Here is a 60,031-nt window from a genome sequence, read left to right on the forward strand (position 1 = left end):
TGGACGTGCTGGACCAGGGAATGCTGTCTGGTAGGTTTGCCCCAACATTTGGGTTTTGTGCATAGCTGGCAACATTTGCTTTGCTTCTTGTTATTCTTGAGTCAACTCTTTCCCTAGCAGCATTTGCAAACTGAACGTTGCAGCACTGTGCTAGTGCATGAGACCCAGAAAGTGACCCTGGCCAGGATTTCTTCCTTGTCCAAGTTACAGACACTGCAGAGAGTAAAGAAACAGACGATGAAAAGGCAGTTTAGTTTCTAAAATTCTTATAGAGCAAACGACCTCAGGTGGTGGTAGACACACAAGCTGGGAATTCTAAAAGGTCTGTCTGTCTGTGTCTATATACTTTTCCTGGTGCCTGTTTTCTAACAAAGGGGAAAGTGTCATTCTGCACTGCTACAGACTGCTCTGAAGTTTCCTTTCTTTGTTCTCTACTCATCTGTATTAGTTGGGCTTGTAGGATGCTGGATCTTTGGTTGTAACTACGAGACACTGCCTGTGGATAGGTAACACTGGCCATTTTGATGATTTGGAACAGAATGCATTGTTTTTTAAGATAACCGTAATTAAATTAATGTTTCCCCTGGAGGGATTTTTTAATTGATCAAATAGATTTAAATGCACTTACCTATGGAGCTAAGACTCTGCTTTGCTTTGGGTGTTTTATTGGGCTGGTTTATGCTCTGTATTCCCACCCAGGACATGTTTTATTTTGGAGCTAAGCAGGGGTGGGGTGCATGAGGGTGGAGAGGGTATATTTGCAAGCTATGTACACTGCCTAGGAATTACTTCCCCATCAGTGATATGCTGCCATCTTTGGGTGAAATGCACAAATTGCACAACTGTTCAGAGTAGGATGTAAAGAATACTAATACCCCATTTATTCTACAGGGTGTAGCGAGGGAGTCCTAGTCCTTTTAAAAAGGAACCCTTTTTCCTGACGGATTCACTGCAAGCATTGACCCAGCTACTCCAGGATGGCGGGCTCTGCAGAATCCCCCACCCCACCTCGTATGATCAATGCCAGCGCAGGGCTGGCAGGCTGGGCCCAATTGGCCTTTTTATAATCATGAAAGTCGACAAAAGCAAACCAGGCAGTCTGAGTAAGAACACTCCTGTTTATTAACGCCTCGGACACATAAATTACTAAATATTGTTCCATCATGTGTTATAATAGATTTATTTTATTAAAAGGCTGTGCCTCTGTCTGCAATGCTAAATTCTGCCAGGGGAGAAAGTGTTTGCTTCAGCCAGCGGGAAGCTTTTGATGGGAATGGGTGTGTCGGTTTTTTCTCCCTAGCCTGGCAATGTTTTCCAGCATGACACAGGCCCTAACCGAATCCTCGCTACCTTTAGGATAAACACTGTGCGAATGGCATTGCTGTATGCTCTGGGGGAGGGTTAACCACTAGTGCTTGGCCCAGAAATAGTAGGCTATTGTCCGCTTCAGCCTCCAGCCCCGTGGATCCTTGTTTGCGCTGTCTGGGCTCCTTTCACAAATGCTCAGGAGGCAGCCCTCTGAATGGCTGGCTGTTTTTAAACAGCCTCTGCTACCCTGACGTTTGTCAGGACACCAAACACTGCAGCACAGCAGGAGATGATGTGAGTTGATGCATCATGGGATGCTCTGCTGCATCCTGATTCACTTTCATTTGCGAAGGAGGGACAGAGGGCTTTGCAGGACTTTCTCCACCTTTGGTTCCCCCACTCTGCAGCTACCCTTCTTCAGCCAGAGACACACAGAGCCCCCTACTCACCACCACTGGGGCTGCGTATGCTCCCTCTGCGATGCACCCAACTTCTGGCAGCCAGTGGTCCTGAACTCTGGTCCTTCTTCACAAACTGTATTGTCACTACCACAGTGCCTGGGCCCCATCATGTGGCATTTTCACACTGTGGTCCTATAAATGGCCACAGAGCCACCATAGGATCTCACATCACATCACACACACCTTTGTGTATCCTGCTGTTCACAACTTTGGACAATTCACAATTCTTGGCTAACTTGGGCCCTTTCTCCCCTTCAGACTTCTCTTCTGCTGTGTTGCTAAACGCTCAGTAGAACATAGGTTTACACAAACGAGGCGTGTTTGTTAAACTGTATTTCAAGTAGGAGTCTAATTCCAGGCTCTTGTGCTACCTCCGTTCCCTGGGGGTTTTATCGCCCTTCCGTGTGTGTGTGCGTAACTCCCACTTGCACTGAGAAAAGACTAGAGTGCCAGAGCAAACGTCCTCTTCCCCTGGCAGGAAGGCAACGCTGGGCCTGTCTTGAGGATAGAATGGTGCATTCCAGCTAGTCATCGGGGACACCTTCTTCAATCCATTTTAAATAGAGAGGGTTTCCTTGGTCTATTGGCAGGCTGATAAATTCAGGAATCTCAAAAGGATGCATGGATCTAAAATGGAAAACACACACAGCCCCCCAACGGGAGTGGATCATTTCTGCTGTAAGAATAAACTCCATTTTACTTACAGCCCCAAGAAATGTGGGGTTTTCAGTTCACAGGGGCACGTCAAGAAGGACCCCTAGCGCTTTCCCTCTGCCCTCAAAGCAGTTTTGTGTCTCTTTTCTTCAGATCATGTGGATTCACAATCCATGAGCTTTTTGCTTTGTTTAAATTAACATAGCATCCCAGGGTGGCTGGCCCCTTTAAATGAAGGCAGTCCAGCTGTCTTATGCCAGTACAGCTGTTGCCAGTTTGCCCCACTTAAGTGGGCAGGGCAGCACCTGTGGGTGGTCCCTGAAGGACAGGGGAAGGGGGCAAGTGGGCTGGCTGAAGAGGAGTTGCTGTTCAAAGAGATGGTTGCCAGCTGATCTCTCCAAACTGGAGGAAAGGCTAGAGGGTTAGATAGGCCTGAAGGCAGAAGAACAGCAGAGGGCCTGGCCGGATGACGTCCAAGCTGAAGCCAAGGGTCAGAGAGGGCTGAAGGCAGGGGACCAGCAAAGTGGCTTACCTGCTGACAGCTGCACCCTGGAGAGCTGGCACCAGAGGGGGCCGAGGGCAACGAGAACCGGAGGAGGGCCTACCTGCTGGTCTTTCTGAGCTCAGACATTAATGGAACCGTGGAGTGGTAGGTGCGCCCGTGATGAAGATGAACTTCCAGCAGAGAAGCTGAGGGAAGGGGAGTTCTGACTGGGAAGAATGGGATGGCTCCTGCTGGAAGGACTGGGATGGCTGTCCTGGCAGGCCAGGAGAGGACTGAAGAACAGCCTGGTGTGGTGGAAGGTGCTGGACTGTGGTATGTGTTACACTGTTGGGCTAGGTGTTGGGGGAGTCTAAGGACAACATGCAGTGGGGCTGATAAATGGGCTGTGTTTTGGGACTTTTGTTATGGATTATTTGCACCACGTTTTGTAATAAGCCAGCCCCAGGAGGGCTGTTATTGAGACCAGAGAGCGTGTCATGGAGTCCCCAAGAACGGATGTGGGCTAGGACCCCAGTGGTTGGGCACCTAGCCGCAAGGGGCTGCTCAGGGATGAGACGGAATCATTCACATGCAGGAATTGCCAGACTGGATCAGACCAGTGGCCCATCTAGTCTGGTCGCCTGTCTCCAACCATGGCCAATACCAGATGCTTCAGAGAAAGATGCAAGAAACCCTGAACTAGGCAATTATAGGATAACCTGTTTTAAGGGAAAGTTTTCCTCCTTATCCCCCATTGTTAGAAGTTGACTTGTGTCCTGAAGCATCAGGGTTGATATCCCCTCCAAAAACGCTTATTTTATTTATTTATTTACTATGACTCTAGATATGCTTATCCTTATCTGTGTTTAAATTCCTTTTTGAATCTAGATCATTCAATGATAGCTTGTGACAGTGAGTTCCACAGGCTAATTGTTCATGTTGTGTGAAAAATATTTCCTTCAAAGGTACGACTAAGGTCAAACCACTCTGTTTCACTTAGCTTTGCATTGATTCTGTGAATTCCCCATGGCTACAACACAAAAGCTGAAGTTCGGTCCTTTTTGGTGAACCTTAAGAGACTTTCTTGAGGTATGTGGACTCCGTTTCAACCAGATACCAGCTGGGTTTTACCTAGTTTTTCATTTTAGTGTGAGCTTTGCATTAATAGGGTGTCTGTGTTGTTTGGACTCATTTGGCACATGCAGTAGCAGTCAAGGATTTAAACCACACACACGGGTGTTGGAATGAAGTAACTGCTCTTTGACTGGTTGAGTTAGAGATGGAAAATTTAGTTTAGGGGGAAAAATATCATTTGCAACAGGCAGGAGGCTCACCTGATGTAGTCTGATAATTCGCTTATTTTTGACGTCCTGGTTTTCACTAACTGTAAAAGAAAGAGAAGATGTAAAGAGGAATGTAATCTGGGCCAGCTAAATTGTCGTCACACACGTGATGCTTCCCACTAGTGCTGATGGGATCTACTTTTGTTCTCTTGAGAAAATTAAAATCGCTTAGGCAGTCTCATGGCAATGTTACGGCATAGGCACATAATTCCAAATAACTCTGAGCTAACAGATTCCCGTGGGAGATGTCTGAAATACACTAGCACCTTCCGCAGCAGGATGTCTGGCAAACCACTTCATCTCTCTGTGCCTTAGTTTCCCATCTGAGAGACAATGGTTGCCTACTGGCTAGAGAACCGGAGTGGGACGCAAGAAACCTCAGATTTATTCCCAGCTTTTTCCATAGGCCTGCTGGTGACCGTGGACAAGTCACTTCCCTGCTCTGTGCCTCAGTTTCCCCTCCATAAAATGAGGATAATGATAATTCCTTCCTTCATAGAGTGCTTTGAGATCGACGGATGGAAAGCATTATAAAAGAGCTAGGTGTTATGGGAATGGTAATACTTCCCCTGCCTTGTTTGTTTAGCTTGTAAACCCTTCAGATGAGGGACTCTCATTCTGCGTCCGGAAAGTGCCCAGCACAATGGGGCTGGTGCTTCTAGCCGCTTACACGCAGGAAATGCTGGATTGACAGCCCTGCTTAGTGAAGTACATGTTTTCCCCTCCTAGCCTGCTGTTGTGCCATGACCTGAATGTTCAGCCTCCTGTGACTCATTGAGCCCAGGGTCTCTCCGCTGGGGGTTTCTGTGATGTGGACCTGTCCTCAAGGAATTGGACAGAGAACCTCCAAACCCGTTTCACGCAGCCCTCCGACGGTACCAACTCTTGGCAGCTGGTGACCTAGTTCCACATGACGTTCCCAAGCTGTCCCCCCAAATCCTCATACTATTTGAATTAAACACAGGGAACATGGCACCTCTTAGAAACACGTGTCTTTGCTAGATACACAGGACCAGGCACTTACTAGCAGTATTTCAGTGGCTTCTTCTATTTCCCCTTTCCAAAAATACCTACATTTAAAAGAAGAAGAAAAAGACATAGTAAATGACTGCAGCCCCATTTATACTGGTTTGGCATGAAAATCCATTAAAGACTGTAAAGTGCTTTGAGATCTACTGAAGAAAAGTGCTATGTAAGAGCTAAGTGTTCTTATTATCATGTTTGGTTTTGCTGTATGGCTATGGTAGGGAATGAACTCCTTGGATGACAATTTATGGGCAAAGGTTGCTTCCCAAGCACGTTCATGGGATTTATAAGTCGTACTGAAGGTAGAGTGTTCAGGGGCAGATTGGCTGCCTGATGCGTGTGCCTACAGAGCACGGACAAACCTGGCAGCTTGTTGCTGACCCAAGCGGGCGAACCTATGCACGGGGAGTCACCGAGGTACAAGGCGACTGTCAGCGTTTTAAATTACTTCCAGGTCAGAGCCCCGCCCACCCCCGCTGAGCTGACCATCTCGAATGTAATCATTGTGTTTATGGAAAATGAACGTTTATCACACTAGAAAATGTCCGGCTGTTTGCCCGGGGCTAGGTCTGCACTGTGTGTAGGAGGGAGAGTCTGTAGTGGCAGGACTGAAGTGCATCGGGGGAGGCCAGGACTAGACTAGCAGGGCAGTCTACATGTCAGGGATGGGGTGAATTGGCAGAGCTATGCTAAGATGTGGACTGGCAAGGGAACAGCAAGGGGTGGCACTGGGTGCCAGCAGTGACTAGCAAAGCGTGTGGCTGGGGATGTTGGGGGGCCCAGAACTGGACTAACTGGGGATGCTACAGGTCAGTAGTTCTGTACCCAGCAGATTGCGTGGCACCTGCCCATGCTAACCCCGGCTGCATCTGTGTTCCTTTTAGGAAATCTGGAAAGGGAGTAAAATGATAGCTTGATTGCTGGCTGCGTCCTAGCAATTGGCAACGGGGGAATAACTATCTGCAGAAACGGCTTCCACTTGAAACCATGTAACTGATCGCAGCCCCTCTTCTTTCTCTGACGCACAAAGAGTAAATCTGCTTTATGGCACGCGTGACCTGTAAAAACAATTATCGTTGCAGAATGCCATCATAGTGCCACCATGTGCCCAGTGCCTCGGGCCAGAAGCGTCACAGCAGTTAGAGAGCAGCAGCCAGGGGCTCAGTCAGCCTGAGACGAAGGAGGCTAAAACAGCTGTGTGCAGATGTGTAACCAGAATCCAATCTAAAAACTGGATTATAACAAACGGTCTGGAAAAGAGAGAGGAGCTGTTAGTCGGATGGTTCTGCAGGAGTCCAATTCGGTGGCATTACCCAGGTTATGCGATTACCCAAAGAGAGAGATCAAATTCGGAACGGAGACTCCTTCTGAGATGGGGCAGGTGAGACCAGGGCTATCGAGGGGATAGCGGAGTAGGAGAAATGTTAGGGAACTGCACTGCTCGGACCAGCTCTGCTGTTCAGCTCTCACAGCCAGGTTAGGAAAGGGTGAATAGGACCTCAGATAGATGTGTGGCTGGGGGGAGTTGTGTGGAGCATTTGGGGCCTGATCCAAAGCCCACAGAAGTGTCTTGGAATAGATGGCTTCACTGGGCTTTGGTGCAGGCCTTCGGAGAGGAAGGATGGTCCTGTGGCTAAAGCACTGGAAATGGAAAATCTCTCTGCTAGTCATGGCTCGGCGTGTGTGACCATGTGCTAGTCACCATACCTTTCCATGCCTCGGTTCCCCAGCTGTAAAATGAGTTCCTAATACCTCCCCCCATTCCCCGGGCTGTAGTGGGGCTTCATTCATTAACGTCTGTGACAAGGTTTCAACTCTAAGGATGGAAGGCCCAGGACGCCAGTGAGTATTATTGCCGTTTTCATGTTCCAGAATCAAATGCTGCCCCTTTCTACCAAATAAAGACATAAATTAATATTGTAAATGCCCGTTCCTTGGTCTGCTTCCCCTAGCCTCGGTTTAAGTCCCATGAAAGACACATCTCACGTTAAATCATGGTGAAAGAGGCTAAAATCCTCTTTGTGAAGATTTCTATTCCTAAGTAACCAATAAACAAATGGCCACAAGCATGCACGCCTGCCATCCACCCCCTGTTCTTAATATGTTTAATGCACTTTGGCAGTGCGGGGGTCACTCTAATTGTCCTGTCTAGCAATCGGAAAGCAGTACAGCCTTCTAGAAACAACTTAGTCTCCCAGCTGCACGGTTTCATCGGCCTAATCCTGGGAGGTGCTGAGCCAGTTGCAGGAGCTCAGGCACCTCTTCGATTTGCTATTCCTGGCGTATGCCTCCATTTTCAGACAAGCATTTGTTTGTCCTTTCGAGGAACGTTCAAGCAACTCACATGGACGAGGCCTTTGGCAGAATATTCACGCAGGCAGCCAGTTTTTTATCCATAATGGCCCTAAACAGAACAGACAAGGTGAGTTAGAGAATAAACTTTGCTTCCTCCATCCCCAGCACCCTCCTCCACCTTGTGCTGTGAAGTTAACCTTGAGCTGTTTCCTATAGCGACAAGCCTTGACATCTCTGAGGCACGAGTTAGGGTTGTTTAATCAGCTTCCAGCCAAGACTAGTTCGGCATGGCTCCGATTGGCTTAGCCAAGGGGAAGGTCCCTCCAAGTTGCAGCTGATAAGACCCGAAAGATTCTAGCGTCAGCGTTGGCTTGGGTTAACGTGAAGGACTCAGATGACACAGATGGCAGTCTCAAAGTTAATTAATGAAACCTTACACCAACGCCATGATGTAGATTAGTTTTATCCCCATTTACAAGTAGGAAAACTGAGGGAGGGATTAAGCCCTTTGGCCAAGGAGACTCAGAGCTGGGATTAGACCCAAGGAGTCCCTGACTACCAGTCATAAACTCACACCATGTGACTCTGCCTCTTGCTTGCACAACAGACTAAACATCATCGAATGTATTAAAGGCTTAACAACATCGGCCTTTTCATGCCAAAAAGGTATTCAAAATCTGAAACCCAAATCCATTCCTTCCTGAAATTTTCCTCCTTTAGTTGTGGACTAGTTTGTTATTGCAGGCCTGTTTGTACATTACAATTTCTGCGCTGCCAGCAGAAGTGACATCTGAGTGATTAAAGAGCACAGAAGCAATTGTGGGAGACGGTAGGAAGAGGGCTAGGAGTACAAGATCAAATGTTGTGCCGTCCAACCTCCCCAGTGTCTCCAGTCTTTTGGAGAGACCATTGATATTTTGACTTTTACTCGCTCTGCTCAAAAAACTGTGTTAAACCTTCTTTGAAGGCATGGCACTGTTAGGCTTGTCACTTGTTTTTCTTAAACTCTGGCCTGTGTTTTGTACTTAGCATTATAGCAATGAAAATCTTTGACTCTCAGCAATTACACTTGGATCAAAAATATAACCTCAAAATTCAAGACAAAGAGACAGGAGTTAATAGAGAGTGAAAGAATAAATCCACCCAGCTGCAGGAATTAACCTGAGTGGGTTTGATGGTTAAATCCAATCCTGACGTTTGCACTCTACTAGCTACTTCAAATCAAATAAAACAAAACTGCATTGGCTCTGAGTAGGTTCAAAATATCACCCTTACATCCAGATTATAACACAGATTAGGAGTGATTATGAAACAAACTATATCCCTTAATGAAATTTTTATCCTTAAAGGAGGATTTCATGTCACAAGCTGCAAAAACACCACAAGTAGATTGGGGACTGTATAACATGCATAGGGTAACACGCCCCAGATGCAGCCTAAACCTGTACAGAAGGTAACTACCACCTATCAGCTGTCTGAAGACATCCAGGGCCTGGTAGTCGTATGCAGTTATGTAACATGTTCAAATCTGGCACCAAAGCCATAAAGCAAAGCTATTTGTGTAACCTGGGTTCTCATTTGGATACTCAAGCTTCTTTTCCTGTCTTTATTATTAGACCTGCTTTGTCTGTCTGGCTATAGAAGTCTAGAGTTACATTTTCCACAGCGAGCTCCATGAGACGATGGAGGGGGCTTGTTGCTATTCTCCCTCCCACAACGCCGGACCACAGACTAGCCTTTCCTCTAGTGGCAGGAAGGCACAGGGACAAATCTGTGGAAAAGGGAGAAAAGCCGCTCCACGGCATTCTGCCCACAGATGCTGGGAAATACACCCCATGGCACAGCATCTCCTCCTCTCTGGGCACCGGGGAGGCAAGAAGCCAGAGAGCAATTGCTCTCCATGCCATGCTTCTCTTGGGTCTAGGCTGGTTCCCGGCAGTTATTTCTCTATGGCAGAGAAATCCTGGAGAAGTAGGTGGGGTCCAGCCTATGCCAAAGTGAGTATAGCAGCACAGCTTCTGAGGGAGCCAGCGTGCCATGGGCAATGGTGGGAGCAGAGCCGAGCCCCAGAGGATCGTCAAATAACTCTACCTCCTCCCGCAATGGAACAATAGGGGGGAGACTATGGCTTTGGGCTGGATATGTCACATGTATTTCTCTGTCCCAGAATTACTGCACAATTGTCTTTGTACTCTAGACAGACTAAATATGAATAAGCAGAAAAGTAAAGAAAAAGATGTGCACAGATACAAGGCAAAACAGGGGGCTGATGATCAGATCTAACCCAGTCATAAAAGATAAGGATCGGCCCGAAATATTTATTGAGTTTAGATTAACTGTAGGCGGAGGATAAGGAAAATGTGGCTCTTAGCATTATCAATAGCTATTTTTTGGCTCTTCGTCTCTGACTGGTTGGCCACCCCTGCTCTAACTGGTATGCCCCAAAATTATATTTGCCTTTATAAACACTGACAAAAATATCTGCAATCTGAGTATGGGAATAAGTACTTCAAGTGAGCAATGAAGGAGAAGGATAAACACATACACATTGGTAGCTAATGGGTTTTGGAAAATAAACTTTCACCACAGAGCCAGTTTCTACAACCCATTGTCACTTAATCCAAATTCCTCTGAGCTCAACTTTAATTCATTAATACCAAGAAAAATGTGGGCAAAATACTTGTAAATCTCAGCAATACGCATGCACTGTGGGGAGTGATTTAATTCCTCCGCCTTCCCTGAAAGAGAAGGAACAAAGACATAATATTTGCAGAGCTGCTAATGTGAAGTATTTTCAGAGACTAAATGGTCTTCTCACCAGTAACGCACAGTTAATCTTTTTCATCATACACATAAAGTGGTACTACATTTGATACAGTTGCAGTATTAAGAGTGACACAAAATACTTTTTAGTAGCCCCTGGGCTCCTGAATAGCCATTTGAGAACCCTCTTCTATTACAGAAGAGAGGCAGTTTTTGACAAGCGGAGAGTTAGCAGGGAACAGTGCTCACAGGAGGTGTGGCAGGAAATGTAACGGTACACTATAAACATTTCCAGTATTCTGAACAGAGAGGCTATTTAGCCACGCAGCTAGGATTTTGTAGTGTTCATCATGCAAATCTATGGAATGTTAAATTTTTTTTAAAAATCTAGATATATATGAAACCTTTGCAAAATACGTTAGAGTGGGGAGGGGTATGTCTCTTTGCATGGTTTTCCTTTCTTTATTTTATCTATCTTTGGCTTTTATACTGCCACCCATCCCTGCAGCATTTGGACACCTTCAACATAAAATCAATAGCAAAGTCCCTAGAGGACTTCTACCCTGTTCTAGGGTACAATCTCTGCTTGGGCTATTTTTTGTTTGTTTGGTTGGTTGACTGTTTTTTATAGGCTTTTTTTCCTGAAGGAGTGCGGGTATCAGTGTTGTAAGTATCTTTCTTGCTATGGTAAAAAGGCTTTTTGAAAGAGAAACGTTTGACAACATTTCCTAAAGGTGGTCAGGCTCTGGATTCATCTAATCTCACCTGAAAATGTGTTTCATAGCCAGATCCCCTCGACCCAGAATGGTCCATTCTCATACATTGCTGCAGAGCTTTGTGATCTGCATTGTCCCAAAGGAGTTCGGCTGTCATGGTGGTTGCTTGATTCATGAATTGCCTTGAGAATTAGGACTGAGGCCTTAAACTGGCATCTGAAACAGACTGCGAGCCAGTGGAGGGACTTGAGAATAGGTTTGATGGGCTCACAGTATCCTAGCCCTAGGAGGAGGCAGATAGTGTTGTTGGGTTGTTTGGGTTTTTTTTAGAAGTGCATGAGTGGGAAAGAAAGTGTGTCAAATGGAGGAAATGAGGAAAACCTTCCACCTCCTCAGAAATAACTATTGTAAATGAAACATACAACCCATTACTCATGACAGCCAGCCTTTGAATTATTCAAGCACAACAACAATGAAAGTGACACTGTACCTTGCAATATCCTTTGCAACTTGTTCATTGGGGCAGTTGATGAAAGCGATGGAATGGGTTCCGGAGATATAGCTGCCAGTGATTGCAGAGTGCAGCTGAAGACCTAGACTCTTCAGCACTGGGTACATCAGTAAAGAGAGAGTTATTGCCTAAAGAATGCAAAATACAACAGTGGGAATGTCAGGTCAAGTGTGCACCTTACATTTAGGTTGCATTTTAAAAAATAAGCATTTACTGTATGTATGATCCAAGACTCCTACAGTCTGTCAGAAGGGACCAATATGACCATCTAGTCTAACCTCCTGCACAATACAGGCCACAGAATCCCGCCCACCCACTCCTGTAATAAACCTCTAACCTATGACTGAGTTATTAGAGTCCTCAAATCATGGTTTAAAGACTTTAAGGTACAGAGAATCCACCGGCAAGTGAGCCATGCCCCATGCTACAGAGGAAGGCAAAAGACCCCCAGAGCCTTTGCCAACCAGTCCTGGGGAAAAATTCCTTCCTGATCCCAAATATGGTGATCAGTTAAACCCTGAGTATGTGGGCAAGACTCACCAGACAGATACCCAAGAAAGAATTCTCTGTAGTAACTCAGAACCGACCCCATCTAACACCCCTTCACAGGCCATTGGCATATCTACCACTAGTAGTCAAATTGCCAAACTAGTCTGTCCCACCATACCATCCCCTCCATAAATTTATCAAGCTCAGTTTTGAAGCCAGCTAGGTTTTTTGTCCCCACTGCTTGCCTTGGAAGGCTATTCCAGAACGTCACTCTTCTGAGGGTTAGAAACCTGCATCTAATTTCAAGTCTCAAGAATAAAGTCTGCATTCTTTGTGTTGCCATTATTAAAATAAAGCTTATTATTTTAGTTTAGAGAAACAATGCTTAAAACAAATAAACATTCCCCATCAGTGGGTTCAATCCCACATTAGAGCAGTGGGCTGGTACATCAGAGTCTGGAACAGAACCTGGGAAGTGGGGGACACTTGCTTCAGCAAGCATCATACTCAAAACTAACTTTTATGTACAAAAAGAATTCACAGTACAACCATGAAAACCATCTAATCTAAAAAAGAAAAAACTGGAATCGTAAAGTACTTCATTGCTTGGATAAATTACATTCCGTCCTTTAAACAAACCCAACAAGCTGAATTGACCTTCAGTATAAACTATTAGTTCGGACTTGCTCCTAAAGTTTGACTTACTGAAGTCAAGTAAAGCTATAAAACTTGGCCCTTAATATACAAATAAGATAAAACTGTAGTTTGGTTGGCTATCAGACAGTTTGTTTTGTGATAAATTGCAGAATAGAGATTGAAGATAAGAAGATTTTTATGCAAGCCTGGTATCCAATTTATTGCAAAAGGAATTGCTGCCATTGTCTCCACTGCAGAGACGTACAGCACAAACCTATTTATATAAGGAAATTCATGAAGCATTCACACAATATCTGCATACTATGTTTGTTATGGGCACGGACTTAAAAGCACCAAAGCTGAAACCCAACCCAAAGCCTCCACTGTTACCTCAGCTGCACATTTAATTTTGTGGGTCAAATTCATCCCTGGAATAACTACATCTGATTATGCAGCTATTCCAGGGAAGAAATTGGTTGTGTGCGCGCTAAGGTTAAAAGAACATTGCCAATTTACATTTAACTCAAAACAGGGACAATTTTGGCATAAGTATTTGCCAAAGTAGAGCAGTGCTTTTAGTCCCCTTATTAGGAGAGAAATCTATGCTCCCTTCTGTTCAGCATAGCAATTATGACTCGTCATGAAAGTTATATGTGCATCTCATAAGGCTGTCTCAGAGAGCAACATTTGTAAATAAAGAATACTACAATACTTACAACCCTCCTGTTTTTTCCTGACAAGAAGTGAGAAATCTGATGCATCAATGCAACTGTTAGTTTCTCAGGTTTGTGCGAGAAGTGAAGGCCAAATTGGACTGAAAACTCTGGATCTCTGGGTAGTTAATCTGGATAAACCCAGAGCTGTCAATATTTAAAGTGACTGGGATTCAAAAACCACAATTGAGAGATCCTAAATGTCTCATTGAAAAATAAGTAGTCTTGTTGTAGCTGTGTTGGTCCCAGGATCTTAGAGAGACAAGGTGGGTAAGTTAATATTTTTTTATTAGACCAACTGCTGTTGGTGAGAGAGAAACTAGCTTTCAAGCCACACAGAGCTCCTCTTCAGGTCTGTGTAGTTCAAAAGCTTCTCTCTCTCACACACAGAAGTTGGTCCAATAAATGATATTATTTCACCAACCCTGTCTCTCTAATATCCTGGGACCAACATGGCTACAACAACACCCATAGAATCGCTGGAAAATGTGAGACCTGGAAAATCCTGGTCAAGCCCAGCACTTTGTAATTTTGCAGAATCTCATCAGTTAAGTTTTGTAAAACAAAAGCTAGGATTGGTTTTGGATCTGGTGTTTTTGATAACTCCAGTTTTGATGCATCTCTAAACAAAACCATCCTGGCAACCTTGAGTAAGTGCAACAATTCCCCCACACAAGTGAAAGAAACTTTTAAAAATTGCCTTACAATCAAATGAGAAGTCTGAAAATGTCCACAAGGGAATCTTTTCTGTGTTTCTTCTCATGTCAATTTTTTTGTAACCCCCCACCCTCCTAATATCTCTACATCTGCACTTCTTTGATCACCCACTGGCTTAGATGTCTGGGCACATCGGGAATGTATAGTGGCATTTGCATGCCTCTTTTTTTCTAACCACTGAAAGCATACGGTATCCTGGGATCCGCACTGTCCCCAAGACAGAGAACTTTGTATTCTGCTAAGTGCATCTTTGCAGCTTTCCCACAGCGTGCTGGAAAGGCGAAAGCTGTGCGCGATTCGTGTCCTGGGAAAGTTACATCTGCTGTGAAGCTACCCAACAAACCATGGCAGGTAGATTGACTCGTCCAGACTCTGCAGCCTGGGGAGCTGAACGCGGGGCGGGGGTGAGTGTTCAGGCGAGGTGCCTCTTGCTCACGGATGAAGTCGCTCCGCCTCGGTGGCCGTCCCGTACAGACCCTGCAACCCGCCCGGGCTCTGCAGCCTCGCAGGGGGGGTTCGCAGCGTGCTGCGAGGAAGGGGTCGCTCTTACCAGCAGCCACGTGAAGCATCCCGGACGGGAGCAGCCCTGCGCAGCCGGCAGCCGGCACCGCTGGTGGAGCCAGTCCATTTTCATCCGAGTCCAGGGCCACGGCTGGGGCTGCCAGCGCCTCCCTCCACCTCCTCATCGCGGAGCGCGGCCGGCGGGTCCTGCCCGCAGGGCCGAGCCACCCCCCCTCTCCCCGCCCTCCCTGCGGGCCGCCTCAGAGGAGGCCAAGGGGGGCTGGCGGACTTGCCAGACTAGTCCCGCCCCTACCCGACCTGCAGCCAATCAGCGAAGCGCGGGGGGCCCGCCATGTTTGTTTACATTTCGACAGAGGCCCTTAGTTACGCGCCGCGCGGTTGCTAGGGGCCGGAGGGAGTTCTCGCGATAGCAGGGAGTCCGGGCCCGGTGGGCCCCAAGATGGCGGCGGAGGTGCTGGAGCTCTTAGCTCGGGTGTCCCGGCTGGAGGAGCCGGTGGAGGAGCTGCGGGCCCTGCGGGTGGCCGTGCAGGCCCTGCCGCTGGGCCCGCTGCGGGAGCGGGCGTCCGACATCCGCCTCGCGGGCCTCTTCGCTCTGCTCAACGTGAACGACAGGTGCGCGCGAGGGCGGGGGGCCCGGACCCGGACCCGGGGGGAGGCCCAGGCCTAGGCCTTGGCAGGAGCCGCCCTGGCCCTGGGAGAGCGGCGGGGTGATGGTGTGTCCGCGGGAGTGGGCGAGCGGCATCACTGAGGTGCGGGGGGAGCGGGGTGTCGTGCTGTCTCCCAGGGACTGGGGCGCCATGTGGTGGCGATGATGGGGGCCGGGGGCAGCGCAGTGGGGTGGCTGGGTGTCAGGGGGAGAGCCAGGAGAGGTAGGGGCCCGGCTGCTATGCCACCTGCTGCTGCAGGAGGGGTGCTGGGTGCCCTGCACCTCGCTGGGAGGCAGGCTGAGCCGCCAGGGTGTCTGCCACTCGCTGGGATAGCTTCGGGTCATGTGGGCAGAGCACCGTCCAGGGGTCCCTTCGCTGAATTCCTGTTTGGCCTTTTGTAAGTCACTTCTCTTCTCTCTGCCATGGTCCCCCCCATCTGTGAAATGCGGATGATACTCCATGAGCAGGTGGGGATTTGACTTCTTTGGTTGGTCTTTGTAAAGCACATTGGACGCGCTGTTTGGTTCTGAATACGAACTCTTGCAGTTATCACCGCCAAAAAATACAATCCGAGCAGTACACAGTTGTGTTGCAAGTGCATAGCCCTGTAGTAGTCAAATCTAGAGTATTCTGCAAATTTGGAATGGTGGCGAATAGCCACAGAATTGTTTTTGTTTGCCTTTCATTATTTCATTCGGTGGATGGGTAATTCTTTTAGCTAAGTGATATTTTTCATTCTCTTGCAAACAGCGAACAGGTTGCTTTATGTGTTTCCATCTTGGAGCGGTTTCTTCAGGCATTGGATCCATTGTATGTAATCCAAAACTTCGGAGAAGAACTTAAAAAAGGACTCTTTCATCCGGATGATTCCGTTAAACTCCTTACTGTATCTCAGGTATGGACCATAACTCCTATATTCAAATAGTAAATAGTGGGGTAGATCTTTGACTATTCTTGGCTAGTTTTAATCTATTACTGCTTTTTTAATATTGCAGTTTAATTCTTTACCTCCCAGTACCAAATCATAACAAAAGTACCACATTGCTACTTGTATATTGATTCTAGTTAGAAATTCTCTGTAGACTTGTTGAATTTTTTCATGTTGCTGTTTTGCAACTGATGGAAACCGACTAATACTGTATGTTCAACTCAATTTTTAGGTTGGAAGAATAGTTGAAAATTCAGATGCTGTTAGAGAAATTCTCAATAATCCTGAATTACTAAGGCAAATCATTTATTGCATTGGTGGAGAGAAAATAGCTGTAGCTAAAGAAGTAAGTGTTGCAAACAATAAATGCTTTTTTTCTTTTTCACACTAATTGAAGGGTTCAAAGTATCTTATGTTGTATCTACAGTGTCTGAGATAGCAGCCTGGATTATTCTTGGATAATAGAGAAGTGGGGGTTTAGATAGTTCAGGAGACTGGGATCAGCCTTTGGTAAAATTTCCAAAAGTATCTGTGTGCCTTAGAAGTTTTTACCTAGAGTGACTTCAGAATCTAACACACCAGATGGCAACAACAGGGGTAACTGTCCTCTGTGAAGTGAATTGATGGGTCTCTGTCTGATTCTTAAAGGATTTGTCCACATCACAGAAACCAACATAACTAGCAGTCTTGTCAGTCTCACTAGAGAGTCCAATCATTTTCAGTCGTCTCTCATTGACATTGCATAGCTCTACATGTATAATGTGTTATTTAGCCTATTGGAAAGAACAATTCAGCTGATTCTTCATCTTGCTGTTTCATTCTGCAGTCGGTTCCTCCACTTTTTCTGTGTGTGTCTATTATCACAAATCACTGCCTTTGTTTGTAGGCTATCAAATCACTGTCAAGAATAGCACAGACTCAAGATGGGCTGGAGACTTTGTTTGCAAGCAGTTTTTTAATCGACTTGAAAAATGTAATGGCAACAAATGATGTTGTACGATACAGAGTGTATGAGGTAAGAGCAATGTAGTTCTTGGTATTTAAGTTACAGGGCACCACAATTCTAGTGCATTGTAATTGTGAATGCGGTGTTTGTGAGATGGAACATGTCTGTCATTTTTAACTGACTTGCAAACTTTGTATATTTCTGAAGGGAAGAAATATGGGGTGTGGGCAGGAAAGGAGCACACCACAATTCTTTATGAAATTATGAATCACAGTTTTCTTCCCCCAACTCCCAAGGCTTTTGAAATGGGGTGGGTTGAAGGTCTAGAGGATGTTTATGGATAGTCCTCTGTTATATTTTGTTTTTAATTTATGGGATGGGGGCCCAGAGCCAAGGATGGACACCTATTGATATTATTATAAATCAAATAAAAAATATAGTTACATCTCTTTTTAAAAAAAAAGAATGGAGAGAGATGATAGTATTTGAAGCCCTTGTGGAATTGAGTTCTTGGGGTGGATTTAAGATGTGGAGAGCTAGACACATTAGAGTAGGTGTATAGTTTCAGGTATGTGGATAGCAAAGGAGCAGTCACAAAAGCTTAAACATGTGAGGAAGAAACAGAGAATCGGGAGGCTGGCATTTTTAGCAGAGCAAAGGGAGCAGGTCAAGGTGTAAGAAGAATGCAATATGCTCTTTTGCTATCTGAAGACTTATTTATCAGTGAAACAAACTTTTAAGGCAGAATGGGGGTTAATGAGTAATGTTTTCAGGCAAAAATTCTGTTTTGGAATATGTAATATGTATAGGTCTATATAACTTTATAATCGTGCTGTGATGTGCAAGCACTCAAAATCTTACACAAATGTTTTTATAAACTTGCCTTTCCTGTGCTTGCTTTTTAGTTAGTTGTTGACATTTCTTCAGTGTCTGCAGATTCTTTGAATTACTGTGCAAACAGTGGATTAATATCTGAGCTAATCGGGGAGCTGACTGGAGATGATGTGCTGGTCAGGTTAGTTGACAGTGAGATTGTTTTGAAAAGTGTACTTAAATTGTTTTTGAGACAAAGATCCATAAGGAAAAATTTAAAAGGTGTTAGATTACATTTGTTTGCTAATTTGGGAGGGAGAAGAGGAAATCATAGCTATGTTCAAGTTTATTTGATTTTGTACTGGCTAGTCTGAAACAGCATAAGGAGCTGTACAGGAGAGAATAACACACTGATAAAATATTGATTAACTAAATTTGAAAATAAGGTTGATTCTGATGCAGGATTGGGGTCTCAATTGGATTATCTTAAAGTTTGATCATTTAATCAGAGATGCATGCAGGCTCCTTTCCACCCCCACAAGTCAGGTCAATTATTTTTTAAAATTTAGTTGCAGGAAGTCTGAACTTTTTTTTAAGTGCTAATACTCTTGTTTAAATTCTTTGGGATAGAGCTTTGTCTTTCTGTGTTTGTACAGCGCCTAATGTATTAGAACTCTGTTCCTGACCGGGGTCTTTGGGTACTATTACAGTATAAATATTAGGAACATGTTACCTTTTACAATGACTGTGAAAGAGTAAAAAAAAATTTTTTCTTTATCAGTCTCTTGAGATTATCTAGAATATTTAGGTTACTTTAAAAAGGAATGAAATAGGCCAGCTGAGCATTTATTCTTTATCTATTATAGAACTACCTGTATAGAGATGGTGACCTCACTGGCATACACTCTGCATGGACGTCAATATCTTGCCCAGCAAGGAGTCATTGACAAAATTTCCAATATAATCATTGGTGCAGATTCTGATCCTTTCTCAGGCTTCTATTTGCCAGGTGATATTATGCATTGATTGTTTGCATTGTTGTGTAATGTTGTCCGCCTATAATGAACTGTTAAATGAAGGCCTTTGAGCCTTTTGACCTGAAAGCAAATGTGTATTTTTGATAATAAGAATGTTATAAATGTATATGCACCTGAACTGTTTAGGAACCATCTAAAACGTGATTGCCTTCTTTATGAGTACCAGGAAAAGATACGAGTTACAGGGACACTGTCCGGTTTTGTAGGCACACCATTGAAACGTTGCTGTTGTCTTGCTAAACAAGGTATTAAAAGGACCCCAACAACTTGAAACTTAGTCAGTTTAAAAAATATAAATTCAAAGAGGTTTGCAATACTCCAGTGCCCAGAATACCTCTGAAAACTACAAAAACTAGCAATTATATTTTTTTCATATTTTTTTAAAATGTATGTTTTCACCTGTGTGGCTGTGTGAAACTCCTGCCAGGTGGAAGAAATTCTGCATCTTACAAAACTCTGTGTACAGCCAAACCCTCCCCCCCCTTATATTTTCTCTAATATTTCAGTTATACTAATCTGAGGTGTTGCAGTAAAAGAAGGTCTTTAAAAAAAAATTTCAGACAGAAGCGACTTTAAGAGAAACAAAGTTGGGATATCCCTTTTTAATAGAAATTGTCTCATGAGCTTGTATTGAGAGTGAAACATTTCTTTGTAATTTCTTTGTGAATCGGAAAAGGAGACTGACGAGTCCTGTTTTCATTGTCCACGGTGGAATGAAATGAGAAGCAAATATCGTAAATGAAAAATAATTTTAATAATCAAAGATGTTAGTGATTTAAGGAAATTATTTTTTTAAATATTACTTTTAATCATACTGTCCCTTTCCAAGGAGGTCCCAGAATTTTAAAATGGGGAGTGGTCAGGAAAAGAGTGGGGGATATGAATCAAACCCTGCTTGAATATTGAGCAACTGCAACTTTTTGATCTGAAATTCAGGTACTAACCACCTATATGTGTGTAATTGTATTGTGGAACTTGGTGGCACTTGGTTCAGCCCATTTATTAGTAGACAGGTGTCTATTTCACACAAACAAGGAAGCCATTGTGCTGTTCCAGCCTCAGCAGAGAGGTGATGGATTACATAGGTGATGGAAAATGAATTTTTCTTTTACTTCTAGAGTAAAGTTGAAGCATACTGTGGAGGTATGTCTAGCCTAGGATCAGAGGGTTAAAAAAACAACACTTAAAATCTCTTATCCTTATCTAGATATCTAGAACCTGCAAATCCGTGGATATCTGCTTTATATCTGGGAGGGGTGAAGTGTGGGGTTGGGGTGCTCAGCCTTTGAGGCTGCTTCTCCACCTTTGAAATGGGGGTGGGGACTGGCCACCAATCAGCTGTTCCACCAGGCTCCCCTGCTGGCTGCTGCTCAGCTGTTGGGCAGCTGCCTGGAGGGGCTGGCCTCCGAACAGCTGATCAGCAGGGGAGGCTGCAGTGGGGATGGCCTCCAAACAGCTGATTGGTGTGCCCCAGAGCTGCAGGTGCAGATCACTACACTGCAGATGGCGGTGGGCGGTAAGCTGATTGGGGCAGTTGTGGATCCACATTTGTGTATCCGCTCTGGCCTCTATAGATATCTCTTGAGCATGTAGGAATAGCTTGCACTGGCTCTGCTTGTGCTATACACTTTTGTTTCAAAGATACTAGTACAACTCTAGATAAAGCCAGTATCTTTCACAGTCACATAATTTTTACAGCTGAAGAATTGTATCTTCAACACACTTCTTTAATTATGCAATTTGGAGAAAAGTCCTTTGGTATCTTTTGGTTATTGACTTGAAATTATGCCACTGATATTATTTTTCCTTTCTATGAATGTTTCTTGCTTTGCTTTTGGCAGGATTTGTGAAATTTTTTGGAAATCTGGCTATTGTAGATAGCCCACAGCAGATCTGTGAACGATATCCTGTCTTTATGGAAAAAGTATTTGGAATGGCTGAAGGTCATGACCCAACCATGATTGGAGTGGCTGTGGACACGCTTGGAATCCTGGGATCAAATGTGGAAGGAAAACAGGTTTTAGAGAAAACAGGTTTGTTATCAGGTTTTTTTCCCCTATATTCTAATAGACAACGGGGAGCTTACTGAGGGTTTTTCACACTCAGGGGTGGGGAAAGGAACCTTAAAATATATCTGTTCATTTAAATCTAATTACCAAAGTTTCTTTCTTGTTTTAATAGCTGTAAAGCACCAGGATAATGATTTTCTATTCACAATCTCTCTCTAATTTTGGTAGGCTGTAGGAGAATAGGGAAAGAGGAAAATACTGTTGGCTCTGAAGAGGAGCCTAATATATAGGGCAATATATATGGCTGTGACCAAACCATGTTCATGAAACACATGGTAGTGTCAGAGCTGCAGCTTATGTGGTCAGCTAGAATTCACAGTATTGTACAAAGACTTGCATCAGTAGACTTCTAGACAGCATTTGTATTTTACAGCCTTTCCCACTGAGTAGCATAGTGGAAGTCTACAACAGCACCATAATTTTAGGAGATGTTCATCTTCTGTGATATTACAGTCTCTTAAAAAGGATGAGGAAAATACAGACATGTAATATAAATTTGTCTACAGACATAGGTGAATAGACTTTTGTGTGTCACTTTATTTTTGAAGTTTATATGGCTTCTTTTAATATAAGATGAAATGGCTGACCAAAATGGCTCAGAGGATTCAAAATGAGGTACAGGACTTTTTCACTACTGGTTCAAATCTAGCTCAGTTTGGTGAAAGTCCATACCAACATATGGCAGCTATGTGTTGTCAGTATAGATAGTATATCAAGAACTTGACTTGCTCAGGTGTGCAACCCAGCACGCTTCTCTAGCATTTTATTCAGTCTACTATAATATTAATAACTGACATAGTACATGTTGGAGATTTAGTTTCTTAGTATACATGACAAATGAAAACTGCTTGATGTTTTTATTTTCAAAGGGAGTAGATTTCAACATCTGTTAAACAGAATAGGGCACCAGGCAAGGAATGCCCCAGCAGAGCTAAGACTTCGATGTTTGGATGCCATATCATCTCTTCTTTACTTGCCAGTAAGTTGTTTAAAATGTAGAGAAATGACAGTTATTTAAATGATAGTTATTTAAAAAAAAATACTGAATTTGCCAGTGGAGAAGTAAGTGAAGCATGCATGCTTAGCAGACACATAACATTTCAGCTAAATAATAGCTTGCTTCAGTCTTCAGAATGCAAAGTTCTAAAGCTCTGTGAAATTGTCACTTTGCTCAGAGTAGTCTTTAAGTTTGTCTACATGGGTCATGGATTTAGATTTTTTTTCAAAATTTAAAGACAAATTTACACTGAAAAGGAAAGCTTATGGCTTGAAGAGACATTATCAAACTACTTGAAGACCAACATTTAATATTTAGGTTGAGTAACATACCTCACTTAATATAAATAGAAATGGTTTCAAGATTTTTTTCATTTGAGTGAAGCATTGTCATTTAAATTTCCCCAGCAGCCTTGTGAACTCCAGCAATAGCATTATTCTAACTCCTAAGAATCAGAAAATGAGAACATTTTACGTGCCAAGATGAGTGAAATACAAAAAGTGAACTGCATAAGTGGTGAAAAATAAATTTTGTTACTTAAAATTCTCAATTTAATCTGCTATTGGCTTGGTGACTTAGTTTTAAATTGATTTTTTTTCTTTATAATTTCCCTGACTCTTGAACGAATATTAAAAATGCAAAAATTATTCATCACAATGTTTCTAGCCTCTTTCATACTTTCTCTCCGTGTGTGTAGCCAGACCAGCAGACAGAAGACCTTCTAGGAATGACTGAATCCTGGTTTGCTGCCTTATCTAGCCAGCCATTGGAACTCTTCAGGAGTATTAGTACTCAGCCATTCCCTGATCTCCACTGTGGGGCTTTAAGAGTATTTACTGTAAGTTTTTCCTTTTTTTTAAAAATGGGACTAGAAGTTGTAAATTCCCTTCCTAGTCCTTGCATCAAGTTGTTATAATGTGTGTAAATATTATCTTCGTGAACTTTTTTCTGTATACACGTCTTGACACTATAGTTAATGATGAGAGATATTTCAATTTGTCTTCAGTGTCCAACCTTCATACATTAGACCAAAACCCAAACAGCATTCAAACTGGGCACCAAACAAGTCTAGTCTGCACTTCATTTCCTCCTGTAAACTAAAAAGTGAATTAAGTTTTAGCCTCTTCCTAATTGTTTGGTGCCACAAAAGTGATGATCCATAATTCATTTACAATCCAAAAGGGAAATATAACTCTGCAATCTGTATCCAGTATTAAAGAATCGCTGCCTGATTAGACGGCCAGTGTCTTATTCTAGTCTTCCTCCTTGTTGCCCAGACTGCATATCTGATTTCAGTTGTCTTCTCATACCTGACTGTATCTTACCAATCAGTGTATTATATTAGCAAATTTAAAAAAAAATCCAAACCTGATGATTTTTTTTTCTTTATGTTTAGGCTATTGCAAACCAACCATGGGCACAGAAACTGATGCTCGACAGTCCAGGATTTGTGGAATATATTGTAGATCGATCTGTGGAACCTGACAAGGCTTCAAAGGATACCAAATATGAATTGGTTAAGGCCCTTGTAAATTCCAAAACAATAGCTGAAATATTTGGAAACCAATACTACTTAAGGCTGAGGGCTTATCTGCATGAAGGTCCTTATTATGTTAAGGCTGTTTCCACTACTGCTGTGGAAGGGGCAGAGTAATATCAGTGCCACCACATTTTTCCTTTTTAGCAATCCAGTGTTACTAGAGCAGTGGTTGGTCCAAAATGGCTCCAGTTTAGGGTCTCTACCCTCATGAAAGAAACTTTAGAAAGCATTTGACTCAGTTGTTTAATTTGAAAATAACGAAGAGTCAGGAGAGTAATTTGCAAATAGCCATGGACACAGCATAACTTACTTTAAAATATCATGGTGTACATAAATCCGCTTCCTGTACATTTATTATATTATTTTGAAATAACATTGACTGTCTAGTTGACTGAGATAAGCACTTTGTCAACAGCTGATACACATTTTGTTTTGCAGAAATTATTGGTCTTTATTTAAACTGAGTGTTCGATGCTTGGTGATCCCATCATGTTTTCTCACTGAGCCATACTTTTAAAAAAAAAAAAAAAAAAAAAAAGGCAATTTCGTAACATCAGATGCGGCAGTAACTTTTTCTTCCTGACATGGCACCTGAATGGAAAGTGTGGTTTTTGTTTTTTTCCCCCCTTCTCTCTAAATTAACTGACCCCAGCTATCTGAGACTGAGTTTGCCAATTACACTAGCTACGTTTGGTGCTTTCATGCCGATGGGACATGGTGCAAAAAGAACTTTTTTTTTTCTTCCCAGTTTGGTTTTTCTGGAGATAAGTCTTGTGTGAACAGACCATTCTAAATGTTGATTACCTCTTAGGGTGAGAGAGAACATGGAAAAATCTTGAATTTTTAAATGTACTGTCTGATAAAAGAAGCATTAAACCAAACTGGAAGCTTGCCCTTTTTTGGGGGGGGGGTCCTGCTACTTTTTACTGCAATTAAGATTATTTGTTTAAGAGGACATTGAATGAACCACAGTCTCTGGGTCATCTGTGTGCTTAGGAACCAAATTTTAAATAGATTTTACTTTCATTTTGATAAAACATTGGCCTCTTTTAATTTTAAAAGTTATCGCTTTTAATTATATCTGAACTTCGGTCATATTAGTTGGAATAAAAAGTGAAGAGCATAAAGTCTTCATGTTTAAGGTCATAAATTGAACCATGGAGGAAGTAACCATGGCTATAACCTATTATAATTAGATATACCACATAAGTTTTACACATTCCTCTGAAGTACAGTTTGACTGCTATGGAGGACAGCATTCCAGACTAGATGAGCCAATGGTCTTTTCATAAAGTAATGTATTTTGGTCCACAAATCAAGAATATTGAATTGTTTTTGTTTTGTCTTAATTTAGACCATGAATTATCTATTTTAGTTCCCAGGGGGTGTAAAAAAAAAAAAAAATCTGTGGAATATTTGAAAAATGTATTCAATGAAAATTAAGGTGACCACAGAAAGTAGTAATAAAAATATCAAGTTGGTGGTCTGTACAGAAGTAGCTTGCTCATTTCCCTGCCCCCTACGCCAGGGCAGATGAGTAGGATGCCTTGGTTGCACTGCAGCACCCTTCTGGCTGAACCAGGGAGTAATAGTGTTGGGCTGCACAGGAAACAACACCCAGCTGACTTCTAGCGGATGATTGTTTTGGTGCAGGACCTTTCAGTGATGAGGCAAGGTGGTAGAGGGCTTAAAAAAGACAGTGTGTGCAGGAGCAGGAGAGAAAAGGTAATGAATAATACACTATTTAAATGCTGAATAACTTGTTATGCCACTAACATGTCTGTGACTTATGAACTGGAATTTAAAAAAATATTTTTTCATTCAAGATTATACCAACAGTGGCACTTAGAGCCTATGGTTGTAGGTGCACATTAAACATCTTGTATATCATCACCTCTGATAGCTAATACTGGGCAATAGAGTGTCTGCACTGTTTCTGATAGCTAATACTGGGCAATAGAGTATCTGCAATGTTTCACTTTTTACTTGGAAACAGCAAATGCCTTCACTGTGTCAATGTAAAACAGTCATCAACAATGTCAAATCCTGTATGTGAAAAAACTTTAAAACATTAAAAAAAAACCATGTTGAAAAGAATGTAAAAGTATTTTCCACTTGGGCTGGCTAGTTTAAGTTCATTATTTTAAATGGCTTTTGTTTTCTGAGCAGTGTACTGAAATTTCAGTAAACTTTTTTCTATTCATGAGTTTCTTCCTTTGTTACACGTCTGAGCATGTGCAATTGTACTTATGAAAACTACTGTGTATACCAATGTTTGGGAACATTGGCTGCATCTGCTACATTTGTCTAATGCAATATTTTACGGTGCCACAGAGGTGTTTTCATGTTTGTATATATAATTTTTTTAGATGGGCTGAAAGCTGCCACTTGCTATAATTCTGAGCAAAAAAAAAATATATATATTTTTTCTCCCTTCTGACAAATGCAGAGCCTAATCCTTCAGGAAGTTACCACTAGCCTCTCAAGCACTGTTCCATCTTCCTTCCTCAAAGCCATGTGGCTTGTATGCTGCTGATGTGTATAGATGAGAAATAAAATAACTATTTTTCCCCCTCATTGGTTAAAGTAATAGGTGGCAGGTTCATAAAGGGGGGAAAGAAAAAACAGACCAGTTATGCAGTGTGGGGAGTGGGAATGAGAATTGGCAAAATCTCAGAGGTTAAGAGCTTGTCTGCAGAGGGACGCTCAGGAAAGTTGCACTGAATTTACTTAAGGTGTGAAGTTAAAGTGGATTAGTGAAACGATATTAAGCCATAGTCTACACACTTTTATTCAGAAATAAAATTGTCTTAATTCAGTTTAGTTAATTCACTCCCAAGTGAATAAAGCTAAACCTAATTAAGGTCACTTTAATTTTGAAGTTTGTTCATACAGGGTTTACTATTCTGGCATGACCCTATTTAAATAAGACCTAAATGAAGCACGAACTCCCACAGCCCTTTTCTTTCAAATGCTCCAAAGTAAACTTCTGAGGCTCCTGTTAAGCAGAGTAACTGCATCTAATTAGTAGATGAGGACTCAGTGTGTTCCTTCACATACTCTCTTTATGCTGCTTATTATTAGAACTGTTCAGAAAGCATGTGTGTGTCTAAGGAAAGAAGTCCTTTCACCATGGAAAATATCAATGGGGAAAAAGAATCCATGGAAAATGTTGACTTAATTAAAAAACAGTTTTTGGCCAGAAGCAGATTTGTTGTGAAAAATGTTTTGATGACACCCCAATTTTCCATCAAAAAGCAATTTCAGTGGAATTTTTTTTACCAACTAATCATACAAGACCAATGTAACAAAACTGGCAATTTAAGTCCAAGACATGTGCAGCTCTTTCATTAGCTTCACAACTTTTATCCTGCTGGTCTCTATGATCATTGCTTTACTAGGCTCTTTTGCCCCCAATTTCCCACCTGCTTTGCTTTAAGGATTCTCTTGCTTAGAGCTGCTCTGAGCAAAGTTAGAGAACCGTGATTTAAATGCTTCCTGGAGGTTGTCTACCCTACCATTCCTATCAGTGGAGCCGAAAGAGCAAGTGGCATTTTGCCTAAAATTTCCCAACGTTGCAAACTACACATATCTACAACAGTCTTTGTTCTAATTTGGCAAGTGCTTTCTCCTCCCTTAAATAAAAGCTGAGTTTACTTACCACCTCATACTCAATAATCCCTATACTGTCATCTGATTTGCTCTCCAGTGTCTTGTTTTATCTAGGCAAATTCTCCAGGGCACAGACCTTCATTATCTGATTCTAAAATACTGTTTAAATTTAATGGTGTGTATGTCTTTTTTTTTTTTTTTTTTTTTTTTTTTTTTTTATTTAAATGATCCCCTTGGACACCCAGTTTGACAAAGGTGTGGCTGTTGCAGAGATTCAGCCATAAATTATGCATGGGTGGGGATGTGGGAAAACAGCTTATTCTGTCCATCCATCATTGTTCTTGAGATCTGACGTTAGACTAGGCATCATTTGCAGTGTTCTTGGGTTACTTGGAACTGGCCCAATCACGAGTCAATTACACTGACATTCTATGGAAGTGGTGTTGGACTTTACATAAAGTTTAAAATCCTTAGTACCATTTCTGTGTTTGTGGTGATGAATTTGATAAGAGCGAAAGTTCAGCGTGTACAGTTGTATATGGTGTAATGAACCACATTTACTCCAGGAGGATAAGTGTGGTATAAATACCTAGAGAATTTATGACATGGCACGTGTTGAAAAAATCTACAATTTTTCAATGGCTTTTTGAGTTTCTCTACACAACAGGAAATATGCTATGCCCATGACAGTCATTCCAGGGTAGGCTGTGATCTTGTCAGCACCCATTGGTTGAGCTGGATTGGATCTGGCCAGTACTTGGATGAGAGACTTCCAAAGAGAACTTAAAGCTCTACAGAAAGTGGTGGCAGTTATTAGATGGTATTCTTACTGCTGATTCAATGCTGACCCCCATATTCCAATATGTTGTTGGGGCACAGGGCTGCTGCAGGCCATGTCTTCTGAATGAAATGTAAACTGAGGTCCTGACTACTAGTGATCATTAAATACAGGACAGTTTTACAGGAGCAGGTGCGTTAGGTTGGGTTTCCTGTGTACGATCAGCTATCTAAGATATTCCTCTTGGAGTTGCAATGGGATGCTCTATTTATTCAAGTCCTACACTGTTAAACAGATAGAGAGGTGGCTACCTTTTCCTGGAAAGTGATACGATTCCTGTAGTTTGCAAAGTAAGTTGGGATTGAATGATGCCTCATTCAAATTGGATCAAAACTACAGAAGTAGTTGCTGCATACAGAGGCAAACAACTACATGACATGAAAAAATAGTGGATCCACACCAATCCTTTAAGATAATTTTTACTTGGAAAATCAGAATTGCATGCAATTCTACATTCTTTATGTGAGCAAAGCACATCTGGTGCACTTGTTATCATCAATTAAAACACATCCTTTTAGCAGCGGGAATAATTCACTGTCATAATGGGAAGAGGGTGGGGGAAACTTTCATATTAAAAACTAACTTTGAGAGGAAATGTTCAAAACAAAAGGCGAAAGATTAAGATGAACTTTCACTCTGACAGGAAAAATGACAAAGGTAAGTACAGAATTTTTTCACACACAGAAGTTAAATCTTAATTGGTAAAACGCGAAGCCTCATTTTTTATTGTATCTATGTTAAAATGTTGAAACTTGTCAAAGTAGGTCAAGACTCTGCAGGCCACCAGCCCATAATAAGTTTCCAGTAAAGTGCAGTCTTTCCCATCACTTATCTCCCTCCATTCTTTAAATAGCTCATCTTCTTTCATTCCGGAGGAGGTAAAAATGAATTTGTAGCAACATCGATTGTATCTAATGTGCTTTTTTCCAGAAAATCTAGAACTTTGGATGGGTATGATGCCAGCATTCTTAGCACAGATTCCAACAAAGACGTCAGGAGGCACCAAAACTGGTGTGTCCTTGGCAACAACATACATCTTACGAGCAACATCCTGGGAAATGACAAAAGCTGTTCCGCTACAGTAATCTGGGTAATACTGTTCTTTATATTGACTGAGAGGAACAAAGCCTTGGCTTTGAGGGTTTCTGTCAGGCATCTCTTGATGAATGACCCTTCCAATGTAAATATCCTCGAGATGTGTTCTTAAGCTAAGCAAGTATTCAGCCAAACTTGGAAGATTGACAAACATTTCTTCATCAGTTTTGAGAACAAACCTTGCAGTGGAACAGAACGTTACAGTCCACTCCATGCTCATCACAATCTTCAGTGTCTGATTCTCAAAAGAATCAAGGAAGCTTCCTTCAATGATGTCTCCATGCTTTTGAGACTCTTCGCTGATGTCTAACTGGGTAGTTTCTGAAGGTGGCTTTCCTAAAGCAAACAAAGTAAGGACAGTATACCCTCTGATGCCTGTCACATTACCCCATGTTTGTCTGATCATGTTACGCCTTGTCCTGTTTCCTGGGCTGCTGCACACGATAGCAAGCAGAAATACCTCTTGATCTGAGCACGCCTCTGAACTGCTGATAATGTAAGACTTGGAGATATTGGTCTTCAGGGGATGCATGTCTAATTTCCTGGCTGTCTCTCTGATTTTGAGAATTTGCATGTCGGTGTAGGTGACAGGTAGTGCATGTAGAAAGTATTCCTCTAGCAAATCTCCTCCAAACAGCAAAGCATGGAAAAGCATGATGTTGAATAGAAGAAAACACCACTGATGTGTCCGAAGCCTGCAGAACATCATCTGGAGAAGAGAAGAGATGGATATTCACTTCTACCTTTAAGTGATTGTAAAGGTAATCATTTTAGAAGATACTGGGCTAAACTGGGGAGCCAGGACAGCTCGGTTCTGTTTCTCCGCTCTGCTATCTGGGCAAATTACTTTTTTCTCTATGGTCTTTCCCCATTTGTAAAATAGAGAATGATGCCCACATTTTGTGAAGGGTTAACAGATCCATGGATGAAAAGTGCTATAATAGGCCCTTCAGTCTGTCAGACCCACTCAGTTTCAGCATATGGAAATGGTAGCAACATACATTAACATGCTAATATTTTCTGAATTTGTTCTGTTTTATTGGTGTCAGTTTTCCTAATGACCCAAAAGATTACATAGCGTGCTCCAGCATGAGTTCCATAAATATAAAAGCTTTATTCAGCAGTCTTTGTGACATTTAAATGCCCTATAACTTGAAGAATTTTTGCGAAATAAAGAGGAAAGTCTCTGTGACTTGTTTAATTATAGAGACTCATTCAGAATGCCAGAAATTTAGAAATTTACCTTGGGAAAATCATTTATCATTTTAGGCTTCCACCTCTTAGTTTAACACAATTGTACAAGTTGTATTTAACTAGATACGGACCTGCTTTTTCATGCTTTTTGTAGTCATTGCTCCTAACATAAATAACTGTAAAATTAACAGACTTTCCAGTTCTTTTACTATCTGCATATTCATTAATAAGTGGGATGGGGTCAGAGCAGTCTTATTGTAGCTGATGACCCCAGGTAACATTAGCAGTTCAAAGTTGTCTCCTAGACTGTGTACTGTAGCTGAATGATAGAAAGCACTTACCTGCATGGTACCAGTGAATTCTGTGTGCTGTCACGATCGCTGAAGCCTTTTTAGATCAAATTATATTTTATATTGATAAGTCCTATTGAAACTGAAGAGGCAGGGTTGCATGCAGGTCTGTCAGGCTAAGGTTACCTACTGGTAACCAGATCCACTGCGCCTTTTACTTCATATGATTGTCCCAGGTTGTATTGCCTTTCACAGTCAGGTTTCAACTGCATGAAACCCACAGTAATTAGAATTCTCGCAATTCACTTTATTAGTTTCTGATATGCAGAGGGAGGGAGGGAGGACCTGAATAGAAATATATTTGCACTCTAAAAGACACATCCTAAAAGAATAAAGGAAAATTGACATTAACCTTGTAGAGCAGATTAGGCTACGCTTACTAGCACAACAAAGTTGTTATATTTGCCCAACGTGTGTGGGTTTTATGTTTAGAACTTGAGGAAGTCATTCGTACATGATTATTTTGCTGCAATTTCTGTGATCGATACTGGTTTCTGTAGCGGATGCATCCATGAAAGGCACGTGTCTGTTCACACACAAGTACTGTGGATATGCATTGTGAAAATCTTGTTATGTGGGTGCTAGATTATGTAAACGAGATGATGTGGTCAAAAAGATTTACTCACCTGCTTTCGAAGCTTTAGTCTGTATTGTTGCTGCAGATCAAACCCCGCCAAAGAAAGGGACCAACTTCACATTTCCTAGTTTCAGAAAGTGTGAGCATAGCTTAATGTTGTAGTTATCTTTTCTTGCTTGGTGAATAAGTTCTCAATTTCTGTCATTATTGGGACCTCAAGCCTTTGATGTAAATGTCAAAGTATAACTGTAGCTTCTGTTCTTGTCATGCCACCTGGTGTTGTGATCCTGTCTTATTTCACAGGCTGGCTGGGTCAGTGTTTGGATGGCACCTCTAACACCCAGGAGCTGGTGACTGAGAAGATGGTGCTTTTCTCTCTGAGTGAATCATACTGAGCCGATGTCCCAGAGTGGTGTCTGCTGTTTGATAAGACACAGAAATGAAGTCTTGGCAGTTGTGCTCGTTGCATGATACTTTTCACAAGGGTAACAAGATTCAACCCTATATCCTGGTCATATTCCAGCTTAGCTACCACAATTTCCTCTGCAATATCTCTAGTTTTCTCAGCCTTACATCTTGAGGATCTGAGCTTTAGGTTCATACTGCCTATGGAGGCCAGCAGGCAGCATTCTGAACTATAAGCCAAATTCTACCCTCCGATACATGGATGCAGTTCCTGATGAAGACAATGGGAGCTGCATCTGTGGGAAGAATTTGACTTTAACTCCCAAACAATAGCCAAAGGTACCATTTCTCAGTAATGCCATTTGAACAAAATGAAATGGGATTTTCCAGCTCTAGAGAAGCCCAAAGAAAAGTAAACCAGCCTCATTATTTTTACCTTGTCCTCTTTTAACTCTCCAACCCCTTGTCTAGTTTCATTCAAACCTTCCAGAAACTTGAATCCTTCCTGTGCCATTAGATGTTGCTTAGGCCACGAACAAGCCACCAACACCCCTGAATATCCTGGGCCGTGCTTGGCACGTCCCCTGTGTTAAGTCCCCATAATTTCTACCTTTTTGAGTACTGTTTGATGGAGGGATTCTTTTGGTTGGCTCCTTCTGTATGTTCCTCCAGTGGCCCATTAGCACGTCTACAAAAGTAGAAAATAGTGGCTGTGAAATCTGGGGTGGATTGATTCGATTTTTGGTAAAGAGGGCGGCGGGCAGTTAATGTTGGAGGAAGTTTTCCATTCTCTGCCCAATTTCAACGGCACAGAAACAAGCATCTCTCCCTCATAATCTGCTCCAGTTTCTGGAATCTAAGATACTTGCCTCCATGAACGCCACAGCAGTAGATTACTTACTACTCTCCTTGCAATTGAGTTGCCAAAGCGTGGGTATCTCCAAATACGCTCCTCCTCCTCCTCTGCACATCACCATGAAAATGCAGGAAAAGAACTCTGCTGTGATTTGAGACATGCCCAGCAGAGGGAAATGTTTCATAATGCAGAGCCCAAAGGCTGGCAAAATGGAAAGCGGAGGAAACATCCCAGAGATTTGTGAGGCTGGAATAAACACCTGAGGTTGGACATAAAAGGAAAGCTAAATGGAGCTGTATTACCTGGGTCAGAGAATGCGTGAGAGTGTCCGGCTGTGGAACCCACAGTCTGGATCAGGTGAGGATGGGAATACAAGGACCCTGGTCAAGCAACCTTGGCTGGTATCGTGGGAGAGAGAGTTGTAAAATACTCTGAAGATATGTTTACATTGCAATAAAAAGCCAGCAGCTGGCCTGTGCCAGCTGACTCAAGCTTGCGGGGCTGAGGCTAAGGGGCTGTTTAATTGCAGTGTAGATGCTCTGGCTGGAGCCCAGGCTCTAGGATCCTGTGAGAAAGGACAATTTGATCATCCAGCCTGACTCCCCTGTATAGCACAGGCCATGAAATTTCACCCACTTAATCTTGTATTGACCCAAAAACTTGTTTGGCTAAAGTATAACTTGTATGCTTTACCAGTGAATGTATGCAAGCTGACCCTTCACCTTATGGACAAAAGTTCTTTTAAGATCTAAAATCAAAGTCCTTGTAACTTTTATCCCTTAAAGATTCAGTGGCATTTTTTCGGGATGTTAATATAGTGTACTGGCTAAATGCCAGAGGAGTTGTTACATACGCCAAACTAAAATTCATTCTGGAGCTCCAATTCGATACAACACTTTTTTTGCTTTTTGTCCTAAACAGTCGTGTAAAGTTGCTGTGTCCTATTAAACAACTGCTGTGATCCACCCCAGAAGACACTGCATTTCTGTGATGACTTCAGTGATTCCTGAGTATATAGTGTCTGAGGAATGAGTGTAATAGAGCTTTTGCTTTATTAATCATGATGTACAGGCACTGCTGAAGTTTGCCGGGATGCAGAACAACAGGGAATTGGGGCAAGTGCTGAAGGCACCAAGAAGCAGCATGAAGGCGTCGGCAGGGGTGAGAGTTGATTCTGGCAACATTCCTGAAGAGATGAAAGGAAGCCATCACCATCACTTGATCCGCATGGAATTTGCAAGGCAATTTAAAAGTGGAAAAGGACTTCCAGCTTCCCAGCAGCCCAGTCCCTGAAGGGTAGTAGGGAAATGGACTCGAGGGTGGAAGTGCAGGCAGGAAGCAGCTGATGGACAAAGAGGAACCTGAGCCGTTGAGTGTAGGAGGCACAAGTAGGGAGTTTTTTTAACTCATTAATTTAATGAAACTAAAATCCCTCCAAACTGAAATGTCTCCTTTTAAAAATATAGCTTCTCTTAGCAAATGTACATACTGCTTTGTTGTTGTATTGCTATGAACTCTGGGCTGTGCGCCCTGTTTTGTTGTTGCAGGGTTGTTTGTAAGCATCAGCTCCACGCATTGGTCAAAAACCAAACAAACCCGAAGGCATCATACAGCCTCTTTTCAGGCGGCAGGAAGCCTGTTGTTACCCTAGTGTTTGGAGAAGGGTTATCATCCATCTAGGAATCTGGTGCCAATCAGAGGCACTAGATTTACAACAAAAGTGGCTTCCGCTCCCACCTCTCTAGGGTTCGGTATCTTGTACTAGCGGGTTTTTTTAAAAATATATAATCATCATGAGTCCTGTTGCTGTGGGAGAGCCTTTTGCCCTGGTCTTAGAGGAGGGTCAGCTGAGCACAGAAAACAATCTGCAGGGGGAGATTGCAAACAGCCTTTCATTAAACACGGCGCTTTCCTCGCACGGCTACTGGAGGCTGGTCTGCTGCATGGCTGCCCCAGCAAACTGAAATCATCTGTCCCTGGACCAGACCTTTTGGCTTCTGTTTCTAGGAGCAGATGTGTGCTGGGAGGAGGAAGACCTTTAGCTCCACAAGTATATGATGACCCTATCTCAGATGGGGTTCGTGATAGACTACGTTATTTGGAAAGGGGTATGCAGCCTAAAACATTTGAAAACCACTGCCCTAGGAACTACATTGTGGAGGATGTTCTAGTGTAGATCAGGTGCTTCTGCCTATGCTAATGGGGCTTTTGATGCTGCATTAGAGGCATCTCCCTGGCTGCTATGGTTCATAGTGCTTTGCAAATATTTGCCCTCATGAAGTTTTCTCAGATAGGTCAATAGTATCCCTTTTTATATAGATGGGGAAACTGACAGTGAGGGTGGCTCCCCTAAGACTGCATGGTTAGTCCATGTCAAAGCCAGGATCAGCCGTTGGTAATTCCTGGAGTCTAGGCCTGTGCTTAGTCCCACTAGATCACGTCTCTAGATAAATCTGTAGCGACAAACCAAAGTGCATCTGTAGCAGGCTCACTGCTGCCTTTGTCCTCTCTGCTCCCAGCCATCCCTGGGTTGCATTTCCCCAGGGTGAGCTCCTTTGGGATTGTATCCAAAGCTTTTAGCAAAGGTCAGGTTTTTATCCCCCTCATCCTTGTGGGTTTTTTTAAAATGGTCTCTCTGTTTTGCAACAATCTCTGAAATGGGGAGGGGAAAACTGACTCTGGAAAAAGCTGAGACAGGCTCTGGCCTACAGTACTTCTCTTCTTGTTGGTGTCCTGTTTACGATGGCCTGGATGGGCCATCAGGCATGAGAGAGAATTGATACATGGATGGGTATTTCCCCTTCCCCCCATGTTGGCTTTGATTTGATTTGATTTGACTTGACTGTATAGTTCACTGGGACCTAGTGGCTGGCCCTCTGACCACTTCAAGGCATCCTTCCATAGTCTTAAAGTTTGGTCTTTTGGCCAAATCCAGCAGTAGCACCCTGGAAAGTCTACAAGGAAGGATGGGCAAGACCTTTACTTCCTTTATGTTAATGGTGGAGAGGTATCCAGTCGCTCAGGGCAACAAAGGGTTATTCTGCCCTTGATTCCCACTGTTGCTAGCCGAACCACTCAGATGGCTCAACACCATCCCTCCTGATTTGGTACCATGGATGGAATGGCTCGGGAAGAACGTCTGGGCCTCTTGGAATGTGGAAGAGATCTTTTCCCACAGGAGCGATATTTTTTTTTGGTTGTGTTCAGAAGCCTTGATGAATTGCACTTTCCAATAGCTGCCCTGGGACCTGTGGCATTGACAGCAGTGCCCTTGTTATTTAAGGTTATGACAAGCTCCAGCAAATGGAGGTGCTGCTGTATGGAGATGCCCAATGTTAACAGTCTTAAAATACCTACAGTTTGTGAAATATGTTTTTGTATTGTAACAAGCTGTGCTGATTGCTTGATTGATCTCCTCCGAAGTGCTGTAGTGAATGATTCTTTCATCGTTCTCCCACTGCTAATTGCTATTTAATTAGCTCTATTATGTATTCAATCCAGGAGCAGGGTGAGGCAAGGTTTGCAGAGGAGAGAAGTGAAAAATGGAAAGCGTTTTCAATCAGGGGATGTCTTTCTAGTGCTTGTAAATGCAATAAACTGAACTGAAGCATAACTGGACCTCTGTGCCTTGGTTTCCCACTCTATAAACAGGGACAACAACACAGATTCATCCACCTCACAGAGATTTTCTGGCGATTAACTATTTGGACAGTGCTTTGAAGACTGAAAGTCCTAGAGAAATACACAGAATCGTGAAGTGTTAGCCTTTTCCTTGGTTCCTTCCTCTCCTGTTGAGTTTCTTGCATATACAAGCACTAGAAAGATTCCTAGTTCTAAATTCTATTTACATTTGAGTTGGCAGGACTGCACCTAATAGCTCAGTCTTAAAAAAAATCCATAATTGTTAGAGACATTTCACTTTGCATCTTGGTAAGCTGGCAATCGGCATGAAAAATGTCTATTAAATTCTGTCTCTAGAAATCAGTAGCTAACAGGAAAATCTCTTCCCATTTTAAATATATATATTCCGAAAACCTCTACTCCTCCTTGCAGAAGTTCCAACTCTTGCTAAACTACCTTAGTGAGCAAGTGATTACTAGCATTTGAAACCATTTCCATGAAAAAGAAATATTAGCACTTCACTTATGTGTATAAAACATTAATAATCAAACGCATGACTGCACCATCCCAGTTGCAATTGATTCTAGTTATGCAAAGGCTGGTGTTTGCAGTACTCAGCTGTGAAATCATTTATTTGTAAATTGCCTTGTGATTGTAGTAACTTTCCAAACAGTCACTGCAATAGTAATGTAATAACCCAAGCAACGATGCTTCTTACAGGCCTGCCAATAAACAGCTGCTAATTGCCCGTCAGAAGAGGCTGCAGATGTAAATATTCAATAAACTGACAATGCTTCCTACCTGTCTTTGTAGCGTCCCTGGGTGAATAGATGGGAGCCAATATAACAGTCAGCAAAACAAAAAAATCCATCCCAGAGCCCCAGATCAAAGCAGTATTATTGTCTCTGCTTTTACCCAGCGGAGGCATCAGTAATTTTAATTTGGGACAGAGAATTTTAGTGTTGCAGGGTTTTTATGTGATGGGTTATTTTCCTGCGTATGCTCATCCCCATGACAGCAGTGAGCAATGGCAAAACCTTTGGAGCCAATGAGGCCTCTCCGATGACTATAGCTTTTAAGGCCGTGCACATGGAGCCTAGATACCAGGGGGATGGGTGTGTTCTAAAGGCATACGAAAGCCAGGTGACCAGGAGGTCAAGCTGTGTGTGCAGAAATGGAGAACAGTGGCACCTGCCGCTGTACATGTGGTGCACAGCACTGGCCCAGCAGTCCCTTCATTGTGATGGGGTGGCAGGACCAAAATTCAGTGAGTGGCAGTGCGACCGAGTACGCAGGGGTCACAGAGCCCCTCAGGTTTGGCCCATGGCCCCTCCATCATGATAGATGCTACAACCCCCGTGAACCAGATCACAACCACACTCACTCAATTTTGGCACCGCTGCCTCCCTGTCATGATGGAGGGCAGTGGGGTGACCAGCATTGCTCCTCCTCACTGCTGCCATGGGCCTGGCTCCTGCACCAGGCTCCCCCCAGGGGCCTGCCCAGCTTCACCCCATTTCCAACAGCCACTACCCCCTCTGCTCCGCCTCCAGGAGTCACTCGGAGACAGCCTCTAAAGCTGCTACAAGTATGAGGAGTGGCGGTGAGTGCCTGCTCAGGAGAGCCGGCCAGGCCAGGGAAGTAGGGGGCCCTGGCGTGTACCGTGTGAAAAATTCCTGGGGGTGTCCCAGCTGGAGAACTGGTGCCTGTGTTACGTACATGCCGTGTCGATACCGGACATTAACAAGACAGGTGTGCAAAGTGCATTGCACGCTGTACGTTGCAGGGTGAACTCACTTGGAATGGAGAGCGGGGATCGACAGACTGGCAGTGGTTTGGATGGGACGTTCAAGGCCTGTATTGCGATTGGTCGGCGTGATGGAGCAAGCTGTGAGGTTGGGAGGGGCAGGAAAGGGAAGTGGAACATGAAGGAGGGAAATCCATTACAATGGAGGTCTTGATAGTTTGATTCAGGCCCTGCTCCCCCCCTGCGTAGATCATTGTTTAATTCCCAGACTTCTTTAATCGCCATCGGTACCATTTATCCTTCTGTTTTTATGCCATTTCTCTCCTTCCAGTTGATGGCTGGATCCCCAATGACAATATCAGTGGTGTGGAATGTTATAACCACCTGGACCATGGTTGGAAAGTGCTGGGACCTGTCGCTAGACGTCGCTGTGGTGTGGGAGTGGCTCCTCTTGATGACTTCATCTATGCAGTCGGTGGCTATGATGGCACAACCTGCCTCAATAGCGTGGAGAGGTAACCCTGCATCTAGCAGAAGTGCTGTGCTATGAAGCAGATGGTTAGAGCAGAAGGACTAGGAAACTCTGGGGTTTAAAATCTGTCTGTGCAACAGAAATCTGCCATGTAGGCACAAAAGAACGTATCAAAGGGCTGAAGTCTGGTGTTTGTTTTTGCAGGTACAAGTGGCACCTGCAGATTTTGTCCCTATAATTCTGCAAACGAATTTGTGGGGCAAAGCAGACTACCGGCATCTTGGATCTCCTGCTTGCACCTGACCCTATAGTCAGGCAGGCAGAGGAAGCATCCAGGCTGCCATCCACAGTTTAATCGCATGTGGAAAAAGGCAGGTGTAAATTATGCTAGTAAACAGAAGGGTGCCCTTTTTGAAAATTTGACCCAAGATGTTTGTAAACCAGGGAGGAGGCAACCTTGAGTTCTGATCCAAATTTAGCCCTGAACTTTCCCAGAGTTTGAGAGATGCTTTACTCTTGGTTCAACCCCTTTCACAAATGGGACCCATCCACAAAGATCTGATCCGGACAGACCCAAATTTGGTTGAACTTTCAAATCTGGGGCTTTGATCTGGGTCTGACCCACAGGTCATGTATTCAAATCCTGCTGCAAGTTAGAAATGAAAACTGCGTTGCTCTCAGACAAAACAGGCATTAAATGACATTCCAAGTAAGCTGTTGGTTTGAAGTCACGGTCATTTTTACTGTAGTATAAAATAAACACACATGAGTGTCTTAATTTTTCTTTTACTCTCTGCTATTTATTTTAGACCCATGTAGCAGTCCCAAAACCTTTGTAGCAATTAACTTGTATCCATTGCATGTTGGGTAGCAATTTAAACATTAATTTAGTTCTTCCTGGCTGGTGTTTATATTTTCCATTCTTTGTAAAGTGCCATCATCCCAGCTGACTGAGATAAAGCAGGAAGTTAAAGTACAGCTCGTTTCTGAGCCCTGAAAAGTCTCTCTCAGAGTTGACAGAGCTACCACTCACATGCTCTTCGAATGGGGTGGTTCTGTTTATCTAAAGAGCCTGGCTGAGCTGTTCAGTTAGCAATCTGAGGAGCAGCAGAAACGAGTGCTGAAAGGTAAAGCAAATGTGTTCTAAGTAGGATACAAATAGTGTTGGCTTCTGAGGATTAGATCGTTTTAAAATCTCCCTTGCAAATCCCGGATTCATACTAATGGAATATGCTGCTCAGATGCTTTTTATCACAATATAATCTTGCTTTTTAGCTTGCAAAAGTGAAAAGCTTTGCGTATTAATGGGAAGACTTTGATCCCATTAAGGTTAATGTACTGAGTGGGAACTTTTATCTGTGAACTGGACAAAAGGCAGGCCCGACTGGAGCCTGAACAATCTTGATTCCCATAAGTTAACTGAAGGTGTGAGACGTGCTGGTTCTCAGGATTAGGGGAGGTGGAACCAGGGTCTCCTAGAATGCTTCTTTGGCAAAATGGAGCTTTGATGTAATATTTGAAAGCTGTTTTGGCTCAGGCAGGAAGGTACTAGTTGCTTTATGTAACCACTAGGGAACCCTAAAACCTTGACTCTGTTTCACCTTTTTTCTGTGGCTGAATAAACATGCACTAACAACAGATGGGGAGTGCTGCAGTATTGGAGCAATCCCTTTGCACCTCATGCTGTGTCTACACTGCACCTTTTCATCTGTTTGTATTACAATAGCGCTTAGAGGGTTCAACTGAAATTGGGGTCCCCCATGCACGAAGTATACACATGGTAGGTAATAGACAGTCCATGCTCCAAAGAATTGACAATTGACATAGACTAGACAGACAAAGGGTAGGGGAAAGAAAGGGATATTGCCATTTTACAGATGGGAAGTGGAGCCACAGATAAACTAAGTGACTGCCCACGGTCACACAGGGAATATAGATAATTAAACAAATTTTCCCCTGCTGTGTTTGCAGCCCAGACTTTACAGCATGTTGCTAGTGGATAAGAACCAGTTGGTGAAGTGGACTAGAAAGTGACGTGTCTGAAGCTATTTGCTACTTTTAAAACAGTGGTGATAAGTAAACTAGACAGTGAAAAATTATTTCACTTGTAATCAGCAAAGGTGTAAACTATTTAAAACTGTGAGGCAGCCCCTCTTAAACAATGCTGGACACACAGTTCTCCAGCTGGGGAGGGAGATGGCTTAATAAACTGATACAGTACCAAATTTGCCTTTTTGCTATCTTTAGAATTATTTTTAATGAAAATCGAAGAGTTTAAAACAAAGTATCATTAATAAAAAGTGCGGGCATATGAAAGTAAGTTTGACTTTTGTAATATGCAAAGGAGATATTTCTTCTGTTTAATGAGCTTAATGAACTTGGGCTGAGCTGAAAACACGCTTTTATAGCCACATCCCTAGCAATTAACTGCACTTTGCATATAGGGTTCTTGGAAATAGAAAATCTTCACTATATCTTTGTGCTGGTTGTTACTACTTGAGTTTAGTAACAGCTTTGATAACCAGTTACCGCTTGATAAAGACTACTTTAAGTCTCTGCTCATTCCATAAGTGCTACCTTCAGCTTCTGAAATACATTGCTAAATATAAGTTGAATTGAGAGAGTGCTAGCATGTGAGAAATGTGTTGTTGCCATACCTTAGGGGTTTTTCAGCCTTGGAGAGTTTATTCCTAATGGGCTGTCTCTCTTCCAAGATACCAGTTTGCCAAAAAAGCAGCCTACCTAGTGATATACAGTGAGAGTTTTCCACTTGTTATGTTCGTTTCCACAATATACCAACCATCCCACTTTACACCCTGATTTCCTACTCATTGCCTTAAACTAGATCCATACCATATGCTATTAAATCTATAGTCCACATAGGTATCTTATTTTAAATACGGGATCATTTCTTAAATTGAATTTTTAAATTAATGAAGCTGAGTTTTGTTGATAAATAATAATACCACTTAGCTCTTATAAAGGGCTTTTTATCAGCAGATATCAAGGCACTTTACAAAAGATGTCGATATAATATCCCCCATTTTACATATGGGGAAACTGAGGCGCAGAAAAGTTAAAATCCCCATGGTCACACAGGGAGTTGGTGTTAGAACTGATACTTGTCTAAAGGCTTGCCTGGGCCTGACCACTTGGGTACAATACCTGCATTATAGATGCACTGTTATCAGGGACAGCAATAGACCAAGCACGTTAAAACAAATTTTACAGTCTCTTTGGAAAACTTTGCTGTATGCATAACAAAGAGATGATAACCTACTGACTGGGCTGCTCCACGGACAAGTGACCATCTCCTCATCACCGCAATATCCAAGCCCTTGGTAAGCTTTACTTAATTCCTCGTTCTGACCAACCCGGTTTGTTGAAAAAGGAAACTTTCTTCTTCTCCCTGCACAGGGTCTGACCCCATGACAAATGAATGGAGACGTGACGTGGATCTCCCCCGAGTGGAGGTCAATGAGACATGGGCAGAGCGGAGCTGGGAGGCTATTTGTGTGAGGGTCCCTGATGGGATGCTCTGCCTCGACTCTGTGGAAAGGTATCGTAACCCACGTGCGGACGGACATCCCTTTAACAGACGGTGCGCTGTAAGACTGCCAGTGTCTGAGTTCCTGGTGAGCAACCGGAATTAGTGACAGTCGCTGAGGCTGCTGTCTTGGCTCGACAGTTTTTGTTTGTTATGCAGAGAGGTGCTAATGCTCCACAGCCATGAGGCACCTGGTCTCTGCCAGCCAGGAGAGCTGGGACCTGCAGGTTTCTGGCTTTATAAGTCACCAGATGGCCAGCCAAACCAAGGGCCTGCCCTCCCCGAGCTCCAGAGAGCCACTTACAACAAGAGGTAAAAGCTTCATGCTGCATCTTTCCAGAGCACTTTAGTGAAGGGAAGATAAGCCAATGGAGACGCTCTCTCCCTCCATACCAGGGTGCAGTGCATTGGAGGGGGCAGTGTGGGGGAAGCTCGCGCTGCCTTTATCTGATCTGAACCTGTTCTGTAGACAGAGGGCTTCAGTCTCCAGGGCTTTTCAGTGGGACACCTCTGGCCAGCCCTAAATTTGCACAGTGGCGTGATTTGTAAAATGGCGCAGATCTAACAGCCAAAGGGCAGAGGAGGGCGAACAGGACTTGCCTGATCAGGATTGTGAGTGGAAACTTGTGTCCTGTTCTCTGGGAGCCATGTAGAGAGACAGGTTGAATCCCAGACACCCTGCTCTTAACTTAGCCCAGGAAGAAGCTCTCACGATCCGTATCTGGGACAGTCCATGACATCCACCTGTACTCACGACTGCCTCCTCCTGGCTTTAGGTATGATCCTCGTGGGAACAGGTGGTGCAGGATGGCACCCGTGACCTGCCACCGTACGGGCTTGGAGCAGTGGTACTAGACAGCTACCTCTACGCTGTCGGCAGCTCGGACGGCCAGTATCCACAGTCTTCAGGCAATGGAAGGGTTAAGTTGCTACAATGATGAGCCTCTGTCTGAGTTGACTCTGTGATTCCCATTGACCCCCAGACCAGTGTATGGGGCCCTAGCGCTGTATAGCAATTTAGTCTCTCTCCACTGCTCTGCCTCCCTCTCCTTCCCCTGTCCAGTAAGGGAGGGAGCCTTCAGTCACCTGGAAGGAATGATGGACCCACCCCCAGCTGGCTCCGATCCCGCCTTCCCTCCACTGACGCTTCCGGCATGGAGTCGGGCGATGGTTCTGTGTCGTCCGAGCTCAGACCTGGCCACTTCGCTGCTCCCCAGTTATACCTCTGAATCCTTTCCACTGTTCAGTTCAATTAACTGAGGCCCAGGCGGGCAGCTTTCTGGCTCTCTGATCCCAGGGTGTGTGAAATTTCTCTATTAACTTATAACGCATCAGTAACAAAGCTCAGCACTTTGGTGCTTTCAATCTTCCAAGCACTTTCCGGCCATTATTGACTCAGTCCTCACAGTGACCCAGTGAGGCAGGCAAGTTTTATTTTCCTTGTCAGATGCTGGGGAAACTGAGGCACAGAGAGATTGGGGGATTTGACCAAGGTCACAGAGGTAAAGCCAATGCGTGCCCAAGGTCACAAGGGTCAGTGCTGGGTTTAGAACCTAGGATCTTGTGGCTCGGTCCTGTGCTTCTTTCTTCTAGTTTCTCTCCCAGTGGAGAGATGCGTGGTCCTCGTGCCCTTCCTCGTGCACCTTCCGAGAGAGTTTTGTGCGATGCACTGTGCTGTCAGTGGCTGGGATGGTCTCACGGAGCTCTATAGTACTGAGCGGTGCGATCCAGTCACCAACGAATGGTCACCAATGACGCCCATGAAATCAAAGAGGAATAAGGTATTGTGTGCTACCAGTTTTTTACATTCCCCCCAGCTTCCATCCAAGGATCCTGTAGGGCTTTACCCTGGTGTTTAGCTTATTGTTACTCCCCCATCACAGATGGGGCCTGACTATCACAGTCCCTGGGTACAGTATAGGAAGCTAAGTGCAACCGATGGGGAAACCAAGGCACAGAGAAGGGAACTGACGTGCTCAAGACCACACAGAAAGTCAGAAACAGAACAGAAACTCTGTTTCCAGCCCTTCGCTGTAACCCATAACATTAACACAAGAAGACAGACACAAAACTGGACCAATGTCACACAACTCCCACACTCCTCCTTTGCCCACCCTGCCCGACACTGCCTCCTCCTCAGGAAAAGATGGGAGAAGGATTGCATGACCTGGAGGTCTCCAGATATGGGCTCTGTACTAAGGGGGCTGGAGGAATGAATTCCAGAGTTGGCTGAACCCTCACCAAAATCACCCTCTTGTCACCCATTGAATTTGGAGACATGGTAGCTCACATAATCAGGACCCAAATAAATTAGGGTGCAGCTCAGACAACCCAAGTCCTCTCATTTCGTTCAGAGATCAATGGTCAGCCAGCCTGGAACACAGAGGGCAGGTATAGTGGGAGATGCTACTGAAAAGTTTGGTACAGAGTACAATGCCCAGGAAGAAGCAGCAAGAAATATTATGAGTTTAATTATTTATAAGTTTCTTTTGTATTAGTTACCTCATCAAATGAGGTTACTTTGAGGTTTTCTCCTTGCTGGGGAAAGGATATTTGTTCCCGTGTATTTTCTCTTCTGCACTTCCCCTGCTGATGGCAACATATGCACATGATGAAGTAAAACAAACTCTGATTAATGGTTTGTGACAAAGATGAGCAGTCTTGGAGTTCTGAAAATAGGCATGTCATCACCATCATTAGAGTGTTCTTTGCTTTCTCTGATAGTTGCATGTTAATTGTGTTTGAAAGTGCCACCTTCAGAGAAGCATAACCTCTGCACAATTACAGAGCTACAGAAAGTCTCTAATTAGATTATTTAAAAAAAATCTGAAAAGCGAGGGATGAGATGGGGAAAAAGAATCTCAGCATCCAGGATCATCAGTGTGTGCTCAGCGGATGGGTTGGGCAGGCATTTGGTGGGACCGCCTGGTGGTTTCTCATCAACTTCTGTGGAATTCAAGCATCCGTTTTCAAAAACAAGAGCTTCTACCCATGTGTCTGAGGAAGCTGGGCTGCTTTTCTGAGTCTGCAGATAGATACGATAGCCCTAAGAGATGGATGAACTGCCCTGTTCCATCAGTGGCGTTAACTCTGAAGCATAATGCCAATAGTTCTAATGTTAACCATTTCACTGCTGATCATCTTAATAGCTATGTCAGAGTACATGGGCCCTGTGGGCAGATCTCGAGTAGATTCGGACACTTTCTGTCTGCATCCTAATCCCTGCCCCTTGTCACTTCTGTTCCTTTTTACATGGGCTGAGTGATTTGGGATATTAAACCCCATTCACTCCTAGCAAATGCCAAGCCTGTTTTCTTTTTCAAATTGCCAAGCCGGCTTTTGCGTGATTTCTTTTCTTTCTGGGCAGCGAGGCTTGAGTACACCAACAGACCCGGCGTGCATTGCTTTGCTGGTTCAGGGCACAGCACTGGCGCGGGGTAATGCAGAAGATCAACAGCTGTGAGAGTCTTTGAGGATGGAAACAGCCCAGCTTTCAGGGTCTCCATTTTGAAAATATTCTAGAGCTCTTCAATCCCCATGAGACCAGAGTAATTTTAAGCCCCTCCTGGCTTGTACCTCAGCCTCTGTTCTGAAACCCAGGGATTTGGTTTTAGGGGAAAGTCGCTGTAGCCACTGAATACCTGCTGGCCATTGGGGGGTTTGATGGTATCACACAGGCGACCACCATGGAAGCATTTGACTTGGATGCCAACAAGGGGAGGTAAATCAATGCCACATTGATTATTTAAATCAGACTTCGTTGCTCAATTAACTGCCCTCGCACTCACTTAAATGTATTTACAGCCTGAGTTGGTTAATCTGAATCACTCTGGAAACCGCTTGGGTTAATGACCCTTCAACCCAAAGATTAATACATTAACTACAGCCTGGAGATGGCCTAAGACTAAGCGGCTACGGAAACAAAGGAACTAACTAGTTGGGGCTGACTGGATCCATGCTTGATTTTAAAACAGTCCCATGATGCACATGGGTCATTATTTTTGATAGTCATGGAAGATACGTAATACAACAGCCCTGGAGTCTTCTCTTTGCAGAACAGGCACAGCATGGGCACTGGCAGTGCAGCGTTCCCCTACCACACCATCCTGGTGGGCCAGTGGGCCTCAGCCTTGTTCCAGATGCACCCTGGTAGGTGTTGGAGAAAAGGTCACGCTACACGTGCCATGGCTCTTGGGGCCTTTCTAGTGATCTACTTGCTGGAACAGCCCAGCCCAGTGCAACAGCTTTTGGATGCTACTGTACTTATAAGAGCCAAGTATGAATAATTATAAACATGTTCTGCATGTGTGCGTGGTATTGCCACCAATGGTCATTTAAAATCGGGCAAGATTGAAACACCATCCTGACTCACTATGTTACAACGCTGCAATCTGTCTTAGAGCAGACGTGCAGGCACGTTGACACCACATTTGCTGTGATCAGGGGCTTCAACACAGTGATAACACACAGTTGAAAAGTGTGTTTCAGGTGAGGACCTTTTCAACCAGTCCAGGAAATAACATCAGACAGGAGCATTTCGACAAAGCCACGTATTCCAATAGCTGCCCAGAACAAAGCATTGTAAGGAGAGGGTGCGAAATTCTGTCTGCAGGCCCAGGTCCTCAGCTGCTGTGAATAGTCATGGCTCCGTTGACCTGAGTCGAGGTTGGTCAGTTTACACAGGTTGAGGATCTGGCCTGTAGTTTCTTGAATAGAGACTTGGTAATGCCCTATGGCCTCTTCTTGCTGCAGACCCTTTGGAACTACCAAGACCTGTCATCCTGGTGGAGGTGTGACTGTGCTGAAGATGACCATCTAGGAGCTGAGAACTTTCCAACCATCCTGTGCTGCACTGGAAACTAATGGTGAAATAGGATTTTGTGGGACGTTACTGCAGGCGGGAAAAGTGAGCAGGAACAGAGTGGATCAGATGGGGAATGGGATGGTGCCAATGCTTCAATGATTTACTTAATCTTTTTGTGCTGATGGGAATTCCATAAGCCATGGGGAGTTTATGCATGGGGACTGGATAACACGGGGGGGCATCTTATCTGAATGGGAACCTACATTTGAAGTGTTCGTGCTTTGATCATCATGCCAGGTTGTGGTGTTAGCAGTTTGCATTGCAAGGTATCCCCTCGTGTACTGAGTATAGCTGTTTGGTAGGAAGAAGAGTCGTGCAGTGAAAACTCTGGACTTAGTCCTCACGTTCTGAGCTTAGTTCCCAGCTCTGCCACAAACTTCTTGTGTGATCTTGGCCATGTCACTTAATTTCTCTTCAGCATCTAGTACGTTGGAACCCCTGATCTCAGCATGAGCCTTTCATATAATACAACTGATAAATAATACCTACTGTGGCTCTTCCTCATGAGCCCCACCACTCTCTTCCTTTGTTTAATTTTTGGCAAGGAAAAATGCCCTTCATGCTTTTTATACATAAGCAACTATTGAACACGCTTTATTATGGAACAATGCCTATTCTGATTCCGCTGAGAGCCAGGTTTTTTTCAAAGCGGGGGAGATGTTTCAGGAACAAAAACCTAACGTATCACCAGTGTGTGCGAATATCTACTCATCTCTATGCAGGTGTCACTGCAGGTCGGGGGCTGCTGGGTAACACTGAGCAGTGGGAAGTTCACCTTGCAGTACTGGCACAGAGTGGAACTGGTGCTGGGATAGCGACAGAGGCTGGTCTCCCTACAGAAAATCTATACCTGCTTCCCCATCACTTTTGCAGCCATGATTAACCGCACTGAAGGACACAGGCTGCTGTCCAGGCATGGATTATGACTTTGAGGAAACACATCTTCCTGCGGTTACTCTCAGGAGAAATATGAGCTCCCCCCCCCCCTTCTCCTTCAATGACACCCTGCAGGTAAATGCTACTTTGGAAATTCACGTTGTAAAACATGTGCCTATGGAGCAGAAAACAAATCCTTGGAGTGCTGCTGCGCTTGTTAGTTAGCTGAAATCTGAAGCCCTGCTATGCCAGCTGAGGAAGAGTTCCACTGGCCTTTCCTAACAGCAAAGCCTCAGCTTTAAACTCAGTTAGTGGAGAGCTTTGTCCTGCTATCACAGCCAAGAGCTCGTCTGCCTTCCCCACTAATCCCTTTGCAAGATGATGGCATGCCTCTCTCCTGTCAAACGCAGGGCAGGATGGTCAAGCAATTGCTTTCCTCCTTCAGAGGGCTCCTTCCTTGGGAGAGGAGTAAGGAAGATACGATCTCTGGGTAAGCTTCACCGTAAACCCACATGGGAATTAATTCCACCATAATAGGCGAGGTTAACGAAACCATCCCCACGTGAATAGTTACTCAGTTCCAAAGAACTGAGGCATGCTCGGAATCTGCCTTTTCCAACAGCATTAATTAGCTTCCCAGAAAATTACTTTCACTTCTTCCCTGCTGTCTCTGACTCATCCACACCGTTGCCTCCCACAGGTTTATTTATTTCTCTTCTCATCCATAGAGATGAAGAAACCTTTCCCCGCTGCACTGCATGCGGCGTGACCTAGTTGGACAGCCGCGGTGAGGGAATGACCTACTTGTTTGAACTTGGGGGAGGCGGGTTCTCTTTTGTCACGACAACGCTCTTCGCCTTCAGAGTGTTTCACAAAACAAACTGATCTGTGACCCTTCTCAGCACGCTGCATGCGAGCGCCATGGAGCTGGTTCCATAAACCTCCCATGGGCAAGCAACGTTTAATGGTAACCCCATGAGCTGGGCTTCTATTGTGCTTTACCCTGGTTTATATTTCAAATGTGAACAAAGCTGGGAAATCCATCTCCATTTAATCCTGATGGGCCAGAAGAGCAGGGCCGTATTTGGCTTCCGAATTTCCCATTCGCTCATCATATTGGTTCTTAAGGAAAGGGTCAGGGTCTGTCCAGCATGCTGGATTAATCCTGCCGGGTGCGATGTCCTGATCTATAGGCTCCGGCGCTGATTTGAGCAGGGCTGCGGTAGTGAAGGAGTGAGGCTGGTTTCTGGAAAGCTGATCACCTCCTAACACCAGCGTGAACCCCAGCTCAGGAAGCGGACATGGAAGGGCAGCAAATCTTCCTCCACAGAGGATTCAGAGGTGTCCTGGGAAGGGGCTAGTTACCTCTGGGGGGTTGCACTCGGCGGGGGGGGGGGGGTGACCACTCCTTCAGCGAAGAGGGCAGAGCAAGTTCTTCCCGCAGGCTGTAAAACGGCTCAGGATGCTCCCAGTCATTGGGGACACTGACTACCAGAGGCGTGGGTGTTTCATCTGAAATGCAATCCTGAGATTTCATTACAGACCCACCCAAGCAAGAGCACTGGTTTCGCTGCAGCAGGAGCAGCATGATCTGCTGCTCCAACTAACCCATTTAGTGTGAGGTTTGCTGAACAATGGAGCCCCCAGGAGTCAGAATGACAGCAGCTGCGGCTCGTGCCATCCCTACGGTGGATAGCATGTGAATCCAGTAAATGGCTTGGAATGATTCACCCAATTTACATTGATCAGTTCAAAAAATTATTGTCCTACAGCGAATGAATTCCAAGTGTAATGAACCATGGCTGCATATAATACAGATCTCATCACTGTTGGCTGGCTGCATCTGCATATGCTCACAATACTGGGTTTCCAAAACATAGGCCTTCACCTGGGGAGCTAAAACACGGAATAGTCAAGGAAACTGATTAGCAACTGCGTTCCGGTGTAACAAGCTGAAAGGGAATGTCCGTTAGGGTCCCAAGAGCAGATATTTTCTTTATACAGCTACTCCACTTGATGTTTGGTTTTCCATCTTGAAAATCACGCCAGTCTATTCAGGCTCAAGATAATTTCTGCTAATTTCAATCCACAAGAGCGATGAGTCTCAATTTTTTGTAGTGCTTAAGAACCATGCTGGTTTTGTTTTATGTGGAGTGAAATTATTTGTGGCTGTTTGTTGTACTCTGGCTACACTCTGAAGATTTTTATGACCTATGCTATATCACAACGGTCTGTATTAATATCTTGCATGTCAGAGTGCTTTACTTAGTGATGTTTACAGACTATTTCTAAAGGTAATGTAAGGATTATACTCCTGAAAGTGGATCAAAGCGAAGTTGACATACGTTCAGTCAGCACGGTTATTCCTTTCACCTACTGCAAACGGGATTGCTGATTTGCTCTATAATTTCCAGAGCTGTGTCTTCAGAAGTCAGTATGATAGAGCAAAGTGGTTTTATGCTAGTCCACATTGCAAAACCACCATTCAATTTGGTAGAATCATCTGTCTTTATGCAGTAGAAACATAGGACTAAACATTGTAGTCACTTTTCAGAGCAGCATAGGTAATATTCTAGCTAAGGCTATTACTCCCTCACTTTTATGAGCACTAACTTTATACAACAATCATGCTTTATATATTCATGTAAAAAGATTCGAACTTCACTTTTTAATTATGAGAGTAATAAGCTAGAAAGGCAATAACTTTTTGATAGTGGCATTACAAGCAAATAAGTCGATTTATTGTAAGACTGTCAATGTCAATACAGTTAAATTGCCATCCTTTTGGTTAAATACGCATTACAAGAAATTAAAAGTGTCGTTAACGTCACTACCCCTTCCAAAAGAGCCTGTCACTTCCTGTTAAACGAATACCAGGTTCTCTTATCGGGTGAACAGAATATAGTGGTTACAGCTGGGAAGATGCTGGGATTTTACTTTGCCATTGGCTTGCTCAGTTTTGTTGGACAAGTCACTATGCCTCATTTTCCTTATTCGTATCAATATAAAGTTCTCTGAGATCCATTGAAAGGTGTTCTATGCATGCAGAGTATTGCTAAAACTAGCAGTTAGCTATAATGTCAGGGAACGAAGCAGAACGTTGGTTTAACTAGGTCTGTTCCTAAGTAGCAAGCGAGCAAAAAAATCAAGCTAATTATACTAGGGAAAAAACCATCATGATCCTACCTTGAAAATGTAATTGGTCTGGGTCTGGAAACAGCTGATTTAGACAGCCTGCATCCAAAGCTTAGTCTTCAACAACAGCCATACAGCTATTCAATTGGGTCATTCCTTTTTTAGCACTAACATGACCCTTATGTGAAACTAAAAATAAAACTATGGTGCCAGTTAGTGATTGCATTAGTAATGAGGAGCAGAGGGAGAAGGAAATGAGGTTAGCACAGTAAATACATTTTAAATCATTTCAAGAAACACTCTGATTCTATAAAGCTGCGTGTCCAGGACATAGCCAACATCACTGAAGCACAGCATAGCTTAGACATCTGTCTGAAATTCATTTAGTGAAAAGTTCCTGAGAAGAAAAACTACATGTTTCATTTGATATTTATAGATCATTTATTCTGCTCTGGCCTTAAAATCTACAGAAGCTGTTCGTTTTAGTTTCCTGAATGGATCAACCAGCTGTGCGAAGTTTACCTACAAAGGACCAGATACTGTTATACTTAAGTTACAAGAATGAGAAAAGTGGTGTGCAGTGTCATGGGACATGCGTGCAAAGCTTTTGAGGTGAAGGGGGACACATTGCACAACTGTGAGCTTATTGGGGCCTGCATGAATGAATCCTGGGCTACAACACAGTTGCACGTGAGCCGTGTTAGAACAGTGTTTGGTCTTCATTGTGTAGATAGGACTAAACTATCGCATCGCCATGCTAAGAGAACTGTGCTACTGCTGCTTTCACTGCCAGTGGTGCCAGTTACCAGCATTCCTTGCCATTTCTGACACGTCTCCTCCGAGGGAGCGAAAAATCTGTCATTTGAAAATACACAGCTCACAAAAATGAGACCAATACACGAACTGAGCCTGTCTACATTAGAGAACAGCAGTCCTTAGCACTCACATTAGCATTGCGTCCTCGAAGCACGGTAAAAACCTTAACTGCAAAAAGGGGTCTAAAACTTAACATTTCCTTTGCTCTCACTCGAAGGCCGTATTGCCTCATTTCAGTAGGAAGAGCAATCACCAGACATTTGGTTGTCCATTGGTTTGCTGCTCTTGCCCAACTATCTGTCCTGCCCCATAGCCTAGCATGGGCTTTGCATGGACGCAGCCAATCAGTTGTGTTACAGACTTCGGTTCAGAGGCCTTTGGAGAGCATAGGGAGCTCTTTGTCCAAAGAGTGGAGACAGCATTATAACCGGTTGCTTCTGTGAGGGTACGAAACCAAAACCAAATCCAAACGAGACCAAGACACCTAGGTCTTGTCTACATTGAAAAAGTGGGACCTGGAATTGCCGAACGGAGCTGCTTCCCTGGGAAATGACCAGTGGTGGAATGGCAATGATGAAGTTGTAGTGGAGTGAATGTACATGTGTGGGAGCAGGGAGAGCAGTGGTGTGGTATTAAATTGTTGCCTACTCACATTTTATTTGCTAGCACGTCTGTGGGTTCCAGAAAAACTAGGAAAGCCCTTGCTTTCTCACTCACAGTTGAATGTTGCTCTGCTTGGAAGAGCTTGTGAACCAGCTGCAGGTATTTCATGGTCAGTTCCAATGCGGAAGCCATGTCATCCTTTCATCCGTCAAAGAGGGGAAGAAGTTTGCGGAGGTGCTCACAGCTGACGGTAATTCTTTTCCTAATACAGCGCATGTGCAGGAGGGATCTATAATAATCTTCCCCGTCACTATCCACGTTTCACTTACCAGGGGATTCAGCCCAGGAAAGTGTTACTTGCGCATTTATTGTCAGCTTTTCAATGGTCAAGAGAGAACATGTTTATCCAGATATACAACGTCTTGTAAACCTAGCCACACTACTGCTAATTGCCGCATATGGCCAGCTGGGCTGACTGTTTTGATAGCCTGTTGTAACAACCAGCCCTTCCTGAGGGCATTCTTCAAAGTTAGCAAAATAGCAGGACAATGTTGTCAGCAAGACAACAGCTCCCTGCCCTGTGGGCCTCTAGTAGGGCCCTGTGTGCTGTTAATCACTTTGTTTTTTAATGACCAGCTTTCACAGATTTGTCAGAAGTTTATTATTTTCGAAGAGAAATACTCAGCTGGAGAGTCTATTTTGTGGGTGTTGCAGCTTTAGCGGGGGGAGCCCTGTACCTCATTACAGCACTGGGCAGGCAAAGAGACTGATTTTTGAATAAACCCCTCAGGGATAGAGATTCCCTCTCTCCCGGCCCCGCCCAGTGTGCAGGGGTGAAGGGCCGGGTATCGGAGACTCTGGCCTCCTGTGTCTGTCCTTGACTGCATTCTGCTTGTTTCTCTGGAGCTGGCTAGCATCCAGGGACGCCTCGTTCTCCTGCACCATCCCCTTCTGAAATGGGTTCAGCAGAAGATCTCCATTTGGGACAACCTCCCTTTCAGACCAAGAGCTGGACGATGGCCAGAAAGGGGCAGAGAAAACAAGAGACAAATAGATGGGTCACCAGCAGTACCTGTGGATGTAAATGAGAGACATGCAAAGAAGAAACGGAGGTGTGTTTTTCACCTCTCAAATCAGTGCTGGCCGTAGGGTGGGGGTGGTTGCCTTCGTTTTTTTGCTGCTGGTTCTTCATTCAACCTCCTGGCTACCCGTCTCCAGAGACAGACAATTTGAAAAACCAGTGCAACCCAGTGCAGTCCCTGGTACTGTACCTTTGACAGCAGCCAGGACGGTAGGCAAACCGACGTATGCTTCTCAGTCACACGCTGACATCACTCCCCCAACACCAGATACAAAATATTGCAATAACCAAATGCTGTCCGTTACATTAGGGCTACTATCGGGTTTGGGCTGTTGTTATCCGTGGAGCAGGTGGTGATGACTATAGTTACGGTTACTTAACACCTGCCATTATCCCACGCTTTTTAGTTGCCTATAAGTTTGCCGAAATTTTTGGCTGAAGTTATCCATGCCTCGGAATGAGTATTTTTTAACGTTTCAGAAAAAAAAAAAAAAAAAAAAAAAGTCCGGCCGTTTCAAAAAACAAGATTAGGGGAAAATTCCAGGTTTTGCCCCTATTAAGAAAAATTCTTACAACGATTTTGTTGAGAAACTCCAGCTCCTCCACGCATTGGAGCAAGGACCTGATCTCTGGCAGCGTGGGGGTGGGGCATCACCCTGGGGTCAGGGATGTGCCTTTTGCCAACCCCATCCACAGTTAGTCAAGTGAAAAGCTTTTGAAAAATCTCGGTTCACACATGCACAGCAGAGCAAGATTCTGTCCGCACTGAGCACGCTCCAGCCAGCCAGGCTTTTCCCTGCAATCGCTCCTCCGGGCTCCCGATGTGATGCTGAGCATAGCAATCCAGAGAAGAGAGACTGGCTCTCTCCTGTGCTCTCACCGGCCCTCTGCTGGGTCCAAGGACAAGAAGCCAGGCTGAAATGCAGAGGAGTGAGGGGAGGCAAGGATGACTGGGGAGGGAGGTGCAGATGGGCAGAAACAAGCTACGGTGAGTCTGGAGGAAGGGACTGAAACAAATGGGGGGAGAGAGGGAGCGGGTCGGGCTGGGGAGGAGGGATAGGGGCAAGGGTACTTTCTAGGAGCAAGGGCAGAAGGGGAAGACAGGGTAGTGGGGTCTAAAGGTCCCAACTCTGCTGGCAACCCACATGGGGGTCAATATGGTTCCACGTGAGGGAATTAATTTTCTGAGGTGTTTTTTTAATCTGGAAAACTAAATGAAAACAGCTACAGGTAAAGAACACAACGGTTGCCAAGTCAAGCACTCAAAACTTAGGAAAAGTCCAATTGAAGGTTACCATATGGCCATAATTCAGTACTTACACTTCATGAGGGAATCTGAGGTGATCATGCGCTATTTTGGTTCCACAAGACCCCGCTGCCTCATTCAGTGCACAGACCAGATGGTGGGCAGGGAATGAAACAGAGTTAGTTAGCGAAGGAGGCTGTTGTATGTAGGACTCTTGCCTTGTTGATTGCAGAAGTCTGTGTGGTAAACGCGGCAGGGAATTGTTGGAAGAGAAGGATGGTCTCGTTGTTTAGGTAGTTGGAGAACTGAAGTCTATTCCTGCTTCAGCCACAAAGTTCCACAAAGTTCTACCAACTGCATCTGAGGAAGTGAGCTGAAGCTCAGGAAAGCTTACGCCTGCTGAAATTAAACTTGTTGGTCTTTAAAGCGCTACAGAACTCTCGTTGTTTTTGCTGTATAGAGACTCACACGGCGACCCCTCTGAAAAGTTCCTGTGGGATTCTGGGCAAGTCGTTCAAACCAAAGCTTCTCACAGATGGCCACTGATTGTGTTCCTCATTTTCGGACAGGCCCTTTGAGGTACCTGGGGTCAGATTTGCAGAAGTTCTGAGCCATCACAGCTGCAGCTGAAGTTACTGGGAACTGGGCTTTGAACATCCAGAGTGCGATAGAATGTGAAGTATTCTGAAAAATCAGGCCTCCGGTGTCTCAAATTGGGCACCAAAATTAGTGGTGACTTTTGACCATTTTTGCCTTGATTGCTCTGTGCCTCAATTCCTCATCTGTAGTTAGTTGAATACCACCTCCCTGCCTCACAGATGGCAAGGGAAAGAAAAAGGAAGGAAGGGGGGGCCAAGGGGGACAGGGCAGGGGAAGAGAGGGTAGGAAGGTCAGCTGAAGAGTGGGGTGGTGGGGGTGGGGACTGGAACAAATAACCAATCAGCACAGGACAGGGAAAGTCCCAGAACTTTCTGCACTTGTGATTGGCGTGTCCAAAGCTCCAAGCTTTGGCTGCTTCTATTCTTATCAGCTGCAGCCTTTTAATTCTAAATCAGATGTGGCTCTTGTAGGGTGTACCATAGGATAGTCTTTCTACCGCTGTGCTGTGCTTCTTGAAACACATCCAGTGTAGAGTTACGTCTCCTACAGGTTTCCATGTTTTTATGACATGGACCTAGAGTTGTTCTTGTCCTTTCCCTCTGTGTATTTGCTAAAACACTTTTGATCTTTACAAAAACCCGGGTCAGTTGTGACAAAGTATTAATTACTACCCTAAAGTTGAGGAGGCAAAATGTAACTGTGAGGCTGCAAAGCAGCCGTTTATTAAACTCCATCTTTCAAGGCTTGGGGGGAAGCAGATCTTTTCTGACTGAAAAGAGATGCACAGATGTGGACATGGCAAGAAATTGAAAGAAGGAGGCTCAGCGTGTAATGAGTAAAGTAAATACTATGAGTGACCTAATTTTTATTTTATTAAGGAGATGACTATTGTTCAGAAACAAGAAGCTCTGTCATCATCAATGTTTCAAAGAGCTTTTACAAGGATGCAGCTGAATGGATCCAACATTATGCCTCAGCTTGAACAATTTCTATAGACTTTGAACTGTGCTTTCACCGCATGCTTTTTGTCTGCTCTCCTCTGAGTTTCCTAATTTTAATGAAATTACTTTGAGAGTAGTACTTGGACTCTACAGGGATAGGCATCATTGTGGCCAGAGATGAAATACATCCAGAAGCCCAGACGATCTTAAATATTTAAACAGGGTAATGATAGTAATGTGCACCTACAATAGTCCCTTCATTTTGAGCTTTCAGAATGGATTACAAACATTAATTAAACCTATCTACTTGTGAAGTGTAAATATTGTAATATGTAATAGATAGCATGAAGATGAAGTACTTTCCAGTCCATTAGTAATTTAGGAGGATGATAAACAACATCCACTAGGGATAAACATTTTTAAATTGGCAGGCCCAGAGAACTGGTATCCAAGAGTCCTCAAAGAGCTGGCTGAGGGGAGATCAAGCCCACTGATGTTAATTTTGGATCAATATTGGAATACCCGGGAAATTCCAGAGGACTGTAAGAGTGAATGTTGTACCAATATTCAGAAAGAGCAGTAGGATGACCTGGGTAACTGTCTGCCAATTAACCTGACATCTGTCTGGAGAAAAATAAATGGAAAAATGGATGCCGAAGTCACTTGACAAAGAATTAGAGGAAAGATATGTAATTAATGCCAGTCTACAGAGTTTTATAGCAAATAGGACTTGTCAAAGAAACCTGTTTTCATTCTTTTATTCTTTAAATAACCACAAGTTATTTAATGGCCTGTGGTATACAAAAGGTCAGACAAGGTGATATAATCGTCCCTTCTGATCTTAATTAATAGATTCATAGAGTTCATCTCCATTTGACATTTTTAGGTAAACTGAGGCACAGAGCGTTTAAGTGTCTTGCTGAAAATTGCTCAGTGAGTCAATGATAGAGCAGAAACTGGAACCCAGAAATTCTGGTTTCCAGCCCTTCCCCAAATAACCCCACTTTCCAGCTAAATGAAACCCCAAATGATTGATTTTAGTCTATAATTTTATTTTAAATTAAAATCAAACTCTTGCATATAGACAAGATACAAAAATAACAAGTGACTATAGGAATATTAACTGAAGATACAATGGTAATTGGCCAAACAAGTAAACTGAAGTCAGGATATAAATATTTATCAATAAATTAGTACAGTAACACGGAATCGCTCATGCTATTTTATAAGAGCCAAATTTGGGTACGAAAGTTTTGACAATGCAGAAACAAACTGATTGTACCAGTGTGGGGGGCGGATGGGGAGGGTATCAAGCAAACCACGAGGTGTGTCTGAGCAAGAAAGAGGCCAAACTGCCCATAGATGGGAGTGCATAGATGTGAAGCTGCTAATATGAAGCCCTATGGCTCTCAGTGTAAAGCGAGTAGTTTCTCCCGTAGGAATTTGATTCCTGGAGTAAATTGATTAGCTAGGAAAGTTCCTGTTGCTTAGCAGACTTCTTTGAATGCTAGTTGCTGGTTCTGGGAAATCCCTGGATTTTAATTTTCGGAATCAAGGCCAAGAATGGGTACTGGCAAGTTCTGTCATAGGCAGGGGACTGACATGCATACACCAAGTTTGGTGTCAGGCTCACGGCCCTCCATTAGGCAAGTGGACTTTGTGGCCAGTTCTGCCCTGTGAGGATGTGCACATGCGGTTCCTGTTGTCTTTGGCCCCAGCACTGCAACAGGCTGTGAACAGGTGGACCTTACTCCTGGAGTCCCCTCAGAAGTCAGTGAGTTTGGGTGCAGGGATCTGCCCACACAGAGCAGGTTGCAAGCTCGGGGCTGTCACTTTTGCAATTTACTGTGCATGGTGCTTACAGAACGAATGAAAAGGTAGGCGACTGTCCAGGGGAGTTCATAATCCTCTTTCTGAGGGGCTTGCTTGGTGCGTCTTGCCCACGTGCTCAGGGTCAAACTGATTGCCAGATGTGGAGTTGGGAAGGAATTTTTCTCCAGGTCAAATTGGCAGGGGCGGTGGGTCTTTCCCCCCCCTTCTCTGCAGCGTGGGGCATGCAGTGGCCTCTGGCATTGGTGCCCCTTGGTGTCTCCTGGTCTCTGCCTGGGGCACACAACCGTTGGGTCTCCTAAGGACTGAAATGCTTTGGTCTAACTCAAGTTATTTGGCTTAGTATAGGGGTACCTGAGTGGTGTTGGTGGTCTGTGTTAAAGAGGAGGTCAGACTAGAGGATCTGGTGGTGGCCCCTTCCCTCTGGCTTTTAGTTCTAACTGGGCAAGTCACAGCTTCCCTTCCCATTTGTATGGAACAGGAAATCTCCACCCATTGTCACCCTGGATCTGTGTATGAACACACTAACCATCTCTGTATGCCTTCCCCTTCCCCGTGTTCTGATACTGAACTCCTGCAGCTGGCATGGCAGAGCAGTTTGGGGCTAGTGGGGAAACTCTCAACTCCTTCATGGCACTGACATAAATCAAGCAATGCCTGTATTGGAGCTGTGCCCTCAAGCACCCTGATAGTGCAGAGTTGGGGACAGTTTTCATTGCAGTTCCCCAGCCTAACACTTTAAATACCCCTCCCCATACACACAGTCTCCCTCACTTGAACCGTGTGGTGAACCAGATTAAATCTATCTCAGCCTCCTCTCATTGCATTGCAGAAATGCACGGCTCTCCACGCATACTGGACTATATACGCTACAATCCTCTTAGCACTTCGCATTGTATAATCATCTCAGATAGGTCAGTGGGTGATTTCCCTTTAGATTCCAAACTAAATTACTTCTTTTGAGGTCTGGGTGGCAACCAATTCTTACAGCAAGGTTAAAGATGTTAATGGAATGGGCTGTGCCTAGCAACAGTACATTACATGGGAATTCTGAAAGCGGGGAGCTTAATGGAGTTTGGATGTGACCTTGCAATTGGAAACAAGAAGACGCTAGTAAATGAAAAGCAGAGAGCATGTTTGCTCATTCGCTGCAAAACAACACAGCTGACTTTGCTGTGGCATCTTTCGCATAAGCCTTAATGCACTTTGCAGACTTAAATAATAGCAGAGCGCGAGATAATAACCAAATCAGACTGAGGGAGAATAATGTGTAGCTTTTTTATAATGCTTCTTGTCCATTCATCTCAAAGCACTTTACCAATGAGGCCAGCATCGTTATTCCCATTTTACAGATGGGGAAACTGAGGCGTGGAGCAGGGAAGTGACTTGCCCAAGGTATCACAGCAGCCCGGTGGCAGAATTGGGAACAGAATCATTGGACGAAGATGCCTTTCTGTACAACATAGGGTTTTTCATAATCAAAAATTATCATAGGGATAATTCATAGCAGGGAGAACCAGACCACACCCCCTCTGTCACAAGCTTCTAGCCTCCTACACGAATGGCTGATCCAACTCGCACTGAAGCCGGTGGGAGCCTTTCCTTGACTTCAACAGGAGTTGGATCAGGTTCTAAATGCTTTACTTAAGCTGTATCTCAATGCAGTTAGAGCTGCTGGCTCCAGAATCTATGTAAGGTTTCTCTGCAGTATCTAAGCAAACTGCCACAGGAGATCATTACTCTGTGTAACTGACCTGATGACTTGAGAGTCAACATTTGAGTGCAAGTGTGTTCTGAATTTTTTCTTGTTTTTTTCCCCAAATTTCCAGCCATTAGTTCTTACTAACCTTCCCACCCCCACAGTAGCCATTTTAAATAATTCCTCCTCCACTTCTGTGTTATCACCTTGCATGTTAATAAGCCGTTATGTTACCCACCCCCTCTACTTACAGATCAGCGCTTTACCATTTGGCACTTGATAATGCGAGGCAGTTAGTGAATGAAGAATATCTTCCCTATTAGCAAAGCACTGGAGAAGATATATACAAGCATGACAGGGCAGGAAGTGTCACACGGCCGGGCTGCCCATGGAGCATTAATCACTTTTCTC

General features: G+C 43.9%; 3 protein-coding genes across 4 annotated transcripts; 1 reads left to right on the forward strand and 2 right to left on the reverse strand.

Annotated features, from left to right (window-relative positions):
* Positions 1-1,118: 1,118 nt before the first annotated feature.
* On the reverse strand, positions 1,119-14,854 carry LOC137148675 (protein CutA homolog). Its single transcript, XM_067541593.1, has 6 exons — positions 14,667-14,854; positions 11,541-11,689; positions 7,621-7,680; positions 5,275-5,320; positions 4,242-4,291; positions 1,119-2,396 (listed from the first exon to the last, which is right to left on the reverse strand). Exons 1-6 carry the CDS (start codon positions 14,748-14,750, stop codon positions 2,294-2,296), a joined length of 492 nt encoding a protein of 163 aa, XP_067397694.1. The 5' UTR covers positions 14,751-14,854; the 3' UTR covers positions 1,119-2,293.
* Positions 14,855-15,037: 183 nt separating this feature from the next.
* Positions 15,038-25,816, forward strand: PSMD5 (proteasome 26S subunit, non-ATPase 5). Of its 2 annotated transcripts, XM_067541800.1 has the most exons (10): positions 15,038-15,250; positions 16,036-16,180; positions 16,446-16,559; positions 17,100-17,228; positions 18,065-18,174; positions 18,839-18,981; positions 20,851-21,042; positions 21,948-22,057; positions 22,773-22,913; positions 23,472-25,816. In XM_067541800.1, the coding sequence occupies exons 1-10, from the start codon at positions 15,078-15,080 to the stop codon at positions 23,727-23,729; spliced, it is 1,515 nt and encodes a 504-aa protein (XP_067397901.1). In that variant the 5' UTR covers positions 15,038-15,077; the 3' UTR covers positions 23,730-25,816. The 2 variants fall into 2 exon arrangements, with proteins under 2 accessions (XP_067397901.1, XP_067397902.1); XM_067541801.1 differs by lacking the exon at positions 16,446-16,559.
* Positions 25,817-28,759: 2,943 nt separating this feature from the next.
* B3GALT9 (beta-1,3-galactosyltransferase 9) lies at positions 28,760-29,869 on the reverse strand. Its single transcript, XM_067541595.1, has one exon. It carries the CDS (start codon positions 29,867-29,869, stop codon positions 28,760-28,762), a length of 1,110 nt encoding a protein of 369 aa, XP_067397696.1.
* Between the last annotated feature and the right edge of the window lie 30,162 nt (positions 29,870-60,031).

Source organism: Emydura macquarii, unplaced genomic scaffold (genome assembly GCF_026122565.2).
Source record: "Emydura macquarii macquarii isolate MOO-44397 ecotype Brisbane River unplaced genomic scaffold, CSIRO-AGI_Emac_v2 contig_691, whole genome shotgun sequence".
NCBI lineage: Eukaryota > Metazoa > Chordata > Testudines > Chelidae > Emydura > Emydura macquarii.

Excerpts from the sequence above, each read along its gene's own strand:
- PSMD5 (XM_067541800.1), top strand. The coding sequence starts at position 15,078 with ATGGCGGCGGAGGTGCTGGAGCTCTTAGCTCGGGTGTCCCGGCTGGAG. Across the intron at positions 21,043-21,947 it reads ACAGGTTTTAGAGAAAACAG|GGAGTAGATTTCAACATCTG; the intron begins GTTTGTTATCAG and ends TTATTTTCAAAG. Across the intron at positions 22,058-22,772 it reads CATCTCTTCTTTACTTGCCA|CCAGACCAGCAGACAGAAGA; the intron begins GTAAGTTGTTTA and ends CCGTGTGTGTAG.
- LOC137148675 (XM_067541593.1), bottom strand. The coding sequence starts at position 14,750 with ATGAAAATGGACTGGCTCCACCAGCGGTGCCGGCTGCCGGCTGCGCAG. Across the intron at positions 11,690-14,666 it reads GATGCTTCACGTGGCTGCTG|GCAATAACTCTCTCTTTACT; the intron begins GTAAGAGCGACC and ends TGCATTCTTTAG. Across the intron at positions 4,292-5,274 it reads AAGCCACTGAAATACTGCTA|TTAGTGAAAACCAGGACGTC; the intron begins GTAAGTGCCTGG and ends TTTCTTTTACAG.
- B3GALT9 (XM_067541595.1), bottom strand. The coding sequence starts at position 29,869 with ATGATGTTCTGCAGGCTTCGGACACATCAGTGGTGTTTTCTTCTATTC.